Source organism: Festucalex cinctus, chromosome 1 (assembly GCF_051991245.1).
Source record: "Festucalex cinctus isolate MCC-2025b chromosome 1, RoL_Fcin_1.0, whole genome shotgun sequence".
In the NCBI taxonomy this organism is placed as follows: Eukaryota; Metazoa; Chordata; class Actinopteri; order Syngnathiformes; family Syngnathidae; genus Festucalex; species Festucalex cinctus.
In genome coordinates this window covers 18,110,377-18,182,465 of record NC_135411.1, presented here as the reverse complement: position 1 = coordinate 18,182,465, position 72,089 = coordinate 18,110,377, and the positions used below count along the sequence as shown (strand labels likewise).

Sequence of the window (72,089 nt, the reverse complement as noted above, 5' to 3'; positions counted from 1 at the left end):
TTTCGATACCCTCCCTTCTTACTTTGACCATCTCCAAACATTTTTGTTTTGTTAATTTTATTTGAACTGAGTCAAATACCATTTTTAGCATATGTCGCGGGCCACTGAAAAATGGTCTGTGGGCCGCAAATGGCCCCCGAGCCGTAGTTTGGACACCACTGATTTAATCTGTTCCAAAGTGTGTTTGTCGATTGAACCATGTTGAAATTTCACGTTCTCTTCCAAAATGATGTGTCTGACTCCTGCATCTTAATGAGGACAACGTGACGTCATTTGAGATCAACCCTATTGAACAGGGCAAAGAACCATTATTCAGTAACTTGAGTAAAGCAGGCAAATCCAAAAAGAGTCTCATATTGAGGCATTCCCACAATAACAATAAGTCGTGATTTATGGAGCGCCATCTAGATGGATTTGACGAGCAGAGCGGGCGTTTGACGAAGGGCGCCGTTTGTTTTCCCCCGCCTCCGAAGGCTCGCGTCTCCGCGTCGAGACCCGACTCGCGGGGACGTTGGACTGGATTAGATGGCTGACAGCTGGGCCACATCTCAGGAGGCTGCTGAGCCCCCCCCACTCCCGTTTGCTGTCTACCCGCCTGTGCACCAAGTGTCAATTTGAGCATGAAGGAAAGATGGAACGAGTCAAGGAAGTGAGTAAGTGAGGGTCCGCTGGTGGTCCTGGGTGGATTGATATCAGTGGTGCATGTACACCGTTAGGCATCAGGAAGCACACTCTTTATTGAGTAGACAAAGCACTCCTCCAAGGGTGTATGTCTTGACCTCTCTACTAGTTTGGGCTGTGATGATAATAGTGAGCATCGCATGCTTTCAGGGCAGCATATTAAACAGGCTTCATTAGCTGACTCTTAACTGTAAGCCTTCCTATTAATTGTCCCACAATCAAACGCAATCTTTTCTTCGCCAAAATCAAAGCTTTTCAATAATGCAAAAAAAAAGAAGAAGAAAAAAACATTCTCGCCTCGGGTGGTATCCTGTACAATTACACGCAATCAAGATAACAAACTAGTTCAAAAATCAAACGCACTCCCGTTTTACTTCTATTTGGGTTGATGGGAGATGTAATTAAATGTGACTTCTCTAAGTGGTCGAATTGTTTCGCAGGCTGACTTTCAACACGGACGCAAACTTCCACATGAGACGAGTCTGATTGTGGCGTGCTCAACAATAGACGTCATTTACTCGAGTGTTAATATGACAAATGTTGGGGCCGCCATATGAGAATGCTGCCTAATAGGTTCTCGGCGCTCCTGAGAGAACGCGTTGTGTTTTCCCGCGCCGTGGCGGGAAACGTGGGCTGCGGGGAGTGGACTTTATTAGTCCGCCATTTATTTTTATAAATGAGAGAAGGGGCTGCCACGTGGGGGTGGAGGCCAGTATGCAAATGCGGACCCTCATTAAACAGCGCCGGCATTATCTGCAGGGCTCCCCCCGCCTCTGTTGTTTGTGTTACATTAACGAGGCGCAAGCATCCGGGCTAACTAATGACAATGTAACGATCAAAGCCTTCGTGATAAAGTCATCACAAGCTTTGACATGTACCGTATTTTTCGGATTATACGTCGCTCCGGAGTCGAACCAGCCAAAAAATGTATAATTAAGAAGGAAAAAACATATATAAGTCGCACTGGAGTATAAGTCGCATTTTTGGGGGAAATTTATTTGGTAAAATCCAACACCGAAAACATACATGTCATCTTGAAAGGCAATTTAAAATAAAAATAAAAGAGAGAACAACAGGCTGAATAAGTGTACGGTATACTAACGTTACATGACTGACATGCCTGGTAATTAGGGGTGCACCGATCGATCGGCCAGCCGATTTATCGGCCCCGATTTCCTTAATTTTGGAAGATCGGTGATCGGCCGATCCCTTAAAAATAAACCGATCTTTTCCACCAATCTCATCTCCCTCCTCAGAGGTCTGAAAAAAAGCCTCTTCTGCTGAGAAGACTAATATGATTTCATTTTTATTTGAGAGAACTACTTCATGTGCAGTTAAAACAACGACGATATTATATTTCGACGATATTGTTCATTGTTTTCCAATAACACAAGACTGGAACACTGAAAATATAAGCTGCTTGACATGAAAAAAATCGGTATCGGCAAAAATCGGGATCGGCAGGTCAGACTTTTTAAAAGATCGGGGATCGGTGATCGGCTGGAAAATTGTGATCGGTGCACCCCTACTGGTAATGTCAGCAACGACGTAACATATTAAGAGTTTGTAGCGAGCAGTGACGGGAGTCGGAGGCGGAGTGTTGAAGCACGGAGCCAAAGGCGGGCGTTTTATTGACATCAGCTTCTGAGGTCTTAACAGCAACTCCCCACTCAGCTAGAAGCTAACAGGCTAACTCCCCTTTTCCACATAACAAAACCTTCCCACCCGGAACTCTCCCTTCGTCCCAACGTTCCGTGGGTGAATTATGTTCCCATCACTACAAGTTATTCATATAACTCTAGCATAAAGAACATGATAACAAGCTTACCAAACTATCAGTTTCACTCAGAATCACTAAATCCAATGAAATCTTCATCCTCGGTGTCACTTCTAAACAACTCCCCCAACTCGGAAGGTAGACGTCCTCTTCTACCGGCAATGTTGAACTTGTCAACACAGGCCTAAGGCGCCCTCTTGCGGTTTAGTGTGAAAATAACATGTGAAATGATATAATAATGTGTTAATTTCACACATAAGTCGCACCAGAGTATAAGTCGCACCCCCGGCCAAACTATGAAAAAAACTGCGACTTATAATCCGAAAAATACGGTACTCATTTTTGGTGCTGTCGGACCCTCACGTTACACACATACAGTCATGGAAGCGCAATGTTTGCATTAAACGTCCCCTGTGGACACTGTTCCCACTGTCCCATGAAAAAATTTACACATCTATGTGCAGTTTTCACAGTTCTAAGATTTCCATCATTACCACTCGGGATAGACGAGAACAGATACCAGGTATCTGTATCGGGACGATAGCAGGGATTATTTCAAAGTATTGGTACTCATGATGAAGGCTGGGGGGTCCGTTTTACAAACAGGAACTAGAAATTAGAAGAATAGAAAATTGCCATTAATTTCATGCAATGTTAAGGAAAAATGCTGTCTTGGGATATATACAGTAGATATTTCTGTATAATTAGCTGTCATTGTATTTTTTTTAGAAATTTGATGAATAAAAAGTTGGGGTATCAGGCAAATAAAATTTGTAATCAATTAATTGTATGACTTTGAAAGTTAACTCACAATCGCACATTTTGTTTTAAATAACAAAATGTACAATCAAATATTTTTTCTAAATTTTCATACTCTTGTTAACATAAAAATGGAAAAAAAAATGTTAAACTAATAGAAATATGGCTGCGTCTTTTAGTCACTGATCCAGTAATTTCATAATTCATCAAATTGAGTTAAAAAAAAATTTTTTTTAAAGTGCTGTACTGTAAAAGACGAGTGTGACATTGATTTGTGTTGAGGTCATGTTTCTGCCACTAGATGGCATAATTGCATTTGTAAGACATTGATGACAGTTTAGTGCATTTTTCTTTCAATATTAAGAGCTATCTAACGTTGACCATGAAGGAACTTGTGATATTCTGCAGATTTTTAACATTGTAAAATATAACTTGACCCCAGTCTCCACAAATATATGCATATTCCATCCATCCATTTTCTTGACCGCTTACTCCTCACAAGGGTTGCGGGGTTGCTGGAGGCTATCTCAGCTGGCCATGGGCAGTAGGCGGGGTACACCTTGAACTGTATGTTAGCCAATCGCAGGCCACACAGAGATGAACAACCATCCACACTCACACGCACACCTAGGGACAATTCGGAGCGCCCAATTAACCTTCCATGCATGTCTTTGGAATGTGGGAGGAGACCGGAGTACCCGGAGAAGACCCACGTGGGCACAGGGAGAACATGCAAACTCCACCCAGGAAGGCCGAAGCCTGGACTCGAACCCAAGTCCTCAGTACTGGGAGGTGGACGTGCTAACCAGTCAGTCACCGTGCCGCCTATATACATATGTATTTACGAAATTTTGATATGGATGTGTCTTTTTTGTTGCATCTGGAATTTCCCCAGTACAGGCTTTCTAAGTAAGATGCGGTCATTAAATGCGCGTTAAAAAAAAAAATGTGTGGTGGAACTTTAAAATAACTCAAAATTAACACTAATTTTGACACCTTTAATAAAAAGTACTACTGGTATTGGCAATTGGTATCGGTATCAGTGACTACTAGTTGAGTAGTCATACTGGGAAAAAAGCGGTATCAAACATCCCTAATTATCGCCATTTCCCTTGATTTTAATGGTAAATCCATCCATCCATCCATTTTCTTGACCGCTTATTCCTCACAAGGGTCGCGGGGGGTGCTGGCACCTATCTCAGCTGGCTCTGGGCAGTAGGCGGGGGACACCCTGGACTGGTTGCCAACCAATCGCAGGGCACACAGAGACGAACAACCATCCACATTCACACGCACACCTAGGGACAATTCGGAGCGCCCAATTAACCTGCCATGCATGTCTTTGGAATGTGGGAGGAGACCGGAGTACCCGGAGAAGACCCACGCGGGCACGGGGAGAACATAATGGTAAATCTAAAATCCATTTTTTAAATAGACACGGGTCACATTTAGTCAGGAACACTAACATCGTAGCAACTCTACAAAAGAAGGACATTTATTATTTATTTATTTTTATTATTATTTGTTGTATTTTTTTTGTGTATAACATGGCTATGGTGGTCAAATATTAAGAGTATGTAAAGGTAGTGATTTTTATTTTTTATTTTTTATTTTTTATTTTTTTTTAACAGTGGTGTCATTAAAAAAAAAAAAGGTCAAATGAATGGCACTTGCTAATCTAACCATGGGCGGAGAAACTCAGATTGGCGGTGGTCCTTATTTAAATTAGCTGCATTGTGACATCTCAATTCGGCAACATCGAAAAAAAAGGCTCATTCAAAGACATTTTCAGAAATAGGCAGATTACTAAAGATTTACTTGGTTGTTTAATTTCACACTTGACGGCCAAGCAGGCACTCCAGAGAGCCAACTATTTGTATAAAAACAAAGTCAATTTTCCATAATATGTCCCTTATGAGTCTTATAGTAGCAAAAACACAATGCCTCTCTTTTGCCATGAAAAAGGGTTGTAACTGTACAAGGTACAGTTCATAAACGCTGTTGTTCACAAACACAAATATTAAAGAGTTGAACTCAGTAGTCGCCAACCAAATCAGAAGCACGTAAACAGTCATATAATAAGTCTACACTTTTTGGTTAGTCCAGTCAGCAAAAATTGAAATAGGGTACATTACAATTTAAATGTGTTTGGTTGAGTAACTTCATCATTATCTTTTCTAACAAAAACATAATAATGATAATAATAATAATAACAATAGTGTATAATTGTATTATAATAATAATGAATAATAATAATATAATAATAGTGTATAATTGTATAATAATAACTATGATGATGATGATGATGATTATTATTATGTGTTTGTTAGAAAAGATAATAATGAAGTTATTCAACAAAATCAATGTTTACTTCACATTGCATATAAAAAAATATATTTTTTAAATTTAACAATTTTTTTTTAAGGCCATTTTAACTCAATTTCCATATTTTTCAAACTACATTTACATTTACTACTTGGACGTAACAGATTTTATGTTCCATTTACAATTACATAGTATGTGACACGTTACAAACAGCCGAGTGGAAATGGAATCTCCCTCAGGGGATTTAAAGTAGTAAAATAAATCTAAATGATGTCATTCGAAGCATTGATTAGCCTTTCACAGGGCACGGGCCCAGCTTTGCTAAGCTAAAGTCCATTCAAAACAGATTCCACATGCATCGGTTCATATCATATATCATATCATATCATATCATATCATTGCTTTAGACAATCAGTAAATTTGAAAAAAAATGTCATGAATGAAACGTAAAATTTAGTATCTCATTAAATATAGTGTATGGTTAGTGTTGTTTAAAAACTAATATAAAATGTGACATTTATGAAAAAAAATCCATTAAAGATTCATTGATTTTGTGTTGTTGTTGTTGTTGTTTTTTACATTTTTATGAATACAAGACACATTTTGTTGCACCCAACCTCGAATGTGGCGCTGCGCTCTCGAACAGGCAATGACTACATGTCGAGGAAAAAAACAGTATGCATACACAGCAGTTTTATTTTTGGTGCCTCTTAACTTTTCCTGATGAAGTTGGGATGCTGCCGCACGTTCTCTCTAGGGGGTTTCAAGTGTGCGCGCGTGTGTGTATGTGTGTGAAGATGTTTATCTGGACGGCTTTGGTGAAAATGAGGAGATTAACCCCACATAACTAGCAGACATCTTTCAGTTGATCTCAGCATCATTAGCCCACATTAATAACCCGTGAAATGTGTCCCCCCCCCCTCACTATCATCTTAATTACATGACATCTGACTTGGCCATCTTAAGGACGACTCTCTTTGCTTTGGGACTTCGGGATGTGTGTGTTTTTTTGGTGTGTCTACACACACACACACACCTTATCCAAAAAGACTGTCTTTGGCCATTAGAGAGACAGATTGACAGGAGTGTGGAATAAATCTTCATGGCGGTGCGTCAGAAATATAAATAGAGCAGCTAAGATAGATTTGTCTGCCGTGTTGATGAAGTTACCTTTGGGGGAGGAAGCTGGAGTGGGTGGGGGGGGCGGGGGGGGCATACTACCTTTTTAGTAATGAGGACAACTGCAGAATGTGTGGTCTCCTCATGAAAAATGATCGTTTGGGAGGTACCTCACAGAACGCCTTGCTGGAAAATCAATGTGGGTTTGATTTGGGGGAGAAGTAGCTCCACCTGGTGGCTTCATGTGGCGGAGACAATGTGAGGAAACTTTTTTTTTTTTTTTTTCCTTTGTAGTCTTGAAAGGTCCTCAAAGGGACGTACTTATGTTCAAAAAGGCAATAGGCAATAAGAAAAAAAAGCAAATAAAAATGTGTCATAATGACAACATACAACATAATATAATGACAACATGGATGTTTGATACCACTTTTTTCAGATCGATGCCAGTATGAGTAGCCTACTCAACTCCTGAGTAGTTATCAATACTGATACCAATATTACTAATACGCAGTAAATTCTGTAGGGCAAATTTTTCAGTAAACAGTCTATTTGTTCCCACTCTAAGCAGAGTAAAATTTACACTTGGAAGAGAGTAAAATATTCAGAGTAAATTTTACCCAAAGTATTTTAGTGAGTTACGAGAGAATTTTCCTATCCCATGAAAAAAATTTATTTTTCACTTAGAAATTGTAAAGAAATTTGGTGAGGATAGATTTGGACTTTTTACTAGTTTATTTAAAAAGAAAAAAAAAAGCTACACAAGGAATGAGGAACAAAATCACTCTGTACAGTAAATTTGACTCTATTTAGAGTGGGATCAAATAGACTCAGTTTTAGAGTAATATTTACACTTGGAAGAGAGTAAAATAAAGAATTGAAAATAAATAAATAAAATAAAAGTCACTAAAGGGTTGAGGAACGAAGTCACAACCTTCAGCTTGGGAGGTTGCTACTCTACCACCTGAGCTATGCCACTCCTATTGTTTGCTTATATCCAAAAGGAGACCAAAAACGGTGCTGTTGGAGGTACGAAGATTCCAGCTGAGATGAGCGATATACTAACACAAGGTACCAATTGTATATGTGATGCAAAAAATCCCCCTGGCCCAAAAAAAGAAAATTTTAAAGAAAGACTTATTTATCCCAATGTAGCATTTTCCTTAAAATTGCATTTATTTAATTAATGTCAATTTTCTATTCTTCTCATTTGTAGTTTCTGATCGTAAAATGGCCATCATGAATACGGATACCTTGAAATAAGGCAGATGGGCGAGTATTACTGATACCAGGTATACCTTGAAATGAGGCCTGGTATGGAGCTGATACCGATACCTGGTATCAGTCACCACCCATCTGCCTTGTTTCAAGGTGTCAGTACTCGCAACAGTGGCCTATACAAGTAATGGACACCATGTTGTGGACGTTTTATGATGAAGAGCAAATAAATTAGAAAATAAAATAGAAAAAAATGCCTATAATTATCTGTTTTTTGCTTGTTTTTATGTATCAAAAGTACTGGTGGTGTCAGTATTTGGTATTGGTATCTGAGACTTTTCAAGAGTTGAGTACTCATACCAGTGTCGGTCTGAAAAAAAAAAGTGGTATTCATCTCTAAAACAAATTTAAATATATATTATACATTATCATCATCATCATCGTCGTTGTTGTTGTTGTTTATTGATTGGCTGGGATAAATCACATGGTTGCATTGCCTCTTGCTCAGTGATGTTTTTAGCTTCCATTTCAACTCCCAAATATTCTTTTTTGTCCTGTAAATTACTTGATTTATACTTGAATAATGATCGATGATTTAAATATGCAATTATCCCGAACAGTGTTCTAATATGTTATAAGAGAGTCGACGTTCTCCTCCAAGTCATCTGTTGAAAGTGTATTTATTCAAAAAGGATTTACAGTAGCTGCAACGACTCCATTAAAAGCTTACTTATTTTCATTAGATCAATAAACGGGGGGAAGAAAAGAATCAAGTAGGCAGGGGAGGAGCGAAATGCTCTATTACCAGGTTTTATCATCAAAGCAAATGCTGCGCTAATTACGCTAGCAGCACCCAGTCAGGGCGGCCCACCGGAGGCTGATAACAGTTCAAGGGTTGGATGGTGGACACGCGCACATTCGCACACACTCATTCCATGCCACAAGTAACATGGCGCAGATAAACATTTCTTTCTTTCTTTGTCCTTTTCTTATTCTTTCTGGGTTGAAAACTGGCGTCCAATTACAGCTCTATTGCTAATCAATGTGAGACGTTAGGGCGTGTATAAATCACACGCGGCCGTACGGCTCGTTAACAGGGGGATGCCGCTGGGGACGAGCGAGCGACGCTGGGGCTAAACAATGGAGACCAAAACACCATTATCACGTCCGCAAAGCAGATTCATTGGACAGATCGGCTACGATTTCGTCTGAATGTTTGGCATGTTAATGACGTCGTCGGGAGTAATTGTTTGTTTGCACCCGGCCTACTGTTTTCAACCTATCGTCGTGAGTACAAATCAAATGTGTATTCTCTGTCACACTTTTGCTCTTGGCTTCATTGATTATAATGTTATGTGGATGTTAGATTTATTGTCCAGCCTCTACGTTCCCAACATGTAAATCCAAGTCCTGTGTTAGTGGAATATGAGTTAAGCAGCAAAATCCAGCAGTTTTTTTTTTATCAATATCAGAAGGTCGCCATTTTGCCACTTGCTGACGAATGAAAATGACATCACAGTTGCGCAGGTCTCAGGTAACAACCAATCACAGCTCAGCTTCAGAAAACAGGTGAGCTGTGATTGGTCGTTGCCTGAGCCCTGAGCAACTGTGATGTCATCTTCAGTCGACAGCAAGTGGCATGGCCGCCCCCTGAGATGGATAAAAGTGGCTGGATTTTGCTTCATAACTCATATTCATCCATCCATCCATTTTCTGAACCGCTTGCTCATCACAAGGGTCGCGGGGGGTGCTGGATCCTATCTCAGCTGGCTATGGGCAGTAGGCGGGGTACACCCTGAACTGGTTGCCAGCCAATCGCAGGGATAACTCATATTCCACAAATGTAATATTGACCAGAATGTCATGTTTAGACTAGTGAGGTCACATATAACATATTATTGTCAAGAAATGTTTAAGGGTGACTTCAATGCTAAGCTAACATTAACATGCTAACTTAGCATTAGCATGCTAATAAAGCATTAGCATTACCATGCTAACATAACAATAGTATTAACATGCTGACTTAGCATTAGCATGTTAAGATAGTATTAGCATTAGCACTTCTGGGTCACTTCCTGTTGAAATCAAGTCACTTCCTGTTTATATTAGGTCACTTCCTATTGAAATCAGGTCACTTCCTGTTGAAAACGGGTCACTTCCTGTTGATTTTAGGTCATTTCCGAGTCACTTCCTGTTGAAATCGTGTCACTTCCTGTTGATTTTAGGTCACTTCTGGCTCACTTCCTGTTGAAATCAGGTCAACAAAGCTTAAATCTATTAGCATGATGCTAATGCTAACACACAATGCGAAATGCCATAACGAATGCTAACACATAGCATTTACATGGTAGTGTTACAATCCTTTTAGAAATCTTTGCAAGACACTTTTTATTTCTTTACTTTGCTTTTAAATGTAAAACTCTTTGAATTTCTTTTATTTTATTATTATTTTTTTGATAATATGATGCAGTGATGCACATTGAGTTACCTTGTGTATGAAATGCACTACACTGTATAAATAAAGCCGCCTTGACTTGATGACCAAAACAAAAACAGTGGAGTAAAACGTAGACACAATATAACAACACTTGCTTCTTTCTTTATCCTCTGCGAAGAAAGACTAATATTACTCAGTGCTGAGGAGTTGTGACATCTCCCCTGGCTCTTTGTATATCCGTATATTATTGTCATGATTGGCCAAAGCGCACATACCAGTAGGAGCAGCATAATGACCATTGAAGTAAAATTCTTTACTTTCTCTATTTAATTATTTCATGACTGTATGTTTTTATTAAGTACAATATCATTATAGTTGCAACTTCTTCTTATCCAAATACACATCACAACGATCGTATTGGCTTTTTTTGTGTGTGTGCAGGCTGGATTGAATTAATGACATTTCCACTCCGTACAAACTGGCTGCTTTTGTTGTGTTGTGTTGTGTTGTTTCCGGCAGCGCTTCGCAATCGAGGCTCAAGTGATTATTTGCTTTTTACAGCGACTAAACAAGCAAAGAGCACCAGAGGTGTTTGTCAAATATCGGGGAGCAGAGAGGTTCCTGTGTACATTTTTAATTGAAGATGTCGTTATTGTGCCCCCCCGAAAAGCCTCGCCGCAAAGTGCACACGCAGGCGTTTGTAACGCGTGCTCGCTACAGACAGGGACCATCTGAAGAAGACTCGCAGGCCCTTTGATGTCTTTGGGAAACGGGCATAATGCATGTGTAATTAATAATCCATTTGCATATGATGAACTAGGGCACTTAGTCAATGTTCTTGGGATACAAATACCTGAGGAAAACAATAACAGCACAGAACATTAAAAAAAAAAAGAAAAAAAAAAGTGGGGGTGTCTATGCAAGAAAAAAAGACAAATCTACAGCCCGCCACGGATTAGAAATACATTAGTAGCTAATTATGTGCTAATTGCCAATATTTTACCAGGTGTTTGTACTTAACTGGCGGTAATGCCCTCTTGGAACAAGCTCATCAGAGGTATTCTCCGCTGAATCTCTCGGCCCTTGGTGATTAGGAGGCAACACGACGGCCTTGTGGATGGTCAAAAAAAAGAAAGATGAGCATGCTAATGATGTGGCTAATGCTAATGGCGATGATATGGAGCATAATGACCTCACGGGCAGACAATGAAGCAAATTCAAGGATTGGTTTGTTAAAAACACATTTTCCACTTTTCCAGAAACTCATAATATATTTTTCTACATAATGCAAATGTGATTGTGAAATTAATGAAATATGTAGGCCCACTTTTATTTTGCCGTAGCCTGCTGCTATTTCGTAACATGGTAGCTCAGACGTGTTTCTCAAGCCAGTTCACTTTGCAAATGCTGGCAGCAACCAGTAAATGTAATGACGAGGACACGAAAGACAAGCATGAATCATTTGGGACTCGATTACAGATGTGGCAATAAAGTTCATAAAAGCAAAGCCCACACTGAAGCTTGTATATCTCCATTCGTAACCGTTTTGCGTTTTATTTAATTCATTTTCTTTCTTTTTTTTATGTTGGATATTGAAGCTAGTTATTGTTATGACGACAACTCATAAAAGCCATTCAAAGTTTATGACAAGCTGTGTATTTTATGTTCCATATTGCACCCTTGTGAGTGTTTTCTTAATTGCATGTTCCTGTTGAGTACACTTTATTTTCCACATCCTGGACAGCATCGGCACTCATGGGCCACAACATTAGGTACACCAACTTAATAAAATTGCTAGGAATGAAACATTTTGTCTTTATTATTATTATTTATTTATTTCATCATTATTATGAACTGGTGCAGAACATGAGACGGTCTAAAACAGGGGTGTCAAATTCATTTTAATTCAGGAGCGAATTTCACACAAACTGGATCTCAAATAGGCTGGACCAGTATGTCCATGGGCTAATAAGGTATGCTCAAAAATATTTTCTGGAGTTTTTTTGTTTGTTTGTTTGTTTTGTGCAAATAATTACACACACACACACATTCTGGAAATATTCACATTTATTATTATTTTACTGCAGAGTAATCTGAAATTTCTGAACAAAAGTGAGCGCAATTTTTTTTTGCATCAAATCCTGAATAAAATGTCACTTAAAGCATCGCAAGCCTTATTAATCATTTCCCAGTGTTAGATTAGGCATTGTGTACAAAGAATAAAAGTACAAATATCTTTGGCATCTAATTCCCTGAATTTTAGTTTAAACCAATTAAGTGTCAAATTAGATCGTACGGTGTGGAACGCGATTATCCTGGTCACGTGATCGTGATGACGTATACCGTGCGTAACCGGAAGCCGTCTTCGCTGATTTCAATGGGAATTTGCTGACATAATGTGCAAGAAAAAGACGTCTTCATCCCAAATACTTCGCCAATTCTTTTCAGAGTAAAGTCGTCAACACGGTTTCATGTCATTCCATGTGGGGGTGCGGCGTTGGGGGGTGGCCGCTCCTAATTTGGACTCAAGCAGGCTTAGCACAAGACATGTAGCAGAGTGCAAAGTCACCCGGATGTTCGACACGCCGGCGGCTGAATCTGCCAGTTTTATTCGGATTTCGGTGTCCTCCGTGGCTTGTACTGCTTTTGAAGAAGTGCTTCTTTGTTATAAAGCAAATTCCACCTTTGATGTCCGCCGTGGGACGCGGCCATGTCATTCAACGTGTATTTTACGCACGTGATACGTCACGATGATCACGTGACTTTCCAAAATGCCGATACAGTACTTAACGTCAAAATATTCATCAAAAGTGCTATAAAATCACAATTGCTTAATATAAATTGGCATTTTTTTGTCAGGGAAGAGTTGAAATTATCCAATTTAAAGAATAGCTGGTTAGTTTTTCAGTCTTCTGTTCCTTTAAGTTGTCGTCAGTGTGCCCTCCAGTGGACAAATTTAGCAACAACCATTAAGTTTAATGGAACAACTGCAGTTTCTGTCCTCACGGGCCAGATTTCATCGAACGCATGCGGCATGGTGAATAAGTGGTTAGCACGCCTCCCAGTTCTGAGGACTCGAGTTCGAGTCCAGGCTCCAGCCTTCCTGGGTGGAATTTGCATGTGTTCTCCCCGTGCCTGCGTGGGTCTTCTCCGGGTACTCCGGTCTTCTCCCACATTCCAAAGACATGCATGGCAGGTTAATTGGGCGCTCCGAATTGTTCGTCTCTGTGCGCGCTGCAATTGGCTGGCAACCAGTTCAGGGTGTACCCCGCCTACTGCCCAAAGCCAGCTGAGATAGGCTCCAGCACCTCTTATGAGGAATAAGCGGTCAAGAAAATGGATGGATGGATGGATCTTGTATTCTTTCTTTTACAAAGTATAAGATTTTATTTAACTGTATTTGAGTATTTTGGAAGATGCAATATATACAGAAAAAAACATGTCACTATTATTTTATTTTTATTATTATTATTATTATTATTATTATTATTATTATTATTATTATTAAGTAGAGGTTAGGTTACTCTGGAAAAATGGTTTTTGATGAAAACAAAAATCTGAAATTTATAACATGTAGAAATATACTCTTGAAGTTGTTTGCCATATCTAGCTCAGTAAATAAAATATTGTTTTTAAAATCACACTTTGGATCATAGACAATATATTACAGTCTTTGGTGACAAATTTTTACTGCAGGCGAACATATAAAAATGTTTAAAAAAAAAAAAAAGTAATTATGTAAACTAAAATTAGGTAGATAATTGTAACAGATTTCAAAAGAGGTTGTGTTGAGGTTAAAAAAAATAAAAAATAAAAAATAAAAAAATAAAAAAAAAAGAAGGAAAAAAACTTTTGTCAATATAAGGACATGCAGGGCCCCATGACTGTGTTTTCCTTGGACCCCCAATTGACAGGAGTTAAATTACTGCACTTGCTTCTGTGACTAATTTTCTGGTAACTACAGGGTGTTCCAAAATGGTTGACCCCATTCTAAATGCCCATATCTCAAAAACTACTTGATGGATCTTAATAAAACTAAATAAACTTTATGTTGAAGGTCAGAGGTTTTATTGGTTAAATTTACAAATTAAAGTACACATATTTGTTGGTTCTACGACAGATTTTCATAAATGTTAAACACCAAGTGGCAGGTTATATTTTTTTTTAGAATTACATCCCAAGTGCTTTTTAGGATGTTCAGAACTTCCTTTCCTGTGTTTTGTGTTACACACAAAAACTTGAAACGTTTCTACACAAGCTGTGAAAATGTGAGGTTATTCCACCGAAAATTGCCAAAATTACTGGCCTACGAAATGGGGTCAAACATTTTGGAACACCCTGTACTTCCGATTGCAGTTGCACATGCTTGTTGTCCTTTTTACCGTGATGAATGACTTGCGAGAGCCGTGACACAAACACTCAACACAACTAGTCGTTCGTCGGTTTGTGTCAGCCGTCCTAATCGGCTGTCATTCCATTTCACGTCATAATCTCGGCGTGTTTTGTCCCTGTTATTATTATTATTTGAGTTTTGTCTCTGTTGTTATTATTTTGGCAATTAATAAATAGCATGTTGCTAGAAAGTAAGACGTTTTGTTTTGGTCTAATTACCTTACCTTTAAAAAAGGCGCTGCCCCTTTAAGAGAGAGACTGACACGGCCCAAGAAGACTTCCTGTTCACTTGAGTAAAAGGATTCATGGAACGAGTAAAGAAGTTGTTGTTGAGTTGTGTCTTGTATTGGGTCCGTGAAAGGCATTCCCTGTAAGTATTTTGTATTCCCTGTAAGTATTTTGTATTTGAGTAATAGTAAATTAATGTAGAGTTGACCCTTTGGAAATTGTTAACAAGCGCACTATTTACGTCACGTTTGTTGCTCAAATTAGCAGTGATTAGCATAACATGATTGACTCATGGATATTTTATTTACTTGTTTATTCTGTATTTGTTGCTACAGTTTCACACCTGCCATATAAAGAAAAGGTCGAAACCCATCCTGGCGTCTGAGACTTATTGTGTGGAGGTGTTTAACTTACCTGGATAGCAGAAAGGTTCTGTGAGGCCAGTACAGAGTTGATAGATTGGCCAAATTTGATGTTGACCACACACGTAAGAATTTGCCATTGGAAACACTGAAGAGCAGATGAAGGAAAAATCTTGTCGAGATTTTTGTAGGATTTTGCCCCCAGCTCGTCATCATCCCAGTGCAGATCGGCAAACGACTGCATCACACGGGTCCTTTACCTCTCGTGACTCTACCTTTCTTTTCTTTCTCTTTTTTTTTTTTTTTTTTCCTGTAGCTCCCTCAGCATAGTTCGACCTTGACTGAGATGCTTTCGGGAGTTTTTTTTTTCTTTTCTACTTCCCTGAACATAAGCGTCGCCGTTTTCCCCGCAATCCTCCGGGAGCGCTGAGGTGAGAGCTGCGGCCCGCTATGGCACTCCAAGTGGCTGGCAGCGGATCAAAAGCAAAGCGGGTTCCTGAGCTCGTTCCAATTATAACGGCACACACACTATCCCGTACAAATACAAACAGCACGTAAGTGATAGCGCCCGTGGCCTGCAGGAGGGCTGCCAAAGAGCAGGCGGCATGTTAATCAGGATACCTCACGCCACGGGCTAGTCGGGGAATAGCCTCTCATCCCTCCAATTCCCAGCTAGGGTGGCCAAAAAAAAAAAAAAAAAGGAGATCAAATTCCCTATGGGTGCAATCCAAGGACAAAATATAAAAGCGCCGATCTGCTCTACCTTTGCTCTTCAGAGTAACAAAGTAATATAAAGTAAAACTACTCTGCTTTGAAGGCACTGACATCATTTAATGGAGAGCTTTGCAGAGCGAAACAGTGGCACTTGGTGGTGACTTCAATGTATTCCTGGAATAAACCATGCCTGATTCATCCTCATTAACTTTGAAATAGCTAATAAAGTACATGCTATTTACATTAGTATCACGTTGACATTAATTAGTGCTGCTCTCAGTTAGACAAAAATAAAAAATAAAATCCTGAGAAAATCCTGAGTTTGGGTATTTTTAGGAGTTGGGTGTTTTTTTGAATATATATTTTTTTGTTCTATGTTTTGTTTTATTTATTTATTTTTTAATTATATGGAAATATTTTTTTTCAATTTTTTTTTTTATATTTTGTCTTTATATTAAACGGAAACAAAAATGTTTACAAAAAAGAAATCAGAAAAGCAGAGAAAAAATCACAAAAAAAATTATTCTGAAAAAAAAAATCATCACATAAAACAAAAACAAACGCCTGCACAGTAAATTATGTAGAGTAAATTTGACTATTTCGAGTTTTGAGACTTACACTTGGAAGAGAGTAAAATATGAAGAAAAAAAAAAAAGTCACTCAAATGTTAACCTTCAGCTTGGGAGAAAAATGATTTACTCCCTGAGCCACACAGCTCCTGCTGTGTGTTAGTCTGTCACTCATGTCAGCTGGAATCTTCCTAACTCCAAGAGACCAAAAATTATGTTTTGGTCTCCTCTTGGAATAAGCAAACAGTAGGAGGGGTATAGCTCAGGTGGTAGTGAGGCAGTCTCATCAGCTGAAGGTCGTGACTTTGTTCCTTAACCCTTTAGTGACTTTTATTATTTTTTTCAGTTCTTTATTTCACTCTCTTACAAGTGTAAATATTACTCTAAAACTGAGTCTATTTGGTCCCACTCTAAATAGAGTCAAATTTACTCTACAGAATTGACTGTGTTTAAAAAAATAATAATAATAAGACCCTATTGTTGTTTTAATTATATTACTAGTATTGCTCATCTTGTACCAAGAAAGTCAGACACTTTCCTGTATTGTATTAAATTCCCATTTCTGTTCCCCAGTTATCATCTTACTGACTAGTACTCTCATTAGAAAAAAAAAAAAAATCCAACAAATCCCAATAACACAATACAATGCACATACTATAAATTGATCCTTAATTGTGGTCATATAAACGGAAAGAAAAAGCAACATTCTCCTCATTCCTGCTGCCACCTTCCCAAGCAAGCAAAGTGATCTACATTTGCTCTGCCTTCTTTTAGGAGGCAAGTGAGACGTCTGTTGCGTCCCCCCTCCTTCGTATGGATAGCCCCCTCGGAGCTTGGCGGCTCTCCAGAGCCACGCCGGGGCAGCGGAGCTACAGCGGGAGCCCGGGTGAGAAGCACACATTGTGCACGGCAGGACCTCACCAGTGGAGGCCTGCAGGCACAACTCTCAAGGACGCGGAGAACTGGGGCAAAGAACTTCCAAGCTTCCAACTGGCAGGGTGGAGCCACACGGTGTGTGTGTACATATGTGTGTATATGTGCCGTGTACTGGATTTGTCCATGGGTTTGACAAGGAAACACACAATGGGCAGTTTAAACCATGGAATAGAATCACTTAAATCATATTTTGAGGACGTTTATGTTTCCAAAGGCTCCACTCATAATGCAGGCTGCCATTGAGAAACCATTTCCGTTGTCAACTAGCCAATTCTGTGATGGTTCCAATAAGAACTAGCCAAGCTTCTACGCTGATATCAGCATATAGAAAACAAAAATAGCTTGTAGAGTTGCGTTATTAGAGTTTTGTGTGCGTAGATCACGTACGTTTTATGTGCGTAGATGTTTTGTGTGTGTAGATCACGTTTTTTGTGCGTAGATCACAATTTTTGTGTGCGTACATAGATCATGTTTTGTTTGCGTAGATCACATATTTTGTGTGCGTGGATCACGTTTTGTGTGCGTAGATCACACGTTTTATATACGTAGATGTTTTGTGTGTGTAGATCACGTTTTTTGTGCATAGATCACAATTTTTGTGTGCGCAGATCATGCGTTTTGTGTGCGTAGATCACGTTTTGTGTGCGTAGATCACGTTTTGTGTGCGTAGATCATGTTTTGTGTGCGTAGATCACACGTTTTATATGCGAAGATCTTTTGTGTGTAGATCACGTTTTGTGTGCGTAGATCACAATTTTTGTGTGCATAGATCACAATTTTTGTTTACGTACATAGATCACGTTTTGTGTGCGTAGATCACACGTTTTGTGTGCGTAGATTGTTTTTTGTGTTTACGGGGTTTTGGCATGATTCTAATTCCATATGTGAGACTCTACCACATTTAATTTTGCAGGCTTTGAGGGGGTGAATTCCACCAAAATAAATAAATAAATCCTTCACAGTCGGTGATCGATCCGGAGTGCCGCAAAAGAGATGCTAACAGTTAGCTAACTTTTAATTGTGGTTGCAATTATTATTCTTCCTTGTCAGTTTTATGTTTGGGTTAATGACTTGGGAGACATACAACAGCTACATAAATTTAGAGTGTTCAATACAATGAAAAGTGCAGCCTACTTGAGCACATAATTAAGATTCCATGTAAAGCATTATCCCTAAGGTGATAAATTGTTGCAGGTTGATTCTTTGGTCAGTGAAGCAGGTCAGGATCTAAAAAAAAAAATAATAATATTCTGTAGTTTTTTAAATTGCACTGAGACCGTGATGGATGAGCCACTGCAAGCAGCAGTCCTTCCCTTCTTTGTCCTCCAGTCTACAGTGGCTCAGGTTTACTGCGCTCTTCACCATCAGGTGGAAAGGAACCACACTGATGTGAGATGGACTACCTCCGACCAAAGCTTAGCACATCGACCCGCGCCGCCATCCTGGGCCTCTAATGGAAGCCCCGGGCATCCAGACGCCTCCTCGGCTCGGACACGGGCGTCAAGTAGCGCGCTCCTCATCAGCGGGCCCAGCGGGCCCCGCCGTCCTCTTTATCTCTGACTGGGACGGGCTTTTTGGGAACATTGCAGGCTCACGTGACCAAATGAGCGCGTTCTAATTTGCCGGCTCGGATTAACGCGCCACCAGAGGCCCGAGAGAATCAATGGCTTTATTTCCCTAAAACACCGACGTGGCGAGAAGCGGCTCGCGGGGTGCTTTTAATGCCGCCACGGTTCCAGTGGCGACCGGGCCGTATTGATTGCGCCCATGTGCAGCTACGTGCATCTTGCGGGGATGGATCTATTTGTGTCACTCTGGGCTGGGATGGGGGGCTCCACCGGTGGGGTAGAGCGCTCAGCCAATGGAGGATGCCAAAAACATCAAAACAGCCATGTTTACAGATTACCCAAAGGGAAAGCAAATTACAACAATTATGCAGGCTGTGGGAATACTGATATAAGCGTACCTGCTAGTTCACCCGTAGACTGCTTTTTATGAGGCGAGAACACACACAAAACAGCACACTCAATTTGATTTGATGGCTAAACCCTCAGCAAACGATGGGATTTAAACAAAGGGGCGAACATGGGATGCATGCAAAACAAGTTGAGGTTGTCAGCTCGAAGAAATCTTTTTGTTGTCTGGCATACATCGTTACTAGTCTACATTTAAAAGTGGAAATTGAAATGCCTTCAGAAGTTGTGTGTGATAAATCCAAGATGGTTTTTTTTCCAAGCATGAAGACATAATGGAGGACTATAAACAGAACAAAGAAATGGATGCTTGGATAGATAATACATTTTACTTCGCATAACCTTGATAGATGCTACACCAATTACTTCTAAATGGCAGAAATTCCACTACTCAATACAATTTTTAACACTCACGTTAATACTACTTCCTCTATGAGTGAAAAAGCTTTTGTTGGCTTTATGGGCACTTGTTTTTTTTCTTCCCAAACAGGGCTTTGCTACAGGTTACTAAGCTACAGCGAGTAGAAGCAACTCTAATCTAAAGCTTGCTATCATGGTAATGAAAGGCAAACGGCAGCAGAATGAGCAGTGGTCGAGCTGTCCATTTTGACAAAAACATGTCACAAACGTGACTTTCACCTGTCAATATGTTCATTTGAACAGCATGTGCTAACGTGTCTTGTCAGCCAGGCTGAAAACGTGTGCCGCTATATTTAAACAAACAAACAAAAAGAGTTAACGGTGTCTCTGTAATGTGGGGACTGTCATACAACACCAAGCAAGGCGCTGACGTACTGGACGACCTCGTCACGGTGGCCCAAATCTCGTTAGCTCATTAGCTTGCTAGCTCACAGACTAGTGAATGTAGGCCGAGAGTTAATTTTCCTTTAAATGCGGATGCCAATCCATAAATTACTTTACAATTATATATTTTATGTGTTCCCACTAGTCTAAACGCAGCACATTCAGATGAACATTGTGTTTGTGGAATATAATTTAAGCTAAATCCATACGTTTTTATCTATCTCAGTGGGCGGCCATTTTGACACATGCTACTGACTGAAAATGACATCATCGTCGCTCAGGGCTCATGTAACGCCCAATCGGGGCTTACCTGTTTTATCAAGCAGTGATGAGTTGTTACCTGAGCCCTGAGCAACTTTGATGTCGTTTTCAGTCGACATCAAGTGGCTTTGTGGCAAAATGGCCGCCCCTTGAGATAGATCAAAACAGGTGGATTTTTCTGCTTAACTCATATTTCACAAACACAATATTAATCAAAATCTCGTGTTTGTACTAGTGTGGGCACATTGGGTTGACCTGCACGTCAAATGTCTGTTGTGTGGTGGTCAGGTGGATGTGGAGCAACGATATGGAGTGTTAAAAATGCCAGTCTATGAACCTGCTAGCTACTAGCAGCTAGCAGTCTACTAGCAGAACACCAATTCACAGACTAGCCATCCAACCCGCCATTGCTTCACGCCATTCACTGTACATGGGTGCATACGACAAAGACACTGTAGCCCAAATAACACAAAACACATAACAATTCGGGGAAGACGTACTTTTGGGGGGTTGTTGTAGGCATATGTAGCTAGAAGACTAATTGCACACTGTAGGTGTAGAATTTGGCCAAGGTGTGATTGCTAAGTAACTCACAATTGCAACAGATGTGTATGGAGGACCAAAACTTCCAAAATTCATAAATAAATAAATAAATGACTAAATAAATAAATAAATAAATGACTAAAAATGAAAATAAAAATGAATACAAAAAATATAATTCAAAAATTACATCAAAAAAATAAATAAATGACTAAATAAATGCATTCATAACTAAATAAATAGATAAATAAATGACTAAAATAAATAAATAAATGACTTAATAAATAAATAAATGACTCAAAGTGAAAATAAAAACGGATTTATTTCCATTTATATTTATTTTTTTGGATATAGTTTTTGAATTTTTTTATATTCATTTTTATTTTTACTTTTAGTAATTTATTTATTATGAATTTTGGCAGTTGATGAAAATGATGGTGCTCAGTACTTACAATTTTCATGTGGGGGGGCCTGTGTTGTGTGCTGAGAGGTAGGATCCAGGAATGCAGACACAAATAAGATTTTCTCCATTTATTCACATCGAGAGGCAAACACCCAGAGATGCAGTACACCCGACAGTCTTTAATAATCCAGCAACGAACACATTTCTCAGACTGTACCAACAGACAGTGAATCGTAAAGCACTAAAAAATAGCATCACACAGGTCCAGACTCCACCTAAAGGATGAAAGGTTGACATCACGAACATCACGTATTGTACCTAAACAGACGCATAACAGGCACATAACAGGTCATGAACTCTCACAGGCACATAACAGGTCATGAACTCTGGCAAAGGCACATAACAGGTCATGAACTCTGGCACAGGCCATGACAGCCTGACTCATGCCAGAGGTCTCAAATGCGTCGCTGGAACCCGTTTTAGCCATGCCCAAAAAGTCCAGACAACTGAAAAGGTAAAAAAAACAATTTAATGCTATATCTAACCTAATATATTTCCATGTGTGAAAATGGCAAAGCACAATCAGAATGACAATAAAAACATTAATGGTGATAATACAAATTGACACATGAGAGCAAACGTGCTAACGCTCGTCTGCCAGCGATCGCACGACAATGGCAATTAATCATCCTGTGTAAACATTTGGCAATTTGCAGCACAGACAAGCCATTTACCCTTGTGGCATTGCTATCAGCGCCAGCTATAGGAAGCAAGAGTCTTATCCAAAAATCACAGGCCTTTGTTTGCTACTGCGGTGACATATTCATGACTGGGGCCATAATAGTCAGATTCCTGTTCAACCCCCCCAGGGAGAGCGCAGAAAATGGTGTCACATCCAATTACTGCGGCACACTGTAGCAGTAAATCAAAACGCGTGCAGCGATCTCCGGAGAAAAAAAATCATAGGTGCGCGCACATTCTGGTTTGAGGTTGTATGTGTGTAGCATTCTGTACGTCACTTAATGGCCTTTCTGATGATTTTACACATACACAATAGCAGTAAAAAAAAAAAAAGAGACAATGATTATTTTAATGGTCAGCAACAGAATACAGTGGAAAGTTTCAATTTTGAACATCCCAAAACAGGATTTCAAATCTGGGCTTCAATCAAAAATGTCAAAACTTTTTAAGACCGGTAGATACCCCCAGGCGAGTCTGTATTAGGCCCATTTATAGCCGACAAAGGGATTAAACGTGACAAAATAAGTTTATAAAAAATAAAAAAAGAATCTCAATGGTTGCATAATTTTTTTTTTTGCCCACTATTAAATTCCATTTAAAAAGGCACACTTTGATCATTCCTGTAAAATTTGGGGGGTTGTTGTAGGCATATGTAGCTAGATGAATAATAATTCTAATGATGAAATAAGAGGGAAGTAATTAAAATAGCATGTATATAAATGAAATTTAAAATGTACTCAAAACTTCCATGTTCACATGCAACAATACAATAAGTACAGCCCATTATAAAAAATAACTTTGATCCACAAATTAAAATACTGTATAATAAAAACAAAAAAATGTCCATCCATCCATCCATCATGAGGATTTTTACCTCGCAAACAGCAATGTGGCACTGATTATCGTGAAAGATTATAATTAGGGATGTTCAATACCACTTTACTTTTTTCAGACCAATACAAGTACTGACTGGTATTGATTACTATTTTTGATATATAAATTTTAATTTAACATATTGACAAAAAAATTTGAGCAAAGACCTTTCTTTCTGACGCTGATGTGTCATACACTGCTGAGGAAGACTTACTCGATTTTTTTTTTTTTTTTTTTTTTTTTTGCCTTAAAGGCCCATGGATTCAGAGTTTTTGCACATTTGCGACCCCTCTGGCGAAACACGGAATGGACGTCTCCGACGCACACGGCCGGATCATGAGCATGACGTCATGCTCAAAGCAAAATTTAAAGTTTCCGGCCTGACCGCTCCAACATTATTTCACTTTACAGGAAAATAGGGGAAACAGTCATTGTCCATTATACGATTCTTAAAACATGTGCGGGTGAAAAATGTAGTCATTTTAACACTCCAATTTGAATCTTAAGTTGCGTCATGCCCCTTTAAATGTTAGTGGTTAGTATCAGCAGATACCGTACCTGGTATGATACTTGCCTATCCCGATTCCCTAAATTATAATTCTGCGCACCTTTTGAGTCTATGGGGATGACAGTGTGATCATACAGTGGCTGGCAGGCAAAACGTGATCTCTCTTTCACTCTTTCGCCCGCTTTTTCTCACTCCCACTTCGTGCCCTCCCTCCATTACCCTCCCCTCATAGCCACGTACTCTGTGTGACAGAAAGTCTTTGGGGAGGTATAAGAGGTAGTTATGGGGGGAATGCAGCAGCCTCCACAGTTTAATTGGAGATGTGTCACACTAAATAAATGGTGCAAAAACAAGCGCTGACTGGAGGCTTGAGGGAGGGGCCCTGGGGATGCTGTCTGTTTTATTGGGCAGGAGCTTTGCACAAGCTCCGGGGTGAAACGGGGCTATGCGACGCTAAGATGCCCTCCAACCGACAAAGCAGCGCGCCTACCAAAGACAACATATAGCTGAGAAGGTGTTACATACTCAATACTGACAAATCATTATTTCACAACATGGGATATTTTCACGTGACATCCATGTTCCCAGGAACACGTTTCATTTTCCAATAGCTCGGAACCAATAAAACATATCATGAATGCTCACATACGTAGCACTAGTGAACAACTCTTATGTTATTTGACCAAGACAGGACTATTAACTCATTTGCTCCCAAAGACGTATAAATACGTTCCATTTTAAATGTTTTGGTCCCAAAGACGTATTTATACATTTCTTATGTTTTTTTTTGTTTGTTTTGTATTGTGTTTTTTTTTTTTTTTATGATAGAGCACAGAGAAGGCTTTGATGCAGCCTCTGAACTGCAGAGAACAGTTGACGCAATGCTAATTTTTACAAAATCGCCCAGCAGGTGGCAGTAGAGTATAAGAAACCAACCAGGGCCATGTTGCCACAAGCTCTTTTTGACAGTGTTTTCACCAGGAATGTGACTTACTGATGAAACTTTCATTACTACTTTCTAATGCTAATTGATACAAAACAGAAACAGATAGAAACATACTTTTTTTTTCCTGATGAAAGAAGAGACTCCAATCTTTCTTTTGGTCGGTTCCATGTTTTGATAGCAATAGAATACAATATTGTGCGGGCCTTGCAAAATCAGTCAAAATCCATGAAACTAGCTGGAAGCAAATGGGACTGCTTCAGTCAAAATGGCTGGGAGTTAATGAGTTAAGAGTCAAGGGTAAATGGCTTGAATGAGCATTTTAGCCTTCTTCTCTACCACAGTTATTTGAATGTGTGAAGTGCCCGTCATGATGTTACTGAGGCTAACTGCTATAAAGGCAAACATAACAGGCCCATAATTTACATGTAAACCTGATTAAAGAATAAATAAATGCTGTGGAAATTCAACTTAACTTTATTTATAAAGCGCTTTAAGAATAAGCATTGTTTTATACAAAGTGCTGTACATAAACATAAATATCGGTTGTGCAGTAAAGAATAAGGTAATAAAGCAAGAACAAAGCAAACATTTTGAAGTGCGTATACAAGTTTTTTTTCCAAGTAAATACATTTTACATCAGTAAATTAATAAGAAGTAGCCAAGTGAATAAAGAAATAAATACATCAAATAAACATCAAAACTCATACACACCACAAAACACCAAAACAAGTCTCATGTTGCGCAAAAAGCCAAAGAGTACAGATGTGTTTTAAGACGTGTTTTAAAAGAGGATAACGAGGGGGATTGCCTAATATTTAGTGGAAGGTCGTTCCAAAGGGAGGGACCGGCAACAGCAAAGGCTCGATCTCCTCTAAGCCTCCGCTTAGCCCTCGGTACCTCCAATTGAGTCTGGTCTGCTGATCTGAGGCACCGGGCAGGTGCGTAGGGGTGCAAGAGCTCAGCGAGATAAGGTGGGGCAAGACCATTGAGAGATTTGAAAACAAATAGAAGAATCTTAAAGTGGAGAGAGGCCAGGATAGGGGTTATGTGTTCCCTCTTACGGGCACCAGTAAGGCGACGAGATGCAGCATTTTGGACAAGCTGGAGCTGCTGGAGGGAGGACTGGCTGATTCCAAAATAAAGTGCATTACAGTAATCCAGCTGAGATGTAACAAAGGCATGGATTACAATTCCTAAGTGCTGCTGAGATAGAATAGAATTCAGATTCATTTAACATGATCAATGAAGCATCATTGGCTAAAAGCAGGCTAACTGTTTTGCTACATAATATTCAGAGTCAACTAGTCAAGTTAGGCACCCCAAACATTATTTTGTATACATACCTTTGAGAAAATAATGATGGAGGTTTGGGTTCCCAGTCTGTACCATTAGACGCAGCTACTAAATCAGTAGGCAGACGTTACCATTTACCTGAGTCCTCACCCACAGATTCTGTTGGAATACTCAGTGCGTCCATGCCACAACTTGATTTGTTGTATGAACGGCAACAGGTGGACTCTCAAATTACTTATACATCCTTCCCTTCCACCATATTTTGAGGCATTGATTGAAGTACTTGAGTCCATGTAGTTGTTATATAGCTAGTTAGCTCTAGAGCTAGCTCAATGACAGCTGGTGAGATTCACGAATGATTCGTAATTTCATATGATAGTTAACAAGCTCAAGAGCACAGACCACACACTAAAAACAAAACACAAGTGAAGCATGATGATGTGTGTTTGATCATCAGCTAGCTAGCTTGTTTGTTTGTTGGTACTGGTTAGCTAGGTGGTGATTTTGAAGGATGTATTTGTTGAATGTGGGATACCTTGACAGCGAACTATTTCAAGGTAAAACTTGAAAAAAAATGGGAAAAACAAGAGTGAGGCATTTTATGTCTGCCATGTTGTATGTTTCTATGTTTCTACATTTTAGATCAATCTGGACACTCCCGGTGTAAATGTTTAAATCACACTTTGTTCTACCTACCAGTATTGTCACAGCCAAACCCCGCATAGTAATTAAGCCATTAGGCCGATTTGACTATTGCTATCAATCAAAATTCTCTTTTTGACACAGGCCACACTGTAACATATCCATTCTTCAAAATCAAACATGGTGCCCACGGGTGTGTCCATAGGTGTGTGATGTACTGTAATGGGTAAACGTTTCTTTTTTAACCACCGTTATTCCGTTTTGTTGTTGTTGTTATTTTTTAATCTATCTCAGGGGCGGCCATTTTGCCACTTGCTGTCGACTGATGATATCATTGCTCAGGTCTCAGTTAACAACCAATCACAGCGCAGCTTCAGAAAGCTCAGGTGAACTGTGATTGGTCATTGCTTGCTGAGCAACATTGATGTCATCTTCAGACAACAGCAAGTGGCAAAATGGCCACTCCCCGAGATGGATAAAAATGGCTGGATATTGCTTCATAACTCATATTCCAAAAATGTCATATAAATCAGAATGTCATGTTTAGACTAGTGAGGTCACATATAACATATTACTGTAATAATAATAAATGTTTAAGGTTGACTTCCACTTAAATACTGCTTTTGTAAACTGCTAGTGTACGTTGTTTCCGAGTGAGGTTGTTTCCTAGTGAGGATCAGTGTTGTCGGTAACGAGTTACTCAAAAAATTTTGCTTTCCAAAGTAACTAGTAGTCTAACTAATTTTGCTTTCCAAAGTAACTAGTAGTCTAACGTGTTACTTTATTCTTCAAAGTAGTCTGATTAAAGTTTTTGTCCAGAGATTCAAGCGTTACTCCACATTTTCATGAAGAAGGCAAAATATTTCACTGTTGTAACAGTCACAAACAACTACCGCTAACTACGAAGCTGAGGCGGAAGTCATTGATCACCACACTGAATTCAGCCATGGTCTGGTCGTGAATGGTTTGCACATTCAAAACAAAACTGATGATACTTTTACTACTAGTTTTATTAACCAACAGGCACACAACGCAACAAAAAAAGTGTACATTATGGACCATAAAAGTGGTAAAAAAAATAATTTATTTCCATCCTCAACTGGTCCGTGAAGCATTATGGGATGAGGTCGTCTCCGCCCTCTCGCCAGGGGGAGTGACGTCAGACAAGTCACGTTTTCAGCATGCACGAGTCGACTCAAGTGTACACACTGGAATAGCGGAACAAACAATAGAGGAATTAAGGGGATTTTCATTTTCAACCTGGATAGATTTTACTTTTTGTTTTATAAAAAGTATTTATGTTACAAGAACTCAAGAGAGACTGCCTATTTTGTTTTTCATAAAAAATAAAAAATAAACTATTTTCATGTTAAAAATGCACTTTCAATAAAGTATTTGGAACTCCGTTTCTACCGCATTATTTTTATGTTGAGATGGTATTATCGGCAGCTGCTGAAAGTAACTAAAAAAGTAACTTTTTAATCTAACTTAGTTACTTTTAAAATCAAGTAATCAGTAACGCAATTCAGTTACTTTTAAAACCAAGTAATCAGTAAAGTAACTAAGTTACTTTTTCAAGGTAACTGTGGCAACACTGGTGAGGATGAGTAGAATAGAAAATTAGAAAATTAATAAATGATAACTAATGAGCCTCTTGTGAAGGTAGTTCATTTGTGTTAAATAGTTTAACTACAGTACTGAATAGTTGTTTATATGTACACGGGTACAAGATTGTGTACATGCTCGGTGCATGGAATTGGTGAATTGGTGGAATTGGAATCTCTATATTAGCTGTTGTGTCGTCATCTTGTGGCATCTATATCCAAGTACAAATTCATTTTTGGGGGGCGTGGAAGTCAATTATTCAAGGTTATTTGCTATTTGTATTAGAACTATCGGGCTATTAAAAAAAAAATAATCCACATCCTATTACTAAAGGCAGCATTTGGAGTATTGACGCTCATAGCGAGTTTCCAAAATTGTATTCTTACATTTAGGAGTATTAATAACAGAATATTTCACTGATAGCGAGTCGCCTTGGCACCTCCTCATCCTCCCCAAACGGCCTCAGACAGTCGCAGGAGGAGTGACTTTGTGTAACCCCGGCACCGTCTGCAAGGGCACAGCTGAGGGCAGCAGCTGCCAGGCTGAACTGGGAGGGGAAGTGGGGGGGCATTCGCCACCATTGCCAGCTCTGCCAAGCCACGAGGCCGAGGGGGAGCCCCAGTGACAGCTGGGCAGGGTGGGGCAGCCAGCTGTGGAGCAGCAGGATGATGGTGGTGGCGGCGGTGGTGGTGGTTGACTGGGAGGTGCTGCTAAAATCGGAGCACCAGCCGTGGCATCAAAATGTTATTTTTAAAGTTGACCAAAAAAATACATAAAAATAAAAAAATACCACTCTCCAATCACGAGTACTGGACACACATCTGGTGTACCATCTGTAACACCCCTCAATGTGACAGGTAGTCCCTCTCTCTCTCTGTATGGAGGGAGCAGGAAGGTAATTCTGGGGCTAAATCTGGACACAGCAGACATGCAGCCGAGCAGGACCAGGTCATTAGTGGCGAGGTGATGAAGACAAAACAATTCAAACTCACATAATGAGAAACATTTGTAATTTTAGAAGAATGTCTTAAGAATATGAATGGGGGGAAGAATTTTGTAATTTTGAAAAGGTGAGAATTTTCATTTTTAACTGTTGTGAAATAAGTCGTAAAAATGGGGTGGGGGGGTGGGGGTGGTATAATTTTAGGTGACTCAAGTCATAATGATTTAAAAAAAAAAAAAAAGTAAAATTACAAAAATGATGTCAGGAGAATAAAGTGGTACATTGTGAGAGTGAGTGAGTGAGAGAGAGAGAGAGAGAGAGAGAGAGATAAGAGAGAGTGTGTGAGTGAGTGAGTGTGTGAGAGAGAGTGAGTGAGAGAGTGTGAGTGTGTGAGTGTGAGAGAGTGAGTGAGTGTGAGTGAGAGAGTGTGTGTGAGAGAGAGAGTGTGTGTGTGTGTGAGTGTGAGAGAGAGAGAGAGAGAGAGAGAGAGAGAGAGTGTGTGTGAGTGAGAGTGAGAGAGAGAGAGAGAGAGAGAGAGAGAGAGAGAGAGAGAGAGAGAGAGAGAGAGAGAGAGAGAGAAAGAGAAACTATTTTAGTTAAATGTGGTCCCATTCTGGGCCCGTAATTTTAAAGTCTGAACAAGATATGAAAAAAACAACAACATAAAAACTGGCATAACTTAAATGGATACTTGACTCATTGAGACATTTTCAACAATAAGAAGATATTTTGTCTACAATTGTGATAAGCGCATTACTATTCATGAACAAATTAATACCTCTTAAAACTAGTTTTGCTCTTGCTGTCAACTGAAGATGACATCACCTGCGCTGAGGAAACAGGTAATGACCAATCATGGCTCAGCTTGCTGACCAAACCCAGAAAACAGGTGAGCTGTGGTTGGTCGTTAACTTTTTCCTCAGCACAGGTGATGTCATCTTCAGTTGACAGTAAGAGCAAAAAAAAAAAAAAACTTTTTAAAGGCATACTTGATACATTGAACAATTTCCAGCAGTAAAAAGTTCATATTTCGTCCAGAATTAATTTGATAACTTCATTATTTTTCATATACAATTAATAACTTTGCAAACTATTTTTTACTCTTGCTGTCGACTGATGATGACGACATCACCTGTGCTGAGGAAGTAGGTAACGACCAATCATGGCTCACCTGTTTTCTGGGGTTGGTCAGCAAACAGACATGCACAGGTGATATCATCAGTTGACAGCATGTAGAAAAATTACTTTTTAAAGGTATTAATCATACATGGAAAATAATGAAGTTAACACATTAATTATAGACAAAATATTTTTACTGCTGGAAATGGCTCAAGTATCCCTTTAAAGGTACAATTGTACATGAAAAAAATAATGAAGTTATCAAATTAATTCTGGACAACATATTAACTTTTTACTGCTAAAAATGGCTGAATTAGTCAAGTATCCCTTTAAGATGGAATAATACAAATATGGATGGAATATTTTTAAAATTATTGTATAAGGGGGCGGGATACAAATGAGTAAATATGAGGAAATAATATTTTAGTATAGAAAAAACATGTCAAAATAGGAAAGTAAAAGTAATATGAGGGACTTTTTTTTTTTCTAGTTTTAAAGCTGTAACGTAATTATTACATAGGACAAAAATGTATGATGAAAAGTCAAGACTTTATGAGAATAGAGTAGACAAAGGTCCCAATTCTACAAGAATGAAGCAAAACTTCACAAGCAAAATTGTATTATGTACATGAGAAGTCAAAATTGGTTAGGGGGTAATAAAAAAAAAAAAAAAAAGAACTTAAGTCTATCAGAAAAATCCAATTTTACCACATTATGATAAAAAAAAAAAAAAAAGTCACCATTTGTCAAAACAGATAAGAAAAAAAGATGTTATATAACATGGAAATAATGTAGCCAGCAGACGCTACATCATGTCAACACAGTGACGTCACCCAAAGCGACCATCTTGTTTGGACGAGAGAAACAACGGGTACCGCTGTCGAGGTCAAACTTAATAACGAGAATGCAAAAGTATATTAAAGATTTCCTCCAATTTATTATCAGAATGTACAGTATTACATTACCATGACACAAATGTGAGCGCCGTGTGGATGGGAATGCAAAATATTTAAAAACAGTAATATATAAACAATAGGAGAGGCCATGTTGCCCTCTCAATGCTGTACATGTACATATCACCAAACAAGCCAGTGACAGGAAAATGCACAAGCAGCCCCGAAATGTGACATGAACATTATGTTTCACTTCTTATGATACATTATGTGACAGCCGTTAATATTCACGTACGACACTACTTAAAAGACAACAGCCTACTCGCGTACGGCAATGAAGGAGAACATTCCAGCATTGTTAGCCATAATACATGATCAGAAATATTGTTTTATTTCCATTTCATCTATTTGCAGTCAATAGGCAAAAGAGGACATGGCCACACTGAAAACAAACAAAAGGAAGGAAAATAGTGAACGAGAATAAAGCGAAAATTTGGCAAGAAAGAATATGAAGACTACTTTTACCAGAATGAAGCTGTAACATTGGGGGAGAAATGTAATATTATAAGAAAAATATGGAATTTCCAGAGAATACAGTCTTAATATTACAAGGGAAAAAAAACTTGAGAATAAAATCATAGAATAATTTGTTACATGATTAAGGTGAAGACTGATACATTACAAGGTATAAAAAAAAATATATATATCTCCACAAGTGATGTAATATGGGAAAACTTTTATGAGACTAAATTAGAATTTGACATTTCCGTAACAATACGACTATGATACCAATACAATTTTACTCATAACCGTTTTGTTATTACATCCTTATCATAACTTCATGATTTTATTCTCAATTTTATTCTCAGATCCTTAAGATTTCATGTTCTCGTAACATTACCATGTTATTCTAATATTAAAAAAAACTTTCTCCCTTCATAACATGAAAATGAAATCTTGTACCTACTTTGTACTTGATCATAATTTCCTAATTTTTCTTTTCAGCGTGGCCTTTATACTCTTTTGTACACAACTGATATGCTTACTTGGGCCTTCGTGTTGACAACTGTGTCTGCTACATAGCCTAACACTTCTTTGGCCACATCTTGTCAAATGGTGGCAAAAAACAAAACAAAACAAAACATTTTTTTTGTTTTTTTCTTCACTCCTAAAGTTGGCACAGCTTATTTAGTACAGTACAGCAAATGTGTTTGTTTTTTTCCCCCAATACAAAAACATGATCTAGTGGCAGGTTTGCTCTCCTTCTCCTAATTACAATTGGAGGAAAACAATTGCAAAATCATTTAATTGGTTCAGTTCCTCACAACTAACAACAATGTGCTGGATAACAAAAAATAAAAATAAAAAAATAAAAAATAAAAATGGTTGACACTTACATATCTTACTACTAGCTTCCAATGTCTTATACAAATACATCTGTCTCTAAAAAAAAAGAGAATAAAATCGATTTTTACATCATCACATACATCGAGACGTGTACCTGTAACGGGTTAGCTGTAGCACAAGTTGGACCGCTAACTAAACGCGACGCCGTGGCCCCTCTCTACCCTCGACACATCTTCCATCTACTGCTGGCATTATTGCTTCGTCTTATTAACAGGGAGATGAAGCATGAACCACAGTAGAACCGCTTTCGAATCGTCTGCGGAAAAAAAAAAAAAGGCGTACAGTCGACGCAATGCTCAAGGATAAGGCAGCTCCATCTTTAAGGCACTGCCGCTTTGAGACATAGTGGACCACAAAAAAAAATAATAATAATAATAATTGGGGGTTGTCAGTTGAAATGACATTATAATCATTATGAGCCCAAAACGGGGAGGAGAGAATGGATTTTTTTTCGTTTGTTTGTGCTGCTGTGACTCATATCATCTGAGTGGGCGTTTCTCATTGCTGGTAATTTCCATACTGGCCCTGTGAGGGAGGATGGGGGGGAAAAAAAAAAAAGGTGACAGGGTTCATGTTACTTGCTTAAAATACATCCTAAAAAATACATCTGAGCTTATCAACAAACATCTGCGGCGGCTTTAAGAGCTTGCGCGCCAATGACATGTGGCTGCGTTTGCCTGTGTCCACCAGCAGATGGGAGCAGATCCTCACAAAGTGGTGAGCTGTAAACACTACTGGAGACACTGGAGGTTTGTCAGCGAGACTGGCTTTATTAATGGCTCAAGCAGTGTTTCTCAAAGTGTGCCCCACGGACCACTGGTGGTCCTTAGGAAACCACAAGGGGTCCGTGAGTAAATAAGTGAGTTGATAAAGTGCAAAAAAAGAAAAAGAAAAAAGAAAAGTCACTGTTAACAGTAAGATGTTGCAAACATTGTTTTTTGTTTTTGTTTTTTTGTTTAATTAGGAAGGAGTATTAATTTGGGCCACAGTGGAAAGTCACGTTTTCTTATTTTTTTATAATGATTTTTTTTTCTTAAAAGCTCTTCATCCTATGAGAATCGTCACATAATGTGAAGACAAAAGGATTGATTTGTTTGAGAATCAGTCTTGTTGCTTTCTATTAAAAAGATTTTTGTTTTTTTTTGTTTTTGTTTTTTTTCTAAAATGGCAGTAGGATTTTCAGGATTTTTTTTTTTTTAATTGGTATTTAAAAAAAACAAGGTGATTTTTTTTTTCTTTTTTTAAATTATCTTAATCTATATAATCTTTTATTTAAAAGAAATCATGCTGTTACAATTGTTGGAATGTTTAAGACATTCTTAATCAATTATTAATAATAATAATAATAATATAAAAAAAAAAAGTAGTTTTAAGGAAAAACGGTTAATATAGTATATATACACTCGGGATGGGTGAGTGAGTACCAATATCAGGTATCGGTATTGAGCCGGTGAACAGCATGGCCGTCTTTCAAGGTATTGGTACTCATGCCCTCTTGTGGGCAATTTACAATCAGGATCTAAGAATTAGAATTTACAACAACAGAAAATTGTTATTAATTTCAATGCAATTTTAATTAACATTTTTTTGGGAAGAAATTTTGTGCATCAAAAGCACTAGTGATAGTGGTATTGGTGAGTTGAATACTCGTACTGGTTAAAAAAAAAAAAAAAAAAAAAAAGAAGTCATACTTAACATCCTTCAATACTTGCATTTTTTGAGAGGTCGTTTTAAAAAAATATTTTAAAAAAGACATTATATTAGCAGAATAGTTATAACATTTTTTTTTATTTAAAGGAAATTTTGTTTTTACAACAAAAGGCATTTTTTTAACAGCATTTTTTTTTTAAATATATATTTTTAGAAATCATCTTATAAGAATTATTTGTATTCTTACATGGGAAAAATCCTAACATTTCATATTTCTGCACAGGTCACACATCCATCTGGGCAATGTATTTGCTCGCTCTCGACACTTGTCAGTTTACCCAACAGTTCCAAAAATACGATGCTGATGTATTTCATTATTTCTGAAACTTGCTGTATAATAAAGTCTCACAAAAATGGCTCCAGTTATACATTCTTTTTTTTCACGGCTATTATAATATTCTCCCATTTACCCTCAAACTGTAATTTTATCTTGTAATGTGTCATTTGAAAAAAAATAAAAATCTAATCAAGTACAACTTTTATTCAAGTCAAGTTACAATTTTATTCTTGCGGTATCACATCTTGTTTCTTTGCACTGTAGCACTAATCGTTGTTCATAAATGATCATTACATGAAATAGTGGAAAACAATTCAACTTTTAGGAAGTCAAGGTCCATATTGTTCACCTGTTTAGCCTTTCAAGTTGCACTAATCCAAACAGGGCTGTTGAATTTGGTGAGTGTAAGTCATCTGATTTATTTTTATTTTTATTTTTACTATTATGTAAACAAGTTTGAGAAACACTGTACTCGAGGATGCTACTTTTCGGTGAGAAAGATTCAGGGCAAGGAAGTAGTAGCTAACGTATCTCTGAACAGGGGTCGAAGTGTGTTTGTAGTTTAATCCAAAAACACAAATCTCATGTTTGTTTTTTTTTGCCCAGATTAAAAGTAAATACACATAAATACAATGTATATGTTTTGGCTCTTGGCTCCCAAAGCATGCTGCGTTTGTGGACCTCAATTGCTTATAAATTCGACCCCTGGCTAACCAACAGTGTTAAAAAGGAATACAAATGGCAATCTTTTCACCTTATAAAAGAAAGAGGAGAAGAAATCAGGAGAGAAAGGAGACAAAAGGAAAACATAAAATGCAAAACTTGAGGCTAGGTGTTCAAAACATCTAGATTGGACGTTGAGGTCTTCACAGCAACCATTTACCTTTGCTTCTTATAGAGCTAGTCAGGGGGTTCAAATCCCCGGGCCTTTATTTCCTCATGTGCCCCTGAATATTCAAAGATAAAGATATCAAAGTGTAGCTCTGGTCCCCGACATGAGACCACAGGATATTACAGGGCAAGAAGAACCACGGCAGTTAGCGGCAAACCTACGGAAGAAGCCTTCATATTTTTTCCCTGAAGGGGGCATGCTACATTAGCCAGAATACACAACCGAGGTTAACACAGGAATGGTAATAGCGACATGTATAAGTAAGCCCAAATACGATGAGCGCATGCACAAAATACGCACCATCAAGTCAAAAATGAGGGACAAACTACGGCCGTGTGTACGTTTAGAATCTTTCGAGCCGTTTTACAGTGCTGGGCTCATACTCACCTGGTCGTAGCCGTAAGGGCGCTGCTGCTGGCCCTGCGGGGGTCCGGGCTGAGGCGGGCGATAGCCACCGTACTGCTGTCCCTGCCCCTGGGGGTAGTTGGGGTACTGTCCCGGGGCATTCTGGGAAGGACCTAAAATACACATTTCATTTGATGGACCTGGGCTGAGTGGAAAACTACTGTTAAACCAAGGGTCTTCCAAGTCCGGTACTCGAGTATGGAGGACTAAAATAAATGACTCAATAAATAAATAAATAAATAAATAAATGACTAAATAAATAAAAGTAAATATAAAAACGGATATATAAAATATATATATATATAATTAGAAAATTCTAGCCGAAAAAAATAAATACATAACGAAAAGAACAATTTACATTTATATTTATCTATTTATTTTTTAAATATATTTTTCGAATTATATTTTTTTATATCAGCTTTTATTTTCATTTTTAGTCATTTATTTATTTATTTAGTAATTTATTTATTTTGAATTTTGGCAGTTATTGTCCTCCATACTCCATGTTTCCCTCCTCCAACACACCTGAATCAAATGATCAGCTCATCAGCAAGAAATGCAGAAGCCTGATAACCCTGATTATTTGATTCAGGTGGATGGGGCCAGACTTGACCACCCCTGCTGTAAACAAACTAACAAACAAAAAGAAACAAAAATGTCTTGACATTTTGAGTTCACCCAACAAAACTTTATACAATTTCACATTGGGCAATTGAACTAAATGTTTTAAGTTTTGTTATTGTCAAAATTGTTTTTTCTGCATTTTCACAATAATAAAACAAAATACGAGTTTACACAACTACTGTCCCTTGTATCAAACCCAAACTGGAAATTGAATCGCTACTGCCCCATGTGGCTGAAGATGAAACTGCACACTCCCTTCTTCACATGTGCCGTACTGAGCAAGTGGCCAGTCAAGTAGTGGCCCCAGGCAACCGTTAATGTAAATGTTTGAAGGAAGTTGCGGCTAAAGCAGAGCATTCTGACACCTTGTTGATAGCATTAAGATGTTGTTTTGTCCAGCACAGATTTAACTCATTCACTGCCATTGATGTGTATATCCGTCAATGGCAGTGAATGAGTTAAGATTTAGCAAAGCGGCCCCAGAACAAAACCGAACCTTCACAGCAGATACACCGTTTAGGTTTTCGTTATAATACCTTATTTTAGCATCTGTAAACAAGGAGCCAATGTGACTAGCCAAAAAGCTCCCGACACTACACGAGGAAATGTGCAATGGACGGCTTCATCATGAATTTTTAGTTTGCCAAAAAAAACAAAAGAAACTGACATAATGAGCAGAGTTGGTGGAACTCAAGGGAATCCTTTCCGAACCATTAATTGGATGTCATGAATTGTTGATGGATGACAACCAAAGGACGGCGCGATACCGGACTCATTTGTTTAGACTACGTTACGTTTTGAGCGATTCGGGTTGGAGCCACACATTAGTTCCCTTATGGATGGAGACATCAAGGAGATGATGTTGGTCTTCATTAGAGAAGCAGGCTTCATTATAAAAAATGAGGAAGGGGCAAGAGGGGAAAAAAATAAATGTATCAACCCCCGTATGGTGAACCTATCCAACATGTGTGGGACTAAGCAAAGCCTCACTGGGGCTCAAGTCAAACGAGGCCCACGCAGCATCATTAGGTGCTCCTAACACTGTTGAGCGGAACCTAGCGAGGGCTTGCAAGAGAGTGCGAACGCACGTGTGGCAGATGGGTCTCACCTCACAAGCTTTGCCTCGCTGCAAGCTCATTACTAACTTGAGCTTTGGCCCACACTCAGGTTGAGGGATGGAAAATGGGATGAGGGAGAGAGAAAGGCTCCCTTCCATACTTGCCTTGCATGAAGAGCAGCATAATTGTGGTTACACTTCTGTGCAAATGAACTCATTTTAAAGTCCCGCTTTTCGTTGATCTTACAGACTTTTTTTTTTTTTTAAACGTGCATTTTTTTTATAAACTAAAGAAGTGATGACTGCAGGGCACAATGCAAAATAAAACATTTAAAGGGGACATAAGGACTGTTTCTCCTCATGTAAAAAAAAAAAAGGGTTCTTGGGGTGTCTGTCATGATATGAATTTTACGAATTGTGGATTCACAATTTGGCTAATTTAATTTATAACTGCACCCCACATCTTGTTTCTCTGTCTATGATTTGTCAGTCAGGCTGGGAAAAAAAATCAGCTATTGACAAACGACAGCCTTATGGGTACAGTGTTCCCTCGTTTATCGCGGATTAATTTATTGCGGCCTCGCTCTTTTGCATGCTTTTTGGTTTGTTTATCTTTTTTTTTGTCTTTGCACGGTCACATCCCCCCCATCTCTATGTCCGACCGGGGACATACGGGCATCTGCGGATTCGTCTTGACGAGACCTTTCTAACGACGTCTGTATAACAAGTAAATACATTTTTTTTTTAAAAACAACATACTTTTAAAGATAATATGTACTGTGTCTATATATTATACACCGATGCATTGCTATCACCATAGAACAAAATTCTTTTTTTTTTTTTTATTAATTAACTGCTGGGGGCGTTTATTCAAGGCTAGGTGTCAATTTGCGGTTTTTGGAATAATATTGAACAATGTTACGAGTATTACAAGTTATTACAACAGTTTAAAGAAAAAGGATTATATAAACCGAAAGCATTAATTTTCCAAGGTGCAAGCAATTGGGCTACGACATGTCGATGAAATGTGCTCTTAAAACTCACCATAGCCCTGTTGCTGCGGCGGGTAGGCCTGCTGACCTGGGTACTGCTGTTGAGGAGGGTAACCTTGCTGCTGTGGGGGGCCTTGCTGATAGGCTTCTTGCTGTTGACCATACTGGGCGTTACCTACAGAGGGCAACGTCAAGAGATGTGAGCACGGAAGTACACAACCGGGTCAACACGCCCATCAAAAGTAATGCATTGCTAAGCGAGCAGAGCATTCCAGAGCAGTTTTACGTCCGGCCTGTGATCGGTGACAAGTCAACAAAATGGGAAGGATACGTTCAATTCACAATGTTCAAGTCATTGCAGCCACTGGAATTCACATACTGTAGTGGGCAGTACATAATTACTGTACTAATATTTGATTAGGTAACCTTCGAGACTAGGGGTGTTAAAAAAAAATCGATTCGGCGATATATCGCGATACTACATCGCGCGATTCTCGAATCGATTCAATAATCAGCAGAATCGATTTTTTTTTTTTTTTTTTTTTTTAGGATTCACACCTTGGGCATGGAAGAATGTTATATGAACGGAACATTAAGCCTTAATATTTTATTTTAATGCTGTTTAAACATGAAACAGATTACAACCTCTATAAGACTGAAATTTCAGCTAAATAAATAATACATTTTCATATAAATCTTACACTCTACAAGCTTACTGATTAGTATTTTCTCAATTTGAATGAAAAAAAATCGCAACAATCGACTTATAAATTCGTATCGGGATTAATCGGTATCGAATCGAATCGTGACCTGTGAATCGTGATACGAATCGAATCGTCAGGTACTAGGCAATTCACGCCCCTATTCGAGACTGTCCACCAGCCATAACATTAGGTACACGTTTGCAATCTATTAATCGGCCAGTCGGTGACTCACCAACCACACCAGGTGGTTGACCCTCACTTCAACGGGGAAAAAGTGAATTATCAGGAAACAATGTTTTGAGGTGCCGTATATACTTACGGTATTTTATTAGTTTTTTTAATTGAACCAAAAATGGCACAATTGTCAAGGAAGAAGCGGATTGCCCTGGCCGAGGTAGCTATATTACAACAATACAAATAAAAGTACACGGGTGAGGAATACTGGCTCTATTGGCTCCACACGTGCATTTCAGCAACACAAACTCTACACGCTTCACCCCATCAACCACAGATACATATGAAAATATAAATACAGTTAAGTATTAATGTAAAACAATATAAATAGTATACAGAATTGAATTATCCTGTACTAGCATGGCTTGGCAGCAGACTGCTTCGTGTCAAATGTAATTGTTGTGGTTAGAGCTGGGGAGAAAAAAAAAAGTTGAAGAACTCCACTAAGTCAATCGCAAAAGTTAGTTGACACAAAAAAAAACTATGCCTCGAAATTATAATTATATTTTCCGCACTATAAGGCGCACCTTCAATGAATGACATATTTTAAAACTTTTTCCATATATAAGGCGCTATAGTAGAGGCTGGGGTTACGTTATGTATCCATTAGATGGTGCTGCGCTAAAGGGAATGTCAACAAAACAGTCAGATAGGTCAGTCAAACTTTATTACTAGATTACAAACCAGCTTTCTGACAACTCCATTCACTCCCAAAATGAATAAACAGCTGTTTTATTATTAGCTAGCGATCCAAGATGGCGGGATCTTCTGCGCATGCGCGTCACCGATCGTGCAGGGTCACCGATAGTGTCTTGACAGCGAGACCTGTTGCGGCTCAATATTGATCCATATATAAGGCGCACCGGATTATAAGGCGCATGGTCAGCTTTTGAAAAAATGGAAGGCTCTTAAGTACGCCTTATAGTACGGAAAATACGGTACCCATTTTAAAACCATATTTGCAATGCCCGGAACCAACATTTATTTGGCCTTTCCCATGTATCCACACTGGCATTTGTTACTGGCGGACACTTCCGGAAACATGATGACGCTAATGCACAGGGTTAGGGGTCACTTTAATATAAGAACATTTTAAATTAAAGTTTTATGTCACACTGGAAAATAGATGTGGGACTAGGAGACAAGGTCACCACGGCACGAAGATGGGTAAGGTAGGATTTTTTTTTTTTTTTTTTTTTTTGATTCATTAGCTAAAGCCTCCTCACAGTGCATCCCTTCACTACTTTACAGAGAGAAAAGCGATCGAGAGCGAGTGTAAAGCAGTCCTCAAATAAAGATGCGGGCCCCTCGGGGGGCCGTGGACTAATGCAACATCAGGGAACACGTTTTTATTTATTTATTTTTTAAACGTACTAGAATAAAATGCAGTTGCACATCCACTACAGTAGGTGGCAGTGGCACTCGCATTGTCAGAGTGCACTCGGGTGTATTAGCTACTCTGCAGAGGAATACTTAAAACAATTTTTTAGAAAAATTCTACTATTTATAGTAGGAGTGTGATGATATATCGATATCGCGATAAATCGTGATACTTTGACTCCCGATAGATTATTGATACGCCTACAAAACTATCGCAATATTTGTAGTTAATATACAGCCACACAGCTCTATTGTTCGCGACTTATTGAGCAATTACTTGGCAGGCCACTAGGGGGAGCGCCTCATAAGAGTGGCGGGGAAATGGACGCAAGTCTTCAGGCGAAGAACACTCATCAGCTTACCGTACTTTCACTGGACATTTAGCTGTCCAGCAACTGACTCTGTTTTGCATACGTTTCGATGAAAACGTGTATTATATCTTCAATTTTATCATTTTAAAACATTTTATTTTGACGTTTTGAAGCACACAATTTCTGAGGAACATTAATATTGATTTAATTGGAATTAATATTTAAGTAATTTTATTTATTTACTTTTGCAATGTTTCACAAAAAAATTGTCACAGTTTATAAAATGAAACAATTAACTATGTAACTGACTGACATGTTGCATGACAATAGTCTTTAATAAAGACACAAGTAAGTTTGTTCACAGAAAGTGGCCTCTGTTAAGAAAACTTTTGCATTTGTTTAAAAAAAAGAAAAAATACACTTAAAGTGCTTACGACGAAGAAGACACCAGTTTTAAAATTGTTTTTCATTGATGGTAAAAAAAAAAAGATACTATTTTCTAATTGAGAAAACATCAGTTTATGTCTTGAGTAGTAGATTATCGTGGCTTTATGACCTGATCAATATATTGATAATCATGGTATCGTTATATCGTGAGAAAATCGTTATCGTGAGCCTTGTATGGCATATCGTTTTGTGAGGTACCAAGAGGGTCACACCTCTAATTTATAGTCACACTGGATCGTTGGCGGATGGAATTTTTTCTTCTAGCAAAAAGAAAAAGAAAATATGTACAAAAAAATAAAGCCCGTCGCAGCAGTATCTTTTTTACTTTTCATTTTTAAGTAAGTCCTCACGTCCACTGACAGCCAAATAATCGATTCTAAAAAGATTCCTTGTAACAGCCCTCTATGTGACCAATCATGCATTTCCGGTGGTAGAGAGTAACCAGGCTTCACTTTTCAACCACAAGCACATTTTAAATTTTACATATCTATTTAATTTATCATAATGATTTTTCTCATTTTTTTGCAGCAAAGTAAGCTGACCATAATACCCTGCTAAAGACAACAATACACTAGATTGTGTAGGTGTACCTAATAAAATGTCCAGTATATCAACTCATGTTCATGTTAATACTGCAGTCTTTCTTTTCAAAGGGTAAAAGTGATGTGTCATGTATGAGAAGTCATAGATAGAGTTGTTAGTAGGAGGCGGAAGCATACAAAGTAAATGTTAATTGAATAAAGAAAGTAAAGGGGTTAATTAAAGCTGTTAGGTATCCATGTGGATGCGGTTGTGCCTCGCGAGCACGAGCAAGCACGGCGGAAAACATCTGAGTAATTAATGGATTGCAGATCCTTGGGGGTACACAATTTGGAAGCGATGATGTCATTTATTAGGCCAGGGTCGCTTTTTTTTTTCTCATCTTCCCAGAGAAACTGACGTGAGTGTGCGGGGCGGGGGGGAGTTTTGAATCGCAGTCTCTTTGCATCATTTGTGTGTTAACACAAGTGCTGGGCTGACTGGAAGGATTTCTCCTACCTTCTGAGGCTCCCTGTCCTGCGTGACTGTACTGGTCCCCATAGTAGTCTTCCTGCCCTGGGTACTGCTGAGGGGGTCCTACGTACACATACACAACATACACACAAGTAGATTCAAGGTGTTGTTGGACCGGATGTGTGAGGATGAGGGAGGGAGGGGGCTTTCGGACCGCTTGTCTGTAGATTTATTGCATCCTGGATCATGATGATGTTTGGGAGCGACCCGTGTGGAGGTGTGGGGGAAAAAAAAAAAAAAAAAAAAAAAAAAAAAAGGTAAGAAGTGTAGTAAAGTGGGTTAGAAAAAGGGAGGAGGAAGAACCACACATACAGCTTTGCACACACACACAAGAATGGGGATACCTTGCTGAGGCGGTCTATACGGGGGCATTGCCCTCTGCCCCATGACGTGATTGCCCTGGTTAACCTGGCCCATCATGCCCATCGGGTTCTGCTGGCCTTGGTAATGCTGGCCGCCGCCGCCCGGGGGCATGTTGTACTGCTGGGAGGGAGGCTGCTGGTGCATCATGGGGCCTGGAAGCAGACATGAAGGGAACGTTCAAGAGCGCGGCGGCGGGAAGATGAACGTCAAGAGTCGCTCACCTTGATTGGGCTGCATGTTCATGCTGGGTCGCGGGCCGTAGTTGCCCATGGGCTGGCCCTGCGGCATGTTCATCTGGCTCTGCGCGGGAATGCCTTGCGACGAGGGGACAGCGTGGTTGTAGCCGCCCATCGAGCCGTGGCTGCTCGGGGGCATGTTCATGGGGCCCGCCGGCATGTTCGGTGGCTGGTTGGGACCTGGACCGGGGCCCTGCATGGGCATGTGATTGGGCCCTAGGAAGAAAAACACGTTTACCATACAGATGACGTATGAATCACAGCCTCTGAAAAACTTTAGATACAATAGTGATTAGTACTGTCACTATCGTGTATATATATATATATATATATTTTTTTAAAGAATCAATTAATCGGATTCATTTGAATTTTGAATTAAAGTGTATTAAAAAAGCATTTTTTCCCCCTGAGTATTATTAGAGGACTACAGAAATCAGTGAACAATTACTGTTGATATGGTGAAATCAGAGGATTTGGACAAATTTAAAGGGATATTTCACTTATTTAACCCATTATAGCAATAAAAAGTTAATATTTTGTCTAGAATTAATTTGATACTTTCATTATTTTTCACTTACAATTAGTACCTTTAAAAACGTCTTTGGCAACTTGCTATCGACTGAAAATTACATCACAGCTCACCTGTTTTCTAGGTTCATTCACAAGCTGAGGACATTCACAAGCTGAGCTGTGATTGGTTACCTGAGCCCTTGTGATGTCATTTTCAGTCGACAGCAAGTTGCAAAAAGTGTCTTTAAAGGTACTAATTGTAGATGAAAAATAATGAAAACATCACATTTATTATAGGCAAAACAATGTTTAACTCCTGAAAATGGCTAAATAAGTAAAGTATCCCTTTAAAAAAAAAAAAAAAAAGGCTCCCAACGATTACTCAATTATTAAAGTAGATTAACTTGATAATCTATTAATTCTGACAGCATACTAGTGATGTTTGATACCACGTTTTTAAAGTATGACCACACAACTCTTGAGTAGTCAGTAGTCACAGATACTGATACCAAGTACCGATATCACTCGAACTTTTGATACAAAACATTTCCAAAGAAAAAACAATGACCGATCATATTTTCATATTTTTTATTTCAGCTTTGAAAAGTTAATATTTTGTATTTTAGGGGTTAATTGCCTAGTATCTGACAATTTCATCCGTATCACGATTCATAGGTTTACAATTCGATTTAATACGAATTAATCCCAATACGAATCTAAGTCAATTACGGCGATTTTTTTTAACTCAAATCTAGAAAATACTAAACAGTAAACTTGTACAAGTACACTGTAAGATTTGTATAATGTATTTAACTGAAACGTCAACACTATTTCACAAACAGGTTGCAATCTGTTTCATGTTTGAACAGCATTAAAATAAAATATTAAGGCTTAATGTGCCATTAATATAACATGATTCTTCCATGCTGAAAGTGTGAACCCGAGACTTTTTGTTGAATATTTCCCTCAAAAATTGATGTTTAAATATCGATTTGGCTGCATACTGAATCGATACAAGAATTGCGCGCTGTAATATATGATATATTACCAAATTGATTTTTCTTAACACCCCTAATTAATTGAATAATTTCACTTTTTCACATACAATTAATACCTTTAAAAACACATTTTGCCACTTCCTGTCGACTGAAACTGACATCACGTGCTAAGGGCTCAGGCAACATCCAATCACGGCTCAACGTTAGCAAACGGAGTCCTCAGCACACGTGATGTCAGTTTCAGTAGCCAGCAGGTGGCAAAATATGATTTTTAAAAGGTATTATTTGTGCATGAAAAATAATGTGAACGCAAATAAAGTTATCAATATCGATATCCATATTCATGTGACTATGGCTTGAAGCTTCATTTTTCATCCCATAAAAAATACATTACGTAAAGGAAGATAAATGACAATATATTAGTTTGCACTCTGGGATGAGAGGAGATCAATAAAGAAAAGAGAAAGTGTGGAGGTCCAAGACAAACAGGTGACATCATCCTCCAGTAGCACAACCTCCCTCGCAGGTCTGCGCTGTTGCTAAGCAACCCAAGTGAGAAGGACTGAAGGGGAACAGGAAAAAAAAAAACAGAGCAAGATGGAGGGAAGCGCCGCTTACCAGGCATCTGTCCGTTCATCTGGTTCTGCATGTGCGGGGCAGGCGGGCCGCAGCCGACCATTCCTTCGGAGGGCATATTGTGACCGTGACTTGGTTGAGGCGGACCTCCGCTTTGGTTCATCCCACCAGGGCCCATTGGCATGTTTTGAGTAGGTGGCTGCAAAACAGCATGTAATACAGAATTTGCTTAAAAATTGAAGAAGCAGCACTCTGACTAATCAGAAGTAAAAACAAAGAATCAAAGAAAAGTGACAGTTTGAGCCTATCCCAGCTGACTTTGAGCAGCAATCACAATCACGCCGATGGACAATTTAGATCTTCGGTCTTCAATTAGGAGTACCCGGGAAATCACGCTAGCTACACATAGGGATGTAACAAAATCCAAACGTCACAATACGATATTATCACGATATGAAGCTCACGATACAATAATTATCACGATATTGGGGGAGGTTGGCGATAATTTAAAAAGGTCACAACATTGTAAAAAAAAATAAAAATAAAAATTTCATTTTAAACCCCCCCCCCCCCCCCCCCCAAAAAAAAAAACAAAAAAAAACAATATTGTGCTTTTGTACATAACTGCAATGTTATATTATTGTTATGTTTTATTATTATTATTTTATGTTGTTAATGCACGCACACACTGAGTTCCTCCACATATTGACTTGCTTCACAGGCATATTACGTTCCCCTTCATCTGACAATTAGTGTAGATTTTAAACATAGAAGGGCCAAAACATCCCTAATGAAAATTAAATTGCACAAAAAAAAAGTAGCCACCAGAGGGTGCTAGAACTGCACAAATGGACATCAACCTGACCTTTTTTAACAGATGTGTTGCATTTAAATATTGTGAACATGACGATGATGATATTGTGGCACTTTTAATATCACGATATTGTGCTTATCGTTACATCCCTAGCTACACGCAGGCGGACCAGAGATTATTTCCAGCCTTACGAAGAGGCCACCAAGTTGCCCGCAGGACACATATGATAACTAAATCACAAACTGCACTGAAAAAAACTAGACAAAGTGAAATTTCTGCAGAAATTTCGTGAGAATGCTGAAAGCTGAATGCTCATAAAATATTTCCCAAGCGAGATTTGAACCAACACACTTGCATGTCTCCATAACGCCAGGCAAGTATTTAACATGTGAGCCAACTTGGGTTGTTGAAAATCAGGGCTAATGGCCTATTTATTATGTAAAATTGAACGTACCCTCCATTCATTTAGATGGAAAAATTTAACTGATATCCAATGGAAAAATGCAAAAAATAAAATAAAATTCACACAATAGCGCCACCTAGGCATGAAGCACCCACCATTCATTTAGAATGTAAATTTTAGATGGAAATGTGGAACTAAGAGAGTTGGTATACATGTTTATCACTTAGCATAATTGCCATGGATACATTTGCAATGTACAGTTGGAGGTGAGATTCAAACCCGTGACCTCTTGGTTACTGGACAATGCATTTTACCAAGTGCGCCACTGAGCAGTATCAAAGACCTGGTAATGATGAGAAGTTGTATTTACAGGTACGGAAGTTAGGGCGGAAAATGGGACTTAAAAGTTCAATGTCAGTCCCATTAATAATGAATGGGGAAAGTTGATATTTAATATTAAATTGTGCGAATACTGTAAGTGCTGTGAAATCAGACGATATATTCCCAAGATGGCGTGAACTTTTGAAGCTAGTTGAAATTTGAACAGTGCAAATCGGAAGTATTATGTGGGAGTTATTACACGGCAAAAAAAGTGTGGAGAATAAAAAGCCGAATAACATAATGCTTTCAGCATTCCCACAATTGCAAACTTTAATAGCTTTTTAGTTTTGGGAGTGTCATTGCCAAACTACCATTGAAAATTTTTGGGCTACAATAACATGTTGCATTTTATAAGTTTCCCCCAGTGCTGTGCAGTGTTTTCTTGCCCCAATTTTCTGGCAAAATTTCTGGTGGAAACCCTGCATATGGTGGGTAAAGGGGCTCAGGTTTATGACAGCATTCCACTCTTACGGCTTATCCAAATTTGTACACAAGTCAGAACTTGGCGTAGTCTAAAACTGAGTGTGCCTTGTTGCGTGAAAAGTAGTGCATGTCATTTTCAAGTAACCTCAAAAAATCATACGTGTATGTCCGGATCTTCATGAATTAAGAATGCCCGGATACAATGTCACTCTAAGTTTAGACCTCCATGGTGACTTAAATGGTGATATCATATCCACACCGAAATTGCATAAATGACTCCTTGACTGTATCTATAATTATAACATCTGATGTGAAACGTCATCAAAAACGTCTACAAAACTGCAAGCATGTGCATGATTCATTTTCCATATAGGTTGTGGGTCAGCTGGAGCCTATCCCAGCTGACTTTTGGTATGGACCATATACTTTACACACCATGCTTCCTATCATTACACGAAATAGATACAGAAAAAAAGAATTGCACTGTTATATCACTGAATGAAAATAAACAGATATCCAATGACAATTGTATTGTAGATGTGTATACAAACAGTCATCAGCGTGTATACTTACAGCTGGGAGAAGAGACTGCATGTTCTGATTAGAGTCTGCTATTGTGGCCAGGTATACTAAATTTCTGTGCAGTATTTGTTGATACCTGTGAAAGTGCAGCGGGTTATCAATAACAGTCCACTTCAAAAGGTGAGCTCAATGACAAAAACAATGGAGGACAGCAACTCACTGTGAACACTCTGTTGTTTTGCCCTTGCTCTGGAAGTCCATGATACTCTGAATCAAATGGTTATTTTCATCAAGTAGCTGCAAAAGTGAGCAGGAATGTTACATATATCCACAGGGAGATATTTTTTTTTAACAAAATTGTAAATGAATGACTTAACTGCGGTAAGAAAATGGGTGCGTTTAATAAAACGTGGATTTGAAGCTAACAAAAGAAGCGGCTCGCTAGCTTGCTAAAACAAGCTAACACAATACCGAGATCTAAGATCGGTTGAGGGAGAAAAAAAAAACGTGGAAGTGATTTATGGTCCGCACATGGCAGGTTCATAATAACCGCGCAGGGATTAGCATCATTGTACCCAATCCATCCATAGCCACTCGGACTCGGATGGACTACATCGATTAGCACTAGCGGCTAGCAGCCTTCCAAAAAGCATAACCTCCATTCTGCGACGCATTCAAAACGATGAATTACCTTCTGGATTCCGGCGGGGGTGATATCACCCTTACCACGCTGTCTGTGAGGTGCGAACGCCACCGACATGGTGATACTTACGGTGAATTAAATGTTCGAGGTCATAAAATGCTACAAGCCGCGCGTACACTTTAGCAAATCTGTACAACACAACTCCGCTCATGGAACACACAGTTCAGAATAGGATGCAATGTTGTAATGAACTCGTCCGGTTTAGGGTGGATTTAACTGATTTGAAAATCTGATTTTTAAAGTTTTTATCTCACAATGCCTATACAGTGGTTCATATAGTCGTTAATTATTGTATATAAATTATAAAACTATTAATGCAACTATTATATTGTTAGAAGCGAGTATATGTTTTCACAATTTCATGTGACCCCTATATTGCGTGTAATGAAACAGTCCAGAGGCCACAGGAAATGAACAGCTGAATAGATAGATAAAATAAAAAGCATATAAATGTTGTGCTTCAATATTTTTCTATTTGTTGATATGTATTTTATTTAATCAATTCTTTCTCTAATTCATAATTCCCCATACATCGCCAATTATCTTCTCGCATCCGAGTTTAGACGCTGTTAACGAAACCCTAATTTCAATATTTCTTCAATATCAACATTTTCCGCCACGAATTTCATTGTTATTAGTAAATTACTAAACAAGCTGTTTTAACAAGTTACAATTTTCGTAGTAGTATCTTCCGAGTTCAGAGTTCATGCGCATGCGCCGTCTTCCACAGGCGGCAGCGTTCGATTGAGTGACTTGCGGCTAAAAACTAGCTGAATCATTTGGCTCAAGTGTCGCTTTTATTCTTGTGATTACGCGCGTCTTGCGAGGCTATGGCGGCAAGATACGATCGAGCTATCACCGTCTTCTCCCCGGACGGACATCTCTTTCAAGTGGAGTACGCGCAAGAAGCTGTAAAGAAAGGCTCCACGGCGGTCAGTCGGCATATGAAACTAAAGCTAAAGCCAATGCTAGCTGGTTAGCTCGTAGCTAACTTGCATCTCTGTTGATGAAGCGAACAGTTCGTCATAGTCCGCGTTACTAATATTGGAATGTCGTAATCGGGACTTAAATTGTTGAAGTGTACGTTCTGGGCGTGTGTTTTGTTTTGGTAGTTATTGTAACAAGTGTCATTGGTTAGCATCTTGTCGCTGTGTCATGCTCGGAGAGCTTTCACTTTCCAAGTTATGATAAACGCTGTGATTCTTTTGTCGTGACCGGCAACTCGCCAGCTAGCGTTATTTTTGCCGTGAATCGCGTGAGAAGTACAAGGCAAGTTTATTTTGTATAACACATTTTCATGTACAAGACAAATCAAAGTGATTTGAATAAATCATTAAAAGCATTGCACAAAGTGAAACTATAGCATTCAGACATTGCAAAAATGATGATATAATCATCTGAAATTATTGGGTTAAAAGTATTAAAATATAGAGAGCAAATGGGGATTGAAACGAGAGAATAAAAGACTCAAATCAACCCTGATTTAAATGAACTGACAGTTTGAGAATGTTTGGGGCGTTTGTTCCACACACGGTGCATGACTCACGGCAAAATAACCGATTCGCTTATACACTTAATGCATATTTTATGTTGCATCCTGAAATGGAATTAGAGCATTGTAATTAAAGATGACTTAATTTGCCAAAAGTACTCATCGGACCAACTCCCCGTGTTTTTTTGTTTTTGTTTTGTTTTTTGTTTGTTTGTTTTGTATAGGTGGGAATCAGGGGCAAAGACATCGTGGTCCTCGGAGTTGAGAAGAAATCGGTAGCAAAGTTGCAGGAGGAGAGAACCGTCCGCAAGATCTGCGCCCTCGACGAACATGTCTGCATGGCGTTTGCAGGTGAGCAACATTTTGGAATGAAACATGCACGCAACCAAGTGCTAAAACGTGATTTGTTTCTTGTTCGATTCCTAATTTTCTTCCCGCTGACCCTTTTTCCAGGACTGACGGCAGACGCTCGCATCGTGATCAACAGAGCGCGGGTTGAGTGTCAGAGCCACCGCTTGACTGTGGAGGATCCCGTCACCGTGGAATACATCACACGCTACATTGCTACCTTGAAACAGGTGCATCGTCTGTTGATATTTTCAGTTCAAGGGGTTATGTAGAACTACAAGAAAATTGTAAATTGGAGAGCGGCTGGTCACATCCCTTCGGTTTGAACGTTTTTGCTTGAAATGTATTTTAGCGATACACTCAAAGCAACGGTCGCAGGCCATTCGGCATCTCTGCTCTGATTGTCGGCTTCGACTACGACGGGACTCCACGGCTGTATCAGACTGACCCGTCAGGAACCTACCACGCCTGGAAAGTGAGTGTCTTCGGTTGGGATAGACCGATTATCGGCTGGGCCGATTATCGGCGCGGATATTCAGCATTTTCAGAAATATCAGCACCGGCCATTTTGACGAATCATATGGCCGATAATAGATCCATTTTTTTTTTTTAAGTGTTAACTTCAGGGAACTAATTTAAATGTAAATTTTTAAAAAAAAGTTTTGATTTTCAGTTTTGTCGACCCTGGGAACTCTCTCCACCTTCTGTTGTTGATTGAAATTAAAACTAAGATAAGTAAAAATTTAATACTTTGGATATCTTGAAATTTTGCAAGACTTTTATTTTGTGTAAGAAAAAAAAAAAACTTAAATATATTTTACTAACCCTAAAAGTTGCTCAATAAACATATGCTTAAAAAAAAAAAAAAAAGATAAGAGCTGGAGTTTGTATTTTTCTCCAAATTTTGATGTCCCTTTTTAGTGAAAATGAATATCGGCTCCAAATATCGGTTATCGGCATCCTTCACTACTAATAATTGGTATCGGTATCGGGCCCGAAAAAACCTTATCGGTCTATCTCTAGTCTTTGGTCTTGTATTGTTCATGTTGCTTGTGTTCAAATGCTAAATGATTTTCCATATCCTATTAGGCGAATGCGATTGGCCGTAGTGCCAAAACGGTGAGAGAGTTTTTGGAGAAGAACTACACAGACGAAGCCATCGCTGGAGACAATGAGGCCATCAAGTTGGCAATCAAAGCTTTGCTCGAGGTGGGTTGCTCTGAAGGAGCAGTATTATCTATGTTGGTCACAGTCTTTATCAACAAAACAACTGATTGGACTAGTCCTCTAGCTTTCCATGATCTAGTTGTGTTTCTTCTAAAGTGGGGCACACGCCTACTGATTTAAATCATGTTAAAGATTGTTTAAAATGTAAAAAAAATCCCACATGATGACAAAAAAGTGGCGTGCTTGGGGTCCTTGAGATGACCAACACAGCACACACAACCATATCTACAGTACACAAACAATTGTGAGGCTTGAACTCCCCCAAAGCAGATGTTTGTTGTAGTACCTAGAGTGACCTGCGAGTGGCAGCATGGTGCCACATGACATCCAGAATGCAGGTCAATGCAAAGACAGGCCAGAAGAGGAGTTAAAGAAGGAAAAATTAGGCTGTCATTTAGCCCTTTCAGTAATACAAAGTTCATATTTTGTCAAATTAATTGTACAACCTCATTATTTATATGTACAATTACTACATATAAAAACACATTTTGCCGTTTACTGTTGACTGAAAATTACATGACAGGTGTTTAGAGCTCAGTTAACGACCAATCATGGCTCACCTCCTTACTGGGTTTGGTCGTGACGTTAGAAAACTGAGCAGTGATTTCCTGAGGACACGTGGTGTCATTTTCAGACGACAGGAAGTGGCAACATGTGTTTTCAAAGGTATTTTAATTGTACATGACAAAAAATGCAGATATCGAATTAATTCTAGACAAACTATTATCGTATTACTGCTGAAAATGTATCCCTTAAACTTCTTGTAACCCTTAAACTTGGACAGGTTGGTCCTGACAATTTTCCACTTGAATAAAAGGAGGGGGTGGGGAATCTGTATAGCAACATCTTATTAATTAATAAAGTCCCACAAGAAATGCCTTTCAGTTGTTCAATTCAAAAATTAAATAAGAAATAATTCATGATTGTATTTTAACCATACAGTTTGACAATTATTGCTTACAGCTAACAAAAACTCAACATTATATATGTGTAATATAGCATTTTCTACTATGTTTTGTGTATTGAGAATTGAGCTTGCTTAGCTTACCAAAACAAAAGTCTGTTGCCTTCAAGGTCCATCCAGACCCTGGGAAAACACCCAACCAGTGACCCACCCATAAAGTGCAGTGTTTACTTGTCAAGTTTCATGCAACATGAAAAGTTTTATAATGATACGTTGTTTGCATTATTATTATAATCTGCACTTAATTTCTTGCTGATTTACAGTTTAAGCCATACATGTGACAGAAGTATGTTGTCATGGCGAACAAGACTACATGTTAAAGGATGTAGTAAGTTTGAACCTGTAATTGTAGTAGGAAAAAAATATATTAAGGCTTCATTTGCCTTTATCTTAAAATCCTGTAATCTACATCAATATTGTTTATCATTAACTTTTTGTTTGGTAAAAAAGATAATTGTAAAGGACCTTGGGAAAAAAAATCGCATATGATATCGCAATTTTTGTGGGGGAAAAAACTGCAATCAGATCATTTTCCCTCATCATAATTCACTACTCTGTGATCCCTCAACAGGTGGTCCAGTCAGGAGGGAAAAATATCGAACTGGCAGTTATCAGACGGAATCAACCACTGAAGGTGATCTTCATTCACTTTAACATTTTATTGGAGAATCCCATGTAAGCTCATAATGAGTATCTTGTCTTTTGATCAGATTCTGGAGTCCAAGGAGATCGAGACTCTGGTGGCTGAGATTGAAAAGGAAAAAGAGGAAGAGGCCGAAAAGAAGAAGCAGAAAAAGTCCACTTGAAATATTTTTTTTGTTTTTCTTTTCTTTTTCTTTTTTTTGAGTGTTTTTTTAATTGCACCTGGATATGGAATTAGTCTTTTGGGGAGGGTCAAGGGGGCTGACAACTCATTTCTTTCACTGTAAAGAAGTGAATCCTAACTTGAGAAACTGCAGCAGATGTACTAATACCTCCAGCTGTTTTAAGTATGTAAATACTCACTCATACATACATGCAGCACTCAAGTTGGGCTTCACATAAGGACACTTTTCTATCATTCATCAAAGTGCTTTGATGGTGACAAAATATCACATGTCCAAAAGAATTGTAATTGGGAACAATTCTCAATAAAAAAAATGACTTGTTTATAAAGTCTTGCTGACCTTTTAGCTCATGAACGCATCACAGGATATTAAGCTTTGTAGTGGCGTCGGTGGGGCAAAATTACAATATTCATACGGGATTGACAAATGTTCATTTTGAAATTGTGACACGTCACAATCTTTTCTTTTTCTTTTTTTTCTTTTTTTTTTTTAATTCTATAAAAACAGTAAAAATGCAAGTCATTTAAATCACTTTAATATCTGCTTGATTCACCAAGTGTTTTTTTTTTCAAATTATATTAAATCATCAAATAGTGGCGTTTATATTAGTTACAAAGGTTGTGCTACTTTTTTTCCTTTTATTGATCACTTTTTTTTTTTTTTAAAGTGACTATCCCATTAAGATAACTGCAACATAAACACCACCCGAAGCACTATTGTGAGAGTGGCTATAAAAGGTAGTGTCTTTCATTTGTCAAAGTTTAGTCATTTTCAAACAAATGAGCGAGGTGTGGAAAGCGGCATCAAAGGGTAGCTCGCCTAACTAGACCCCTCCGCCATTCCCCCGCCACCCCTTTTTACCTTCAATTCGCTTATCAAGCAAGCGGCGGCTGTGAATTCTCGACGACACAATTATGGCCGGCGGTGTGGAAGGGCTGCTTAATGGGATCCTGGCCTCAGACCCCCAATGGGAACTTTCAGGGACTTTAATCTGGGAGCCCCTTTGAAAAAAAGTTGTGCACTGCTGTGCCGAGGGGCCCCGGGGGGCTTCCCTCCGACTCGCCACCAAAGACATAATGGTGAATGGTTAAAGTCCTTCATTTAGAGTCATCTCCCCGAGCCAGGATTTCCTGAGTGGATGCACTGGCTTGCCTTGACAAGAGCAACTGCACTTTGTTTGCCATTTGTCTTGTTTGGAGTGTCTCCTATATAGGACCTATCTGTACTAATATAGCAAAGTAACTCATTGTCAGCTATAATGCCAAATTGCCATCCGTACGTACCTCTGCCAAAGAAGTAACTGTTTTTTGTGAAACACCATAGGCAGGAAATATATTCCAGGGAGGTTTCAGAAAAAGTGAATTATTCAGCTTTGAGTTTGTAGGCGTTGTGGAGCTACATACAAACGTACTTGGGGCTTTTTAAAAACCAAAATATTAAAAACAGACACTTGTATGACATTTATGTTTGCTCGGCTATATTCAAGAAGACCACGTGGCTGTCAATCAAAAGCAATTGGGAAATGTAAGTGAACTTTAAACAAACTCCCGTCCGTCTTCTCTTGTCTTCCTCGCCAACTGTCATTTTGTTGGCCGCCTGCTGTTCCACCAGCGGCCTGTTGGTGGTGTCAAGGCGCATGCAATTGTGGTCACACTTCCAAGAAATATGAAAAGAGAAAATAATGAAAATGTGTGAAGTTGTCAGGAGATTTGGAAGAGAGGAACATGAATGACGTCTCCACTGGACAGTAACCCAGCACAGCATGCATGACGTCGCTCGCAGTGGCTGCAACGACTGAAGATTGAATGTAAACAACTGTCATTTTCTAACAGCTAGTTAGCTAGCTAGTAGCCTTATATTCCTCATGAGGGAATGGTTAAAAATTAGTATAGTTAACATTAAAAATAACGTTAAAAAAATATATTTACAAATACATAATACTATAATTGTGAAATTACAAACAGTGAACACATTTGCTTCCCCACTTTTCATCAAACTTAATGGTAGGACCAAGTAATAGCAAATTAGATTTTAATACTAATAATTAATATAGTTTGACAAATGTTAAAATTAAAATCCATATTATATTATATTTTTACAGAGAAATTTGTTGTGATAATGTGTTGTATGTACAACCCACTAGTCTAAACATGTCATTCTGATTAATTATGCATTTATGGAATATGAGTTAAGCAGCAAAATCCAACCATTTTTTTTTTATTCATTTCATTTCTTTTACCAATGACTGTCGACTGAAAATGACATCACAGTTACTCAGGCCTCAGGTGATGACCAATCACGGCTCAGCTCACAAAACAGGTGAGCCGTGATTGGTTGCTACCTGAACCTTGAGCAACTGTGATGTCGTCTGCAGTCGACAGCAAGTGACAAAATGGCCGCCAGGTGGATTTAGTTGCTTAACCCATATTCCATAAACACAATTATTAATCAGAATATCGTGTTTAGACTAGTGAGGCTGCATAGTATATATTAGGGGTGTGAATTGCCTCGTACCTGACGATTCGATTCGTATCACGATTCACAGGTCACGATTCGATTCGATACCGATTAATCCCGATACGAATTTATAAGTCGATTGTTGCGATTTTTTTTCATTCAAATTTAGAAAATACTAATCAGTAAGCTTGTAGAGTGTAAGATTTATATGAAAATGTATTATTTATTTATCTGAAATTTCAGTCTTATAGAGGTTGTAATCTGTTTCATGTTTAAACAGCATTAAAATAAAATATTAAGGCTTAATGTTCCGTTCATATAACATTCTTCCATGCTTAAGGTGTGAATCCTATAAAAAAAAAACATAAAAAAAAAAAAAATCGATTTTGCCTATTATTGAATCGATTCGAGAATCGCGCGATGTAGTATCGCGATGTATCGCCGAATCGATTTTTTTTTAACACCCCTAGTATATATTAATGTAATTTTTTTATTTATTTTTTTTTGGGGGGGGGGGTTATTTGTCTCAATTTTTGTATTAATTTATTGATGTAATTGTATTGTATACTTACTTCTAATCTTTGTTTTGTTGTTTTACTTATTTTTACTGCATGATCGATTTCTGTTCCATGTATAGCACTTTGTATATTGCAATGTTTGTATTAAAGTGCTTTATAAATGATGTCGAGTTAATTTCCCAGTGAGTAATATAGATAGATCTTAGTGACAAAAAAAAAAAAAAAACATGAAGGAGATGAGTACAATCAAGTAAACTGAGTGCCATTTCCACTTCATAATGATTTATTGAGAGGTCACAGCCTACTTGCAGGGAAGCAGGTAATTAATTGAGTAGGTGGCTCAGCTTAGCCGGACATTATTGATAAAAGTCTGATCTGGCCTCTCAATCGCGTAAGCTTATTTTGTGCTTCAGCAAAGTCTTTTTGCAGCTGCTTGTGGCGACGGAGTCTCGCCTTTCTTCCCTCCCACTATTCCCCTTTCTTTCTTTATTTTTTCCAGCATTGTTGTTGGCCATAATCTTCTTCTGCTGCTGCTGCTACTGCGCCCGAGGACAAAGTCCATCTCTCTCATCGCCGGCTTGGGCTCATCATTAATGCAGAAGATAATGGCTTCACCAGAGGTCATCAGCGGAGGAACGTGGCCCGGGGACATGAACTCTCCAAGCAAGAATGCACACTGCTGCGGGCTGTCAACGGAGCGCATTGTTTGTATGCAAACACGTAGACGCACACAGCTTACAGGCTAGTTACACATACACGTTCAAAATGCTGTTTTCACATCTTTTGAGCCCCCCACAACCGTTTTCTCCGCCATGTATATACAGTACAGTGGAACCTTCTATGTCAAATCCAATCAATTTGAGAGGTTCAAACAATACATTTGGGATGAAATACGTCTTAAAAGTCAAACTTTCAAAACATCTTGCGTGACAGCTCAGTGAGAATCTCGTGTCTTTACATAGGCTACATTGTGTGACAGTTTAATTTTTACTTAAAATATTTTTCCCTCAACCTTTACTGAGCCAAGGCAAAGATGTTGATTATTAGAAAAATCACATACATTGGCATATTGAAATAATGAAGATTTAACAAAAACACAAAGTCATTATTCTGTTGCATGTTTGGCAACAGGTGGATAAACATGCAGGCGAGTTGTACCTTATGCCACCTAGTGGAGGAGCACTTAAATGCTCTGCCTACAAATTGACGTTATTTGTAGTAAATAAAGAATAATTTTTGAAAAAATTAAGTTAGAATGGAGGCACACTTTACGATCCTTGTCACTATGTGGTTGGAAAGCATGACCTACTGTTGCTAAAGGTTGATGTGATCAATAAGCGATGTGCGCATTGAGTTTGCGCATGCGTGGGGGGTGGGTGCGAGGCTGCCAACTCGGAGTTTAGAGTGGTGACAATATTTGCGTAATTGTACACTTTCAAGCTTGCAAGTCAACTTCCCCGATGTCAGTAAACCATGTTTAAAAAAACGCAGCAACTTTCCAGCTGTTGAAACGTTACTATCAGAGCTGATTCCATTGGATCCAATTCATTTTCAATGACCGTTTGGTAGTTTTGCCTCCCCACAATGCACCTTGATTTCGAGATGCGCACATCACGAATTCAACATATCAATTTATTATGTGGTTTTGAATAAGAAAAACGTGGAAGTCAATCAACCATAATCATCACGGAACATGTTTCCACGTGGCACAACTCCGTGTAACCTTTCCCTAATGGCATCCAGTCGTCTGCTTTTGACTCACAGCCGCACGCTTTCACTTTGAAGAGTTCTACTTTTTTTTTCCCAAGTCATTTTTAATGTGTTGCCCCCGCGGGCCCGTTTCAAAGATGTGTCCCGCGTGGGATGTATAAATTTTGTCTGCACAAACTGCCCTCAGGTTCAAATGAGGCACGTGCTTGCATGAAGGGCGACTTCGTGGGGCGTGTCTTGGGAGTCCGGAAGTTACACCGTTTGTTGTTGTTTTTTTTAATTTATTTTTTATGTATTTATTTTTAAATTGAACATACACATATAAAACAATTATGGATAAATAAAAAATAAAACAAACTAGGGCTGTTCACAAAACATTTATTTGTTAATTATACGGATAAGATTACAACTGCTGTCCATCCATTTTTCGAACCTCTAATTCGGTAAAAATTAGGGATGGGCGAGTACCGATACAAGGTATCGGTATCGGGCCGATACCAGCCTTTTTTCAAGTACTCGAGTACTCGTGATCCAGACGAGTACAAGCGACCGATGGCAGAGGGGGAAGACGATATGTGCGCTAGCTAGCAGCAGTTTTTCACCAAAACTTCACCGATTTGGAAATACTTCAAAATTGTGAATCTTAAACTAAAAGAGCATTTGTGTGTTTTACTTTGAGCGTTAAGACTTTTGAAGAGTGACTGTTCTGTTTTTTTTGTTTTTTGTTTTTGTCAAAATTAAAGGAAATATATTTGTTTAAAAATATCTTTTAGTGATTTTTTTTTATTTGTCAAAATGTACAACTGGTATCGGCAGTTGGTATCGGTATCGGTGAGTACTGAGGGTCTGAGTATCGGTATCGGTCTGAAAAAAAAGTGGTATCGAACATCCCTAGTAAAAAATCATTCGTTTCACAGAGTATGCCGTGTCATCACCAGTAGGTGGATGTAAGTGCAGTGTGAAATAGTTTGAGGGTTAGAGTTTCATTTACTTTTGTTCCCTTTTACAAGTAGCTGTGCTTCTACATAAGTGTGAATACTTATGTCGTTAATATAGTCGTCTGATTCAGATGGGGTCCTTTATTTTTATTTTTTTGCGACGAGGCGTCTGCGTGGGCCTTCACCAGCAGAGTGCAGTGTTGCCTCGAAAGCATCCTCATCATCATCGTCTCTATTTCCACTTTCATCTGGCTTTTTCATCTTGCAGACTGACAGTGTGACACCTCTATCTTGCAGACATGTTTTTGTCTCTTTACTTTAACACGCACACAACAATGTGAACAAGCCAATCCGTGGAAGGAGCGTTGTTTTTTTTGTTTTTTTGCTTCAAATTGTCAGATGAAACAGCAGCATCGCTTGTGTCCCCCAGCCATGGCCAAGCTGTCAAAGTGTGTTGGGTCGTAAAAGGCTACGCTCTCAACACTGTCCCTTTTCTGCTTGTCACACGTCGACAGCTACACACATCAACTATTTGTGTGTGTATAGCGCATTGGCCCGCCTCCGCCCTCGTCCCCCCTCGGGGGCTCTTGCAATGTAAAGTTAAGTTTGGGCATATCTGCACGCCGGCTTACATATCCAAAAGCAAATAAAATATGTTCCCTTTGAATGTTCTCGTTTAGCTGCAGGGCTGCATTTTGAATGTCATTCCATTATCTCCTATCAAACATCTCATCTCCTCTGTCCCTGAATCTTATTTTTAAGCCTCCTTCTCTTTTTGATTTTGAGCGTACGGCTCAGTAACAGATACGGCTGACGGCCCGATGTCTTTGTGTGCCGTGAAAGGTGCAGGACGACTAATAGTTTAACGGGAAACAACACTGAAGACGAGGTTTTGGGTTACCACTCAAGAGTCACCTGTCGGGGAGAATCCTCCTCGTAATTGAAAGTCGACACCGACGAGCGGAAAGACAAAGAGAGCGCGAAATACGGGCGAATGCGAAAATAAACAATCTGCGGCAGGCCGCGGGGCAAAAAGCGGTCGGCCCCCGGGGTCCGGCGGACCTCTCGGCGCCATGGCAGAAGCCAGTCACACATCACATGGCATTACTCGGGATGGGGTTACAGGAAAATGTCAGCCGATGCATAAGGAGGAACCATCGGCCCGTAGGATAATTAGATTGCCCGAGGGAGGTGCAATCTTGCATTCCCACGATTCCCCTCTTTCCACCCACGCCCTCTTTTCATTGTAGTTTTCCAGCCATTTTTCTGTCTCGCTTATTTCATGTTTTCAACTGGGATGTTTGCTCAGCTAGCAGGCTATATTTGTAGTATTATTGTTAAGGAATTAGTAGACTACACTGTGCTTTGGCTCTGCAGAAAATATACCCACCAATTATCCTACTGTATAATCATCAGAAACTAGGGTGAATTTTTGTCGCGATTCAAAATTTGAATTGAAGATGATGAGTGTGACAAAGTTGAAGATAGGCATTCAAAAAAATGTGATCTTGTATTTTTTATTTTTTTTTATTTTTTTAGCATTTTGCCTACAAGTACGTTCAAAGGTACTTGCTGTTATGTTCTGGCGTTGGATCCCAAAAATGCAGGCACAAATACGATTTTAACTCTTTATTCGCATAACGTCAAGAGGCGTAGAACAAACTTGACTAGACGAGAAACAATGAGAATGTATCAAGAATCACGAGACGCTAAGCTAACCTGGGCTGTGGAGGTGCACAGAGGAACACAGGTACAGAAGTAATAATCCGACAAAAAAACAGTTGAAACTAGATGCTGGTTACATCAGTTCAGAACAGACGCTTGACCACACGTTCATGACCCAAACATAACCCTTGCATGACCCTAGTCATGACAGTAAACATAACCCTCGCATGACCCTAGTCATGACAGTAAGCATAACCGTTGCATGACCCTAGTCATGACAGTAAACATAACCCTTGCATGACCCTAGTCATGACACTTATGTTCAAACGTACTTGCAAATACTTTAGAACCTAATTTGAACACATTTGCAAATACATTCAAACGTATTTTAAAACGTTTACATGTCTTTACAAATACATTCTAACGTACTTGCAAATGCGTTTGGACATATTTAAATTAGGGATGTCAAAATTAGTGTGTTAATTATTTGTTTATTTAAAGTTCCTTTTGCGCCATTTTTTTTTTTTTTTTTTTTTTAACGCACAGTTAATGAAGCCTGTACTGGCGGAATTCCAGTCGTAATGTAGCAGACACGTCCACGTCAAAATTGAGCTGTAATGAATTTAATAACAATGCATATATTTGTGGAGACTGGGGTCAAGTTGTATTTTACAATTTTAAAATGTGCAGAATTTCACAAGTTATTTCATGTTAAAGATTAGATAGCTCTTAAGATGAAAAGAAAAATGCACTGAGTTGTCACCGTCTTGCAAATGCAATTATGCCATCTAGTGGCGGAAAAATGACCAACACAAATCAATATCACGCTTGTTTTTTTACAGTACAGTACATCTTTTTTAATTTTTAACTCAGTTTTAGTATTATGAAATTACTGTATCAATGGCTAAACGATGCAAACATTTTTTCACACTTTTATGTTAACAAGATTATGAAAACTTTTTGTTGTAAATTTTATTGTACATTTAGAACAGTTATAAAACTTGTGATTAATCGTGAGTTAGATATTGAAGTCATGCGATTAATTATGGTTAAAAATTTGTATCCCCTGATCCTAATTGAAATATGCTTCAATATTTGTCAGTTTGTTCAAATGTATTTGCTATTCAAACATGTTTACGCAACATTGGCAGTTCCACACAGTACCACAAGATCATTTAATTTTGGGGGTTTGGCGTTTCCCTTTTATGTTTTTATGTGTTAGCAGGTTTATGCAGTGTTACCATCATCATGAGTCTGAATTTTTGTGTTGCATGGAAAAGGCATTTCTAAAATGGACCTCACAATTTGGACGGAGGTCAAAGTTAACATTTGAATGTTCACACTGTGAAATTAGTAACATACAAACATGAATGGAAAAAATAAAACAGAATTTTCCATTTATTTTTTTTTCCAGTCAGTGACAAGTAAGCACGGTCTCCCGCTGCACCTCCTCTGTGTTCCAGTTCTCTTATGTTGGCCGCCTGCTGTACCAACAGCAGCCTGTTGATGGGCTCAACGTGTATGAAGTCGTGGTCAGAAACCCCAGAGGAGAAAACCCGATATGCTCCCGACAGAAGGTCCAGAGTTTTATTCTCTCTCTCTCTCTCTCTCGTTGCACAGTCGAATGTCTAATGTTGCATGAAACTGTGACTAGATGAGAAAGGAGAACATGCTTGATGTCTCTACTGACCAGTATGAGGATGCTGAAAATTCTCAATCTGCATCTAGCAACGAAAGACGAAAATTAAGGTTGAATGTAAACAAACAACTGCAGTTTTCAAACAGATGTTAGTTTTTCTGTTGACAATGAGTTCACATTCCATAAATAATCACTGGAAAGTACAATTCAACTGTACTCCAATTTAGTCGTCTATCTTATGTTATTGGCTGGTTGAATGTTTGATGTGAGGGCATAGCACCTTGCAGTTGTAAATTACTGCGCAAAACACAAAATTATGCCCTAATGATCAAACTAGAATGACACTAGGTAGACTACCACCAAGGATGAATTAGTAATGAAAACAATTCATTGACATTCACAAGCAATATTTACAGGTTGATGTGTGCAATAAGTATTTTACAATTTGATGGTTTTAAACATAACACAATAGGAACATGTATTTGTTTCCAGTGTGTGTGATTTTCCTTGCACTCTCACTCCATTTCTCTTGGGGTTTTGATACGTTATCTTATATATTTATTTTAGTGGTGTAAAAATTAGTGTTAATTTTGAGTTAATTTAAAATTCCACTCATTTTTTTAACGCGCAATTAATGAACGGCCCTCACTTGGAAAGCCTGTACTGGGGGAATTCCAGTTTCAACGCAACAGACACGTCCGTGTCAAAATTTAGCACTAATAAATTATACTGAGGTGAAATTGTATTTTACAATTTTAAAAATATGCAGAATTTCACGTTACTTCATGTTAAAGATTAGCTAGCTCTTAATATGAAAAGAAAAAATTACTGAGCAGTCACCAATGTCTTACAAAAGCAATTATGCCATCTAGTTGCAGAAGAATGACTTCAACACAAATCAATATCACACTAATTTTTTTACAATACAGCGCATCTTTTTAATTTTAATTCATATTATGAATTATGAAATTACTGTATCAATGACTAAAACATACAGCCATATTTCTTTTTTTTTCTTTTTTCCTGAGAGAGCTCAATATGGTTCGTTCAGTAATCTTAACGATTCAACATGTTCTCATCACAGATTTCACTTTCTTTCTCTCTTTTTTTTTTTGCAGATGCAGCCATATTCTATTAAACTTTTTTCTACTTTTATGTTAGCAAGAGTATGAAATTTTAGAAACAAATAATTTATTGTACATTTAGAACAGATAAAAAAAGAACAGATCTAAAATATGCGATTAATCGTGAGTTAACTAGTGAAGTTATGCGATTAATTACAATTAAAAGTTTTAATCGCCCGACACCCCTAATTTATTTATTTATTTATTTTTAGATTTGTAATGGCTTCTTTTGGACTCTCAGCAAGGATGTACAGGTATTTTTTTCTTTCTTTTTATTTTATTCTATTCAAAATTAGGGATGTAACGATAAGCGCGATATCGTGATATTAAAACTGCCACAATATCGGCGTCGTCATGTTCACAATATTTAAATGCAGCACATCTGTTAAAAATGTCAGGTTGAGTTCCGTTTGTGCAGTTGTAGCACCATCTGGTGGCTATTTTTTTAGTGCAATTTAATTTTCATTAGGGATGTTTTGGCCCTTCTATGTTTCAAATCTACACTAGTTGTCAGATGAAGGGGATTATAATATGCCTGTGAAGCAAGTCAATATGTGGCGGAACTCAGTGTGTGCGTGCATTAACAACATAACATAAAAATAATAATAATAATAATAATAATGATGATGATAATAATAATAATAATAATAATAATAATAACGTAATAATTAGTGTTGTTCCGATATCGGTTTTTGGCACCCGATACCATTTCCGATACCCAGCTTTGCAGTATCGGCCGATACCGATACCAAACCGATACCTACGTTTTTTTTCCCCTCAACATAAAAAAGCTGTCCTGCCATTGGTTCAGAGCATTCAAGGGCCAATAGGATATCTTAGATCGGCATGCAGTGAACATGTCACATATCAGTGAATGTCGTGGACGAGCAAGACACAAGATGCTGCATCCAAAATCCTATATTAGCGTTGGAATTAATGGTATCGGCATGTTACTTGTGAGTAGTCACCGATACCACTGTTTTAATGCAGTATCGGCCCCTCTGCCGATACCAATATCGGTATCGGAACAACACTAGTAATAATAATAAAACATAATAATTAGGGATGTTCGATACCACTTTTTTTTTCAGACCGATACCGATACTCAGACCCTCAGTACTCACCGATACCGATATCAACTGCCGATACCAGTAGTACATTTTGACAAATAAAAAAAATCACTAAAAGATATTTTTAAACAATTATATTTCTTTTAATTTTGACAAAAAACAGCACAGTCACTCTTCAATAGTCTTAACGCTCAAAATAAAACACAAAAATGCTCTTTTAGTTTAAGATTCACAATTTTGAAGTATTTCCAAACCGGTGAAGTTTTGGTGAAAAACTGCTGCAAGCTAGCGCCAGTTACAGGCAAGGAGGACTCACTTAACGTCTTCCCCATCTGCCATCGGTCGCTTGTACTCGTCTGCGTCACGAGTACTCGAGTACTTGAAAAAAGGCTGGTATCGGCCCGATACCGATACCTGGTATCGGTACTCGACCATCCCTAATAATAATAATAACATAACATTGATGTTGTACAAAAGCACAATATTGTGCTTTTTTTAGTATGAGCTCTTTTTTTTTTATTTTTATTTTTACAATATTGTGAGCTTTTTTTAAATATCGCCAACCTCCCCACAATATCGTGATAATTATCGTATCGTGAGCTTCACATCGTGATAATATCGTATCGTGACATTTGGATATCGTTACATCCCTATTCAAAATGCAACTGTCTCGAACTATCAGAAACAAACTTAGCATGAAGGAATTCTGCTACAAACATGCAAGCGGTATTGAATAAGATGATTGTCGTGAAATAAGTGTATTTTTGTGAGATACAATAATGAGCCCATTGTCCGATCCTAGCGGATGACCGGCAGAAGAAGAAGAAGAAGAAGAAGAGCAGGAGACGGCAGGAGAGTTCAGTGCAGATGTCTGAGTGCGTCTGACAGAGAGGACAGCCCCCCAGGCAGGTCCGAGCCCCTCAGCACCCAAAATGACACATGACTGCTTTGACTTTTGTCATCCTCTGCCCCTAAACCCAAGCTGCCAATACACACACACACACACACACGGTCAAAGACACAGTTACACACTGTATACTGCTTAGATTACATTATCTGTATCCCGGGGACACGAGCCCTCCTTGTTGGATGACATTTGGGCTTGTGCAGCACTAAGGTTACCTTTTTTTTTTTTTTTTTTTTTGCCCCTGAGTTAAAGATGCCTGTCTGCGGCATGCATTTGAAATGAAGGATGGAAGGGGGAGTGGGAAATCAGATGAGAAAGATTTCCAAAAGCACTTTGATCAGGGGGCATCAACAGTCACGCACAAACTTGTTAAGAAGTATGTAAATTCGGGCTGATACTGAATAAAGTTGCCAGAATGGCATGAATCCATTGTGCTGCGATGATCAAAATAAAAGAGGGCTTCATGCGCTGCGGGGCAAGAAAGTCACAGACATGAAGGCTTTTTTTTTTTTTTTCTTCTTCTTCCCCTATCAAGGGGCTGATGGGATGCAGAGAGGAGAGATGGAAGGCAGGGAAATGAAAGATAGGGGGGAAAGCCTGGAAGGATCTCAATCTAAATTAGCAAGGGTAGCAGGGAGAGTGTGCTGAGTGAGACTTATAATTGTGATGAAAACATCAGCCCTCACTCAGTCACCCCCCCTCGCTGGGCGAATCGCTCAAAATTGCTGCCGCCATGAGCTCGAATCGCGTTGGAACGAGACCGCGTCTGGCTGAAAATCGCGTCGAGACACAAATCCAAAAATCTGCTGTCAAATGTCTTTCCAAATCAATAAACAACTTGCTTTGATGTAACGCACTCTTCATCCCTGAAAGTTTGGAAGATGAAATTACCTATCGATCCGACGTTCACTTCAAGTACCTCCAACATCTTATGCAACGTAGCAGGAAATCAATTGGGGGTCTCCTTTTGATGAAGAGCAACAATCCCTGAACATTTGGTGGATATTGTTTGAAAATTGCGATTAACGGACAATTGAAATAATGATCTCAGCTATCGTCGCTAATGTTTTTACAAAATCAATATGGTTCCTTCTTCTTATGATACACAGCGATCAATTCTAAAATAGTGGTGAAAATGGACAGGATTTTGGGCACATTTGTGTCACTGTGACCATTTTCCTGGCTCCTCCTCTCTAGCTGGACCCTTTCACACTCACCAATTGTCAAGTCACACATTTTCACATGGGCCCTAAGACAGTACAAGAGTAGGAACCATTTTGGATGGATTAGACCTTCTTCCGCATCTTGCACAAAAGGGCTCCACGGCCATGTGTCGATTTTTCTGGCATCAATTAAATAGTTCAAATGAGAATATGCAGTCTTCTGATAGTATAATATTGCGAGCATTAAAGAGAGAGAATTTTGATCAGAATTATTGTATAGTATAATGAAATTTGACCAGAACTACATCAGATGTCATTTGTTTGATATAATTACAAACAGTAGGTCACATACTGTACATTGAGGACAACTGATAATCTTTAACTCATTCACTGCCTTTGACAAGTATACTTGTCAATTATATTTTTTAGAGCGGGGATAATGGGGGAGAATCTGATTATGCTGCACTGTAAATGTCAAACTTGGAAACAACTTTACTGATGCCAAACCACCGGTAGATGACATCATTGCTCCATTTTATACGAAATAAACACAGTTTCAGAGTCCATGGGAGAAATGGCTGTATTTTGGCAAACCTACATTTTTCTACTGTCAATTATAAAATAACGGGACGAGGCAAAAAATATTCTGTTCTATTCTGTCATTTGGTAGATTCGGCTTATATATAATTATTGAATGTTATATCGCGTGGGTATTATTGGCTGGCAACCAGTTCAGGGTGTTCCCCGCCTGATGCCCATAGCCAGCTGAGATAGGCTCCAGCACCCCCCGCGACCCTTGTGAGGAACAAGCGGTTCAGAAGATGGATGGAAATTTTCTAAAATGGCTGCATGTTTATGGAAAGTGGAAGGAACTTCGATTAGCCATAGAAGTACTGATTCAACTACTTGTCAAAGTTATTAAAAAGGTAGACTGAAATGTCGTTAAAAGATCTTCTTGTGTAAGTTCAAGGCCTTCTAAAGACGCTCGAATCACCTGACAGAGATTTACAACTTCCTCTCCATTGAGTCTTAACTCTCTTTTTGTTCCCCCATCACTTTCTTTATCTGTCCCTCGTTGCCTCTTTTGTCTCTGCGACTGACACCTGGAGATGGATGCTTGTTGTCACGGGGACTCTTGTAGCCTGTCAGCTTCCAAACCAACAGGAAACAAAAGGATCACTTGCGCAGGAAAAAAAAAAAAAAAAAAAAATCCAGAATAAGGCTGAGGTTCACCTGCACCATTCGGTCACTACATTAAGAAATACTTTATGGCAAAATGTCCAAATTGGGTCAGAGGTCACTGAGATGATAATTTACAAGGAGACATAGCTGTGTGCGCGTGTACACAGTGTAGTCTAATGGCCGGACCCTGACCATCACTTGAAAGTGGCTCTGGATCTTCATTCAGCCTAGCTTCCAAGTCGGAATTTTTTTTTGCCTGCCTGGGAGGGTAATAACTAGCTGAATTGTGCTGTCATGATATAACGATGTATTACAATATGTCATCCTCCCTGAACCAGGATGTAAACCATTAACTTGCAAACAGATGGACAAAAACACTTTTGTTGAGGGGTGTCAGGCGATTAAAATTTCTAATCGTAATTAATTGCATGACTTCAATAGTTAACTCATGATTAATCTCAAATTTTGTATCTGTTCTAAATGTACAATAAAATGTACAATATTATTTTCTCAAAGTTTTCATACTCTTACTAACATAAAAGTGGAACAAAATGTTAAAGTATTAGAAATATGGCTGCACCTTTTAATCATTGGTGCACTAATTTTTATAATAATTCATTCAATTGAGTTAAAATTGAAAATGCGTACTATACTGTAAAAAAACAAAAAAAACAATATGATATTGATTTGTGTTGAAGTCATTTTTCTGCCACTAGATGGCATAATGCATTTGTAAGACATTGGTGACAGTTCAGTGCATTTTTCTTTTCTTCTTTAAACATGAAGTAACTTCTGCACATTTTTAAAATTGTAAAATACAACTTGACCCCTGTCTCAACAAATGTATGCATTATTATTTTATTTATTACTGCTGCATTGCGACTGGAAATCTCCCAGTACGTTAAAATTAAATAAATAAAAATAGTGGCGCTACAGGAACCTTAAATAAATAAATAAATAATGAATGCACTAATTTTGAGACCCCTAATTTAAATATGTTCAAATGTATTTGCAAGTTTGTTAGAATGTATTTGTGAAGATGTGTAAACGTATTTAAAAATACGTTTGAATGTATTTGCAAATAATTTAAACATATTTGCAAATATGTTCAAATTAGGTTCGAAAGTATTTGCAAGCATGTTTGAACGTACATTTTTCTTTTCATAGTAAAGGGATACGTTACTTATTTAGCCATTTTTGGCAGTCAAACATTAATATTTTGTCTATAATTAACTTGATATTTTCACTATTTTTCACGTACAATTAGTACCTTTAAAAACACATTTTGCAACTTGCTGTGGACTGAAAATGACGTCACAAAGGGTCAGGTAACCAATCACAGCTCAGCTTGTGAATGTCACATGACCGAACCTGGAAAACAGGCGAGCTGTGATTGGTTACCTGAGCCCTTGTGATGTGGCTACCTGAGCCTTTGGGGATGATTTCAAATGTGATTTTTAGTAGATTTATTTTGATATAAACTAGAATAATGACGTCGCGCCCATGGTGTTTTTTAAATGTTGCGCATGAGTATTACACATTTTTTAAAAAAACTAAAACTAATACTGAAACTAATAAACTAAATCTAAGCATTTATTAAAGAACTAAAACTAATTTAAAAAAACTAACAGAACCACCCTGAAAATTAATCAAAACTAACTAAATAAAAAAAAAAAAAAAAAACTCAAAACAAAATAAAAACTAAAGTAAAAAAATTCTAAAACTATAATAATTATCCCTACTGCCATATTACAAATAAATTGTTTTATATACTGTAGCATTTTTCTAAATATGCAAAAGCACAAATAAATTATTTGTACAATTTTTAGGACAAAACACAATTTCTTTCTTTTTCTTTTATTATTATTATTATTTATTTATTTTTTATTTATTTATTTTTATTGTTTTTATTACGGAAGCGTATTGCATTCACATGAAAAAAAAAAAAACTCTTGTTTTTCTGACTAATTTTTTTGGGGGGAGGGGAGCTTTATTTTTTTTTAGTACTTTTTTTCTGAATATTTTTTTTCTGTTTTACTGAATATTTTTTTCTATCATTAAAAAAATTATTCCGAAAAACAGGGGGAAAAAAAATTCAGAAAAACAGAAAAAAAAAAATACTCGGAAAAATAGGGGGAAATATTACTCAGAAAAACAGAAAAAAAATATTTAAAAAACAGAAAAAAAAAAATCAGAAAAACAGGGAAAAAAAATTACTCAAAAAAAGAACTAAACTAATAAAACCTAACTAAAATGAAAAATTCCCAAACTAAAATAACCCTACTGCCATATTACAAATAAATATACTGTTTATATACTGTAGCATTTTTCTAAATTTGCAAAAGCACAAATTATTTGTACAATTTTTAGAAATAAACATAATTTCTCTTCATAACATTATGTGGCCCTTGCGTCCTTCGGATTTTCTGTATGTGGCTCTCAAATGAAAAAGTTTGGACACCCCTGCTTTAAGAGCTATCAAATCTTTAAAATGAAGTAACTTCTGCACATTTTTAAAATTGTAAAATACAACTTGAGCCCAGTCTCCACATATAGAGGCCCTTTGCATTATTACATGTCTTACTGCTAAATTTTGACATGGACGTGTCTGCAGCATTGCGACTGGAATTCCCCCAGTACAGGCCTTCCAAAAAAAAAAAAAAAAAAAATAGTGGAACTTTAAATAACTCAAAACGAACACACTAACTTTTGACACCCCTACATTTGTTACCAGTTGTCCTTGGCGGAGTCCCGCACTCAATTGAGTGTCATTTGAGTTTTATTACGCCGTGCCCTTGCCTCCCTCTAGCGCGGTGTAGCTTCTGTAAATCTGCCTCCCTCGTTCCTCTTCCCCCGACAACAAATAAGCAAACACAGAAGGCCCCTCAAACACAAGCCTGACGTCTGTGAGGAGGAGGGGGGAAAAAAACGGGGCCCCCTCAGGTGCGTGCCCTCGTACTCTTCCTCTTGTGCACCTGCACCGGCGCTCTCAAGTATGCCGTGTGTCTTTCTGCACACAACGGAAGGCCCGCGGCGCCTCTCTCCAGCTGAGAGCCACCTCTCTCCAGAGGACAGGCCAGGAAAAGTGCCAGCACTAACAACTGATCCTGGCGGATAAAAGGAGAGAGATAGGCCGGCGGGAAGTGGCTCGGCAATCCTCGCCTTGACTTTCCCTCGCCCTGGTCCTCTTTTTTTACCCTGGAACGATGACATGAATTCACCGATCGTCTGGAATGTTGTTGATCGCGTGCGGAAAAGCAGAGCTTAGCGGCATCTTGAGGTCATTCCGAACATTCGGGGCGAGAGATTTTCACAACACTTTGAAAAGAATAGTTCAAGGGATGCTTGACTCATTGAACAATTTGCAGCAGTGAAAAATTTACATTTTGTCCAGAATGAATTTGATAACTTCATTATTTTTCATGTACAATTAATACCTTTAAAAAGTAATTTTTTCTACTTGATGTCGACTGATGATGACATCACCTGTGCTGAGGAAGTAGGTAACGGCCAATCATGGTTCACCTGTTTTCTGGGTTTGGTCAGTAAACTGAGCCATGATTGGTCATTACCTACTTCCTCAGCACAGGTGATGTCATCATCAGTCGACAGCAAGTAGAAAAATTACTTTTTAAAGGTATGAATTGTAAATGAAAAATAATGAAGTTACCAAAATATTAACTTTTACTCCTGAAAATGGCTCAATGAGTCAAGTATCCCTTTAAAAATATTTTTTTAAATGGTCTCATCCCTTAATTGTCCAATGTAATCCATCTTCTGATTGACACTGCCGCAGAGGTATTCAATATTTTTGGGAGTTTTTTGTTGTTGTTTTTTTTTTAATAGTGGAGTTCACATGCACTGCATCTTACTGAGAACTATATAATAATATATAACTATATAACATATATATATATATATATATATATATATATATATATATATATATATATATATATATATATATATATATATATATATATATATATATATATATATATATATATATATATATATATATATATATATATATAAAACTATAATATTTAGGTTAACCTTATTTAGGTTGAGACTGAAAACTTTACAAAAACATATAAAATGCAGAAAATCCTGAAAAGCTTGAAAAAAAAATATAATATTAAGAGAACATGTAGAACTTGTGTCTAATGTTACAAAAATCACACAAAGAAAAATAAAAAATAAAAAATCCAAAATGTATCGAACATCCATAATGAAACTGTATGTTGTTACAAATACAACTAGAGAATGTGCTAAATATTAAAAATACATATAGAAAATGGTTAAAATATTACCAAAACACACTGAAAATGCATATGGTACAAAAACAAAAACAAAAAAAAAAACTTAAAAGGTTGAA

At 38.3% G+C, this 72,089-nt stretch overlaps 2 protein-coding genes and 1 long non-coding RNA gene across 7 annotated transcripts; 2 read left to right on the top strand and 1 right to left on the bottom strand.

Moving 5' to 3' along the window:
• Positions 1-31,078: 31,078 nt before the first annotated feature.
• On the bottom strand, positions 31,079-48,668 carry ss18 (SS18 subunit of BAF chromatin remodeling complex). 5 transcript variants are annotated; one of them, XM_077520333.1, is made up of 11 exons: positions 48,469-48,668; positions 47,998-48,074; positions 47,829-47,913; positions 45,277-45,433; positions 43,136-43,366; positions 42,896-43,066; positions 42,537-42,614; positions 38,477-38,597; positions 37,482-37,533; positions 35,732-35,862; positions 31,079-32,990 (listed from the first exon to the last, which is right to left on the bottom strand). In XM_077520333.1, the coding sequence occupies exons 1-11, from the start codon at positions 48,535-48,537 to the stop codon at positions 32,945-32,947; spliced, it is 1,218 nt and encodes a 405-aa protein (XP_077376459.1). In that variant the 5' UTR covers positions 48,538-48,668; the 3' UTR covers positions 31,079-32,944. The 5 variants fall into 5 exon arrangements, with proteins under 5 accessions (XP_077376459.1, XP_077376435.1, XP_077376424.1 ...); XM_077520309.1 differs by lacking the exon at positions 37,482-37,533 and adding an exon at positions 35,336-35,399 and having other exon boundaries at positions 38,475-38,597; positions 48,469-48,664; XM_077520298.1 differs by lacking the exon at positions 37,482-37,533 and having other exon boundaries at positions 38,475-38,597; positions 48,469-48,664.
• A 508-nt stretch (positions 48,669-49,176) lies between these two features.
• Positions 49,177-53,666, top strand: psma8 (proteasome 20S subunit alpha 8). Its single transcript, XM_077520345.1, has 7 exons — positions 49,177-49,412; positions 50,197-50,323; positions 50,426-50,550; positions 50,673-50,795; positions 51,410-51,529; positions 53,083-53,145; positions 53,222-53,666. The coding sequence occupies exons 1-7, from the start codon at positions 49,311-49,313 to the stop codon at positions 53,315-53,317; spliced, it is 756 nt and encodes a 251-aa protein (XP_077376471.1). The 5' UTR covers positions 49,177-49,310; the 3' UTR covers positions 53,318-53,666.
• Positions 53,667-54,246: 580 nt separating this feature from the next.
• LOC144016703 (uncharacterized) lies at positions 54,247-65,751 on the top strand. Its single transcript, XR_013282986.1, has 5 exons — positions 54,247-55,145; positions 56,813-57,021; positions 62,041-62,203; positions 63,602-63,643; positions 65,262-65,751. It is a non-coding gene; the product is annotated as an uncharacterized LOC144016703 (long non-coding RNA).
• The last annotated feature ends 6,338 nt before the right edge of the window (positions 65,752-72,089 follow it).

Excerpts from the sequence above, each read along its gene's own strand:
- ss18 (XM_077520333.1), bottom strand. The coding sequence starts at position 48,537 with ATGTCGGTGGCGTTCGCACCTCACAGACAGCGTGGTAAGGGTGATATC. Across the intron at positions 47,914-47,997 it reads AAAACAACAGAGTGTTCACA|GTATCAACAAATACTGCACA; the intron begins GTGAGTTGCTGT and ends GCACTTTCACAG. Across the intron at positions 32,991-35,731 it reads GCCCTTACGGCTACGACCAG|GGCCAGTATGGAAATTACCA; the intron begins GTGAGTATGAGC and ends CCTCCCTCACAG.
- psma8 (XM_077520345.1), top strand. The coding sequence starts at position 49,311 with ATGGCGGCAAGATACGATCGAGCTATCACCGTCTTCTCCCCGGACGGA. Across the intron at positions 49,413-50,196 it reads TAAAGAAAGGCTCCACGGCG|GTGGGAATCAGGGGCAAAGA; the intron begins GTCAGTCGGCAT and ends TGTTTTGTATAG. Across the intron at positions 50,796-51,409 it reads GAACCTACCACGCCTGGAAA|GCGAATGCGATTGGCCGTAG; the intron begins GTGAGTGTCTTC and ends ATATCCTATTAG.